General features: G+C 58.1%; 1 protein-coding gene across 2 annotated transcripts; it reads left to right on the top strand.

Annotated features, from left to right (window-relative positions):
- The first annotated feature begins 904 nt into the window (after window positions 1-904).
- On the top strand, window positions 905-41115 carry TRPV4 (transient receptor potential cation channel subfamily V member 4). Of its 2 annotated transcripts, none has more exons than XM_048821857.2 (16): window positions 905-1001; window positions 16756-17175; window positions 22841-23013; window positions 23588-23740; window positions 23928-24068; window positions 25200-25498; window positions 27801-27980; window positions 29039-29197; window positions 29705-29797; window positions 30841-30914; window positions 31669-31834; window positions 33615-33681; window positions 34375-34691; window positions 35804-35931; window positions 37325-37446; window positions 37967-41115. In XM_048821857.2, exons 2-16 carry the CDS (start codon window positions 16796-16798, stop codon window positions 38122-38124), a joined length of 2610 nt encoding a protein of 869 aa, XP_048677814.1. In that variant the 5' UTR covers window positions 905-1001; window positions 16756-16795; the 3' UTR covers window positions 38125-41115. The 2 variants fall into 2 exon arrangements, with proteins under 2 accessions (XP_048677814.1, XP_048677812.1); XM_048821855.2 differs by having other exon boundaries at window positions 37964-41115.
- Window positions 41116-52952: the final 11837 nt, after the last annotated feature.

Raw genomic sequence — 52952 nt, 5'->3', positions numbered from 1 at the left:
CCCCAATGTCCTGGGTGCTGCCCACACAGTGCCTGTCCAGAAGGGACCCTGATAGACAGCTCGGAGCCTCAGGGGTCCCTGGCATAGACAGCAGAGCTGACAATGCTGGGCTTGGAGCAAGGGGAGAGGAGTCAGGTACGGGATTACCCCAGCTCACTGTCTCTCTCATATAGCCCAAGTCTCTCTCATATAGCCCAAGTTCCCCACAGCCTCACCTCCACCACGGGGCTCGGTGACACCCAGCCCCATGCAAACGAAGCGAGTCTCTTGATCAGGCTGTTGTAAGAAGGGGCAGGCTCGCACAACTGGGGTGGCCTGGTGGGAAGAGCTGGGTGGGGTCCCAGCTTCTGTCACCAGGCAAATCCCTGGATCTCTGGTGAGGAAAGGAGAGACCAAGGCGGGTGTTTCAGGGAGGGGCCTGGGCAGAGCTGGGTGGCTCTTACTTGGCACCTCCTGACCCGCATTCCCATTGCACTAGCCCTCCTGTCTTTGTTCCAGTCCCCTTCACATTAATGAGCTCCCCTGGAGCGGGGTGCAGTATGGAAGCAAGGTGGGTCCTGGTCCCCCCAGGCCAGGCACAGAAGAGTCTGGAGAACAGGCATCGGGTCCCCCTGTGCCAGGGCAGAGCAGGATCCAGGGTGCAGGGAGCGGGTCCCCCGGGCCCGGGCAGGGCCGGGGCGCAGGGATCAGGTCCCCCGGGCCCGGGCAGGGCCGGGGCGCAGGGATCAGGTCCCCCGGGGCCGGGCAGGGTCGGGGCGCGGCGGGCCGGGCAGGGGGCGGTGCACTCGGAGGGAACCTGAGCTGCTCCGGCTGGAGACGCCGCAGGGGCTGGCGCTGGGCCGGGGGGCGGCCCGGGCTCCCTCCCTCCCGCCAGGCGGGGTGGGGCGGCGGGACTCAGGTCACAGCCAGCGCGGCGCGCCCCAGAGACCCCAGCGCTCCGGGGCAGACGGGCCGGGCCCCGTCGGCTTTAGCTGCGCCTCCGCCGGGGAAGCGAACGGAAGGTACCGGGGAGGGTCCCGTCTGCCCGCGGCGTGGGGCTGGGCTGGGCGGGACGCGGGAGACAGAACAGAGCCGTCTGCGGGGGGTGGCCGCCGAGCCCGGTCCCCGCCGGGCTGCCCCGAGCTCCTGGCGCTCGGCTCCCTAGCACGCACCTGGGGACCCCCCCCCGGGGCTCGGCTCCCTAGCACGCACCTGGGGACCCCCCCCCGGGGCTCGGCTCCCTAGCACGCACCTGGGGACCCCCCCCCGGGGCTCGGCTCCCTAGCACGCACCTGGGGACCCCCCCCCCGGGGCTCGGCTCCCTAGCACGCACCTGGAGACCCCCCCACCCCCGGGGCTCGGCTCCCTAGGACGCACCTGGGGACCCCCCCCCGGGGCTCGGCTCCCTAGGACGCACCTGGGGACCCCCCCGGGCTCGGCTCCCTAGGACGCACCTGGGGACCCCCCCGGGCTCGGCTCCCTAGCACGCACCTGGGGACCCCCCCCCGGGCTCGGCTCCCTAGCACGCACCTGGGGACCCCCCTCTCCCTAGGACTCGGCTCCCTAGGGCGCTCTCTCCGGGGGCACACCCTGTGTTGCCGAGGGCAGCATTTCTCCTCTCCACTGGGGCTTTGGCCTCTCTGGGGCTCTGTGCGCGCCCAGGTCACTGTCCAGAGGGAGGGAGCTGGAGCGTGTCGGGGGAGGGGGCTGAGGGGGGGTGTCCGGAGTGACACGATCAGGTCGGTTTCATTGCCCAGGGCGGTTGCTGTGGAGCAGGCTTGGCCCATGTGTGCGACTGGAACTTTGCTCCAGGATCCTGCCACCTTCTCCTTAAAGCGCAAGGCACCTTTCCTCGCCCTTCCCTCCCCTCCTAAACATGCAGCAGCCTGGGTAGAGATAAATAAGTAGTTCCCAAACAAACCCTCCCTTCCAAACCCTCCTCCCCTGGGGAGAGAGGGAGCACACGGCTGGCACAGACGCAGGTAGTGCGGTGATTATGAGACTCTACAGAGAACCGCACAGAGGGAGCTGAGACCCAGCCCAGGGCTCCAGGGAGCAGCAGTCCTGGCACGAAGTACAGTAGCATTCACTCATGGCAAGTCCTGCTGGAAGGCGGTTGCGTCCTTGAGGCCGCACCATGCGAGTGGCACGGCCGGGGAGGTGTGTTTCACCCCACTACCTGAGGCAGTGGTGAGCAGTGCAATGGTTTCTGCCTGGCTGAAATCTCTGTTGCAGATTGTCGGTGAAATAGCCTCGTGCAGTGAGTTTCCCTGCAATTCAGTCATTGGGCTGATGGGAGCAAACGCTCCATATGCTAAAGGCAATGTCATGGTTACTGGGCTCCAGAACCCCTCTTCAATGCTCTTCTGCGTCACTGGGGCTCAGCACAGAGGGACTGTCGGAAAAGCTTTTTATCTGGCATCTCTGTGGTGGCCGGGAACAGAGGAGCCGACTCTGCAGACGCCGCAGTGGTCATGCAGGCACCGTCACTGGGCCAGAAGGTGGATTAACGGAGGGAAATAGCTTTCTGGTGCAGCCAGGCGTGTTGTGACAGGATTTGGGATGTGGTGAGGAGTGGCTGCAAGCACACTGAAACCCACAAATGCGCGGCAGGCTAAATCTGCAGCTCTCTGACTGGTGATGGAGGGAGCTCCTCTTGACCTGCCTGGCGTCACTTCATGCACGATTGCTTTCCCTTTCCTTGTGGCTGAGAATCCAGAAATTCACCAGCCAGTTCCAGCAATCTCTCTCTGAGGCCTTATTGCAAACCTAGAGGGATCTATGTCTAATCTGTCTGTCCAACTCATCTGGGTGTTTCTGATACACCCAGCACGCTGGTATCAGTGCGTCCTTCTTCCACTCTAATGGGAGTCTGTCTATCCATCTAACCACCCACCCACCCTACTTTTCACTTTAATATCTCAGCAACCATTCAGACTCACCAGATTGTCTGTATGATAACAAAGTCAACTGGGCTGGTTTCCAGATCATTCGTGTCACTCCGCCGGCATGCCCTATGGCTGGCGGGGGGGTGAATCTCCAGGGTAGATTAGGGAGCGTGCTTGTTTGGGAGCAATTTGATCAGCTGTTTTCTTAGTTCTCTACAGGAATTCATTGTTGAACCAATTCTTGGCATTCGTAGGCAATGCCCATAAATCTCAAGGGATCCCATTTGCTTGTCCACCCTGGGCCTTATTGGAGCGACTCCCAGTCCGACGCAGGCCATGCTGTTGTGGGGTCAGACCTCTTTCTTATTGACAGCCAACAGCCCTGGAGACTGAAGGGCGTTATGTCCTCATGGGACAGGTGCAGTGTAGGCTGTGGTCTGAGCAGAAAGTCACTTCGCCAGGCCCTGAAGAGCGGGGAGCTCAGTATCTAGACCCCTTGGCCTCTCTGCTGAGGCTGCAGATGGGGGTGCCGAGTGGGAGGGTGGGTTTTGTGATGGGGGTAGTTCTGAAAGGAGCTAGCCTGAGACCAAAGACTAGTCTGACACCAAAAACTAATTTCGTAGAGGCCAACAAGCAATCACTGCAGGAGGTAACATTCAGTCTCTACTGAAGTCGAAGTCAAACCAGCGTCCAGAGGTACCAAAGCCAATGTCTCAAGCCCCTGAGCCAGCCGAAAGCCTTCATTTTTGTTTTCCAGAAGAGCTGGTTTGCAAGTTGATGGCTATGAACTGTAAATGCGTGAAGTAGAATTCTCCAGAGCCCAAAGGAAAGCCTATAGCCATTGCATGCCCAACTGTCCTGCTCGCTGGCATTATAATTCTCTATTTATTAAGAGCTGAGAGTGTGTCTAGCGCTGTACAAAACACAGCAACACAGCCCCTGCCTGGTACAACAGGTCAGACCCAGAGTCCAGAGCCAGAAATTGTTTGTGATTTCTTGTGATTGGCATTGATAATTATTAGTGACTCTCCGCTTGCGTCGGCTCTCAGTGCTTTGAAGTCTGCAGTGAGATTGTCCCGCTCCTCTTGAGAGGATACATAGACAGTGAAAGTTTAAATCTTTTGTGTCAAGTGTTTCCAAAGAGGAAACACGTCTGTTGGCTCATCAGAGAAGCAGTGGTTTGAATGCCAAGGACGGGAGCGACCCAGACGCTGCTAATTCACAAGGCAGACTGCAGGGGTTCCTTTTTTTCTCCAAAAGAAACTTTGGGACAGTACTAATCTGTGTGTGCCTGGGGAAATGACGGTGATTAGCCTGCACGGCTCTCCCTTCCTGCTGAGTCATGTGGCATCAATGGCAGGTCAGTCTCATTCTGCCCTGGTGCTTCTCTTGCAACGGGTGGGGCCCTTCAAGCCTAGGGTGCCGACCACAAATTGTAACTCTGGATCCAAAATTCGAGCCTGCCTGGTGTGTGGCTTGTAGCTCCCCCAAGTTGGGTCACTCACCACCTTTCCAGCTTGATCTCAGGGACAAACCTGCAGGCAGCGTGGAGATGGCTGGATATCTGCTGGCCTGTTTGGATTTGGAGCATGCATGGGTCAGTCAGTCTCTTTGGAAATTTAAAGCCAAGAATGGAGCCCTGTTACCACCTGGCTCCATGCAAATTGCAGCCCCACAGGCAGTCAGCTTGCCCCAGCCCCCAAGGCAGGAGTGGGCAAACTATGGCCCTGAGCCTCTCCCCACGCCCCAACCCCCTGCCCCAGCCCTGATCCCCCTCCCGCTCTCCAAACCCCTTGATCCCAGCCCGGAGCACCCTCCTGCACCCCAAACCTCTCAGCCCCACCCCAGAGCCTGCACCCCCAGCCAGAACCTGCATCCCCTCCCGCACCCCCACCCCAATTTTGTGAGCATTCATGGCCCGCCATACAATTTCTGTTCCCTCAGGCCACAAAGTTTGCTCACCCCTGCCCCAAGGGAAATAGACCCTCTGACCCCACCCAGTGTCCCCTCTGCCAAAAGCCTGTGCAAATAAACAGGCCTCTGAGTGTGACCGAAAGGTCAACAAGCTCCGGGGACTGAGCTGCAGAGCTGACAGCCTCGAGCTGATTGCGCAGGGACTCTCAAATCGGGCTCCCCACTGTCCTGACATCTGGGGCAGAGAGGGGATTTCAGGTGTGTCCACAACCCGAGCTATAAAGGTCAGAACGTCCCCCCTGCAGGGCACCAGGGAAGGGACTGGAATGCAGAGCAGACTGCAGGGCACAGCTGTGACAGGTGCCCGGCCCAGCGAGTGGGCAGCTGCGGTTCCCAAGTGCCCCTGTGCAGAGGGTATTGTGGCATTCGTCTTTAGAGGTGGCAGGGTCCTGCATCGCTGCGGGGAGGCCCTGTCAGAGGGAGAGGTCGCGGTCTCCTAGCTAAAGGCAGAGGCCCCCGTCCAGGGGCAGAGGTCACGGTCTCCAAGGCGGAGGCCCCCGTCCAGGGGGAGAGGTCGTCCAGGGGGAGAGGTCGGGTCTCCCAGCCGAAGGCGGAGGCCCCCGTCCAGGGTCTCCTAGCCAAAGGCTGATGAAAGAGAACCATTTCTGCTATTTGGTCTCCTAACAGCAGCAGTGGTCTATTTTCCAGCGTGATACCTGGGCACGTTGACACCATGGCAATCCCAAAGATATTTTACCAGCTTTAACACAAGTTGTGCTGGTGGCTTGACAGACGTGGACAAGTGTCTCACCAGGAACTGGACTAAGATCATCAACTTGCTTCACAGAGCAGCTGGGAAGGAGCTGGAGCTATAACCAAAGGAGCGGAAAGGGGACCAGGAAGTCAGAGCAAGGAACTTGGAGGACTCTGAGGAGTTGGAGAACGACTGATGGTGAATACATCCGGTGTGGGCTGGACACCGCCTACACTCAATGCCTGTTATGCCCCGTGGAGCGATGTGTAACAGTGGTGTTCTGCGAAGGTGGGGTGGAAGGGAGGTTTGAATGGCTGCACAAAGTGGTACCCAGATGCTCTGGCATTAGAGGCTTCGTAGAGTTGATACAGCATCAGGTCCTGGGCCAGCCCTTCAAGCACCAGGAGTGGATGTGCCAGGACACAAGCTGGCCCCTCCTAGCTGCTAGCAGAGTGTTCTCAATGGCGGGATCTTGTCTGTGCTTCATATCGATGGGGGCCACATCTCACACTTCTGTAGCACCTTTTGTCCCAGAAGAGCCCAAAGGCCGCTACAAACAGAATCTAACATACAGGAGCTCTGCTGAAAAGGCAGCTGCATCTGGGATGGAGCACAGCACCTATGCAGCAACATACTACACAACGGCTTGTCCAGGAAGCGAAGGGGAACCCTGTACACACTTGAAACTTCCTGGGGAACTCAGGGAGCTGGCATGTCATCGCCCAAAGTGGACTTTTGCCAGGATGCTGGGCTTAACGCCCCTCCCTGCTCTTGAAATAAAAGGGCCAGCGGATTCTTAACAGCCACAAGGGTCAGGACTCATGTGCCACCTGCTGAATCATTAACACACTTCCTGGGTTTTCCAGGGAGGTCTCCCATCCAAGCCCTGGCCAAGCCTGGCTTTGCTTAGGCTGTGAGAGCTGATGAGATCGCTGGCTGAGGTGGCCTGGCGGGAGCTCGTTACTGAAGGGTAGTAGAATAGGGGCCTTTAGCTGGAAAGGGCTTTGGCCGCGGGCTTGAGGCGGCGCTCTCCATGGGGCGGCAGGTGGCCAAGGAGCACAGTGCGGCTCTGTGCGGAGTTCTGACCTCACAGAGGCATCGGCCCAGAGAACACAGGCTCTTGCCTGCCCTGGGCTCAGGCCTGGAGCCGGCCTGGAGCCGACAAGACTGTGCCAAGTGGGCTTTGGTTAAGAAAACAGGATGACCTGCAGGGTGGGGAAATCTGGAAAAAAGACAAATAAACTAAAAGCTCAATGAAATCCAATTCATCCCCTGGCCATCACCTCATCGGGCAGCCCGTCCGCCGCTGGGATTGTTGGGGCTTCTCCACTCAATGGGGCCAGTTATAATCAGCTCACAGTTTCCAAAGCAAACTTCCTCCCGGTGTCCCTAAGAACACCCCCGGATCTTACCAAGCTGCCTGCATTTTCCGTCATGCCTGGCATTGACTCACCTTCTGCACTTCGCTCCGCTCCAGCCATGAAAACAGACCTGTCGGCTTCGCCTTCGTTCCGTCCCATTCTCGTTCTCCTCTGCAAGGAATCGGCCGCATTACTGGGGTGCAAACCCGGGGGGAGCGGATATTGACATTCAAATAAAAAATGGTTGCCACTGAAATCAAGGCGGGTGTTTCCTAAAAAGTTTGTACTGAGACAAGGGCTGGTGGAACTTTTTTTAAACACCCCCCTGCCCCGACTTGTGGGCCTGCCCCACCTGTCTCTGATCTCCTGAGTCCCAGTGACTGTGCCTAGCCTAAACACAGCTGTGCTTGTTTGCCCCACACAGTGAGTCAGAGCCCAGTTTTCCTGGCAGCAAACAGAGAGGCACAGAACCCTTCGAGAATCAACGTGACAATGGGCTTGGCTGGGAAAAGCCAAATTCCTACCTAGTGAGGCTGTTCAGTTGTTTTTCTCCTTTTGGAGATTAGATTAGAGTAAGCAAAAAACAAACTCCCAGCCCATGGAGGGCCGTGTTTCTGAAGTGACACCGGCCCACATTTCGAGTGCTGTTCCACCAGGTATTCCAATTGCTGAGGTCCTCTTGGGGAATCCTGAACGCAAATGAGTCTGCAGGGGGAATTTTGGTTGGTGGAGTGGAATGATCCCAGCTGGGATTTGACGAGTGTGCTGGGCATCATAGAGGGCCTGGTGTCAATTGAGACTGCGTGCATCCTCTGAAGCACCACATGGGAGCTACAAAGTAATAAATAGCAAGGGGAAGCATGGCCTAATGGTTAAAGCAAAGGACTGGGATTTTGCAGAGCTGGCTTCTCTTCTTGGCTCTGGTTCTAACTCACTGTGTGACCTTGGGCCAATCACTTCATCCCTCTGGGCCCTGAGAGTATGTGTTCACTGGTGGCCAGCCCATGTCCGCTGACTCAGGCTCACGGGGATATCTGCAGTGTAGACATCCCAGCTGGCTGGAGCCCAGGCTCTGGGACCCTCAGCCTCTGGCGTCCAAGAACCCAGGCTCCAGCCCAAGCCCCAACATGTACACTGTAACTTTAGAGCGCTGCAAGCCCGAGTCAGCCGACACGGACCAGCCACGGGTGTGTTGTTGCAGTGTAGATGTGCCCTGAGTGTCCATCTGTCGAGTGTAGGGTGACCAGATGTCCTGATTTGATAGGGACAGTCCCAATATTTGGGGCTTTTTCTTATGTAGGTGCCTATTACTCCCCACCCCCTGTCCCAATTTTTCACACTTGCTATCTGGTCACCCTAGTCAAGTGGGGGTGGTGGAATGACATCCACCATTCCCGCGCTTAGCGAGCCTCAGATGAGGAGTGTGACACCAGGGCTGAGCAGTAAAAACCGGGGTCTGATCTGCCGGAATCTCCCTGCAGCTGGACTCAATTCCTGGGCTCGTGCTGACTGCAGCAGGCTTGCAGGAGGTGAAGTGACAACAGAACTGGGCAGGGAGCCTGTAACCCCCACCATTGCTCCAGCCCTGCAGTGCAGAGACATGCAGCTGCAGTTCCAAGATCTCTGCACTCAGCTCTGGCCCCCCTCCTTATATGACCCAGAACATCAAGTCCAGGGGAACATGCCTGAGTTTGCGGGACAGGGGAAAGCCAAGGGATCTATTGCTGGCAAGGGGGGGCTGTGAATGACCAAAGCAAACGTATAGTCACAATCTGCAGATCCACCCAGTTCCTTTAAATACCCTGTTTGTCACTGAATCTCCTCCCATGTTACTACACAAAGAAGCCAAGAAAAGGGCCAGAGACATAAACGACCAGATTGAAGCTGCCTGTCATTCTGCTCTCGCTTCTGTCCTCCTGCCGCTCTGTCATCAGCTTGGGTGGGGTGAGCCGCATATTTACAGCAACGCGGGACCACATCAGATGCAACAAACTGTGCCCGGCGGTCTCCTCCACACGCCCGGCACAGAGGGGCACTCCTGATCTGTTTCCAGCCTGCCTTGGCTCCCTCAAGGCGGTGCGGAATCAGTAGCTCTCCAGCCTGCTCGGGACTTGGCTCTGTGGGATCGGCCCCTCCCAAGTCAGGAGGTTCATGTTTAGAAGAGAGAGAAACCGATGTCATCGTAATAAATATTTATAAGGTGCCTCCTGCCCAAGGCTTTCTGGACCTCACTCACTTCAGTCAATAAAATCTACAATAAAAGCTTTCTCGTACTGAACAGAAACGTCTGCCTGAGCTATTACTGGTTTGAGATGCTCGTGCCAGTCCATGCCAAACTGACTTGAGCTTCCTGCCAATTCTGATGGGGTTGAGTGGCTGCGATCAGTGCACCCAGTGCATTTGACTGCCTGGAATCACCATTCCATGTTCTGCTTGGTCTTGGGCAGGGAGATGGGTCTCCGGGTGAGACTCCCCTGGCAGATTTTTGGCTGCCAGGCTTCACTCTCTCTTTGGTAGAGAGCTTTGCTTGCTCGCTGTCGGCCTGTGTCAGTTAGGGGCTAGGCCCTTAGAGTGACTTTAACCCAGCTCTAAGCTGTACTCTGGACACTCTTTGAAATTCCTGATTGTTTGTAATGAACTCCTGCCCTTCTACCAGCATGGTGCCTTCTGCCTGCCTCATGCACCCCAGCCTGGCTGCATGCTCCTCTCCCTGCTTCCAGTCCCCCTTCCTTCTCCCAATCCTTCAGCTGTCAGATCCATCCCCTCTCCGACACTTCCACTGCATTTCACTCCAAAGCCAGCAGCACTCATCCTCCTACAACAGCACTCCCAACCGAGCCCCAGGCAGGCCCTCTGCGTGGAGCCCCTGTCCTATTACCCCACCCACTCCCTTGGTTTTCTTCACAATGGTGTTTATTAAGAGCCTGGCCCTCCACGTGCTTCTCACTGGTCATAGCACTTGCTGCCCTGAGTCTTGCCCAGCAGAGTGCCCCGCGCCTGGCACACGCAGCCAGCGCTGCTGGCTAGCGGGCCAGGGGACGTCACTCACTGGAAGCCAACACTGGTGCGAGGATGGGACATGCCGGATGTGGATGGTTTGTTTTGAATCGTGCCACCCTGCCGCTCCTGTGTGACTCTGGCCAGGCACAGCCCAGCCACAGAGGAATCTTCAGTCTCGTGTTTGCCTCTGCTCTGCTGCTTCTGGCAAGGTCATTTCCATGGAAGGACCTAGCCCCCGTGGCATCCCACTGCCCCGGTTTTTGGTTTTTCCCGTTGCACCAGCTTGTCCTGTTGCACCTGCTTCTCCCATCGCAGCAGCTTCCTCGTGGAAAGTTTCCTGACTTTCAGTGCTGGAGAGGCCTCTGTGTACCCGACCCCGGGATGTACATCACAATGTGATCTATTCTCCCCTGTGGTGGGTGAAGCTGTGATGCCCCTATATTAATGGGGCGTACGATGGGGGGCAAGATACAAATGGCATGATTAAATAACAAAGGACTGTAAAGCAAAGGCTGCCTGGGCATCCCTGACCCTCCTCCCGCTGTGTGTGAGAAGAAAGAGGAAACAGAGAAAGGCAATGTGGGGTCAGTGCAGCGGAACCGGTTTGTTGAATCTCACACTGAGCCGTGAGCACTGAGGTTGCTGGCCCTGGTATGCAGCGCCCAGATCACTATCTCCTTCCTGCGCCCCAGGGCGTTTTGGAAGGGCTGAGACCTGCAGCCACTGAATCACTCAGGTCGGGTGCTGCGGCAGGTTCACATCGCAGGGGCACTGATAATCAGACCTCAGGTGTTCAGGGGCCAAGTAAGGGATCAGCATTACCCAAAAGAGCCACACTCATGGGACTTCATTACTCTAGTGCTGTAGATTCATAGTTACACAGCATGACGGGCAAATATTTAGTTTATATCTATATATTCTCACAGTAAATAAGTTAATAACTTAATTGGTTAATTTTTAAAAGCATCCTGATTGGCTAATAGCTTAGGTTGGTTAATAATTAAATCACCCAGTGTTTTATCACTCCTGCAAAGAGCCACAGGGGACCGTGTGCGTCTCTCGCTCCCCCGTCTGAGCATCGCTGTGTTGGGGTGTCATGGAGAGGCCTGGCACCGCTGTGTCCGGCATCAGGACATGGTGTCGGCCATGTTGTGATGAAATTGCTTAGGGGGGCGTGCTGCAAAGTGTCACTTAGAGTCTGTTAGTAGCTGGGGTCCCACCGATGTGGCTCGTGGGGTCTGGGATTGCCCTGACAGTACTGGGAAGATCCCAGGGATGTTGGGTTGGGTGGCATCCCTCGGGCTGCATGGCCTGGCACCCAAACAGGGGTGAGCAGAGGGGCAGCCGCTGTTCACGGGAGCACACGAGACTTTCACAAGCTCCCGATAGACTGAAGAGCCATTGGCTTGCAAATATCTGGTGCCATGGTTCATAAAACCAAGGGGTCATGGCTGGGTGTCTGGAGCCAGGGATCTGCCTCGCCTCTTCCAGTCAGACCAGGCTTCGAGGAGCCAAAAATGAGCAAAAGAGCAGAAGGACATAGAGTCCCCCCCATCCCCCCAAATGCCATCCTGCCCTGGGATGGTGGGGAGGGCTTGTTCCCGGCTAAAACTTAGCCATCAAGACACCAGTGCTTTAAACTAGGATCCATCCCACATAAAGGTGTGAAAGGCTCTTCCAGGAGCCCCGGGGAGGAGGAGGTGAATGTGGTGGGCACGCTCGCTGGGAGAGAGCTGGGAACGTGGCCCGCATGTGGCAGCCTGCAGAGACCCTGCCCAGTTCACCAAGGGCTTGAGCCTTTTCCCAAGTATATCAACGGGGAAACTCCCATTGGTTCCCCAGCAGCAGGAGTGGGCCATAAAGACAAACAGCTTCCCAGGGCCACCCCTCCCCTCCAGAGCACTTCTCTGGATCCCTTCCCCACGGTTCTTAGATCCCCTTTGAACAAGCTGTTTGGATGAAAGACACTGAGAACAACCGCACAACTGCCTTGCCAGGGAGGGAGCCCCTGGCCCTGGGCTCCTTTAAGGAGTGGGGCAGGGAGCTAGTGGCCTGGGGCTGACGCTGACAAGGGCTGGGCAGCCCTGGGGAATGGAATCCTCCCTCTGCCTGGGGACCAGGTAGGATCCAGGCAGCAGCCAGGGTGCCACCCCCGCTGGCCCCTGCTGGAGGGATGCTCAGGAGATTAGTCTGCCTGGAATATGCAGCCGTAAAATCTGCCATGGAATTTTACTGTGTGTTTAAATTAACCCTTGGAGTGCTGGCAGTTTCCGGACTGCTGCCGGCTGAGCACTGTGGGAGCCTGTGACTGTAGGTATTCATAGTGAAAGCCCGGCATGGCCTCTAGACCCTGAGCACTTGGGCTACTGCTTTCTGCCCTATGTCTCTGCCTGGTGTTTACACTTGGCCAGGGTGGGGCAGCTCTGCCTAGACCCCTAGGGCTGCTTTCTTGCGTCCGTTGCCCATGGTTGTTGCTGGGCTGGAGAATAGGTCCCTTTGACTGGTGGCTGGCAGGGCCCATGGTTATTGGCTTTGCCCTGGGCTGGAGGTTTGTCTTAAGAGGCGACAGCTGTTTGGGCTTTGCCCAGCGGGGTTTTGGTTTTTTTTGTACTTTTTGTATGACACCAGAGATGCTCTGGCTGGGATTTTCAAAGGCGCCCAGGGAAGTTAGGCACCTCCAGTAAATGATCTCCAGTAAATGTCAGGGAGAGTTGGGTGCCTAGCACCCACTGGTTCCTTTGAAAATCTGCCCCATTGTCAATAACCTGAATACCGCTCAGTCTACAGAGGGCCCTGCGTTCACCAAAGGGTCAATGCTGTGACTGAGCTGTGTTAGCAGACGTATGTGTGTGGAATTTGTCAGGCAGGAAGTTTGTGTGGTGCCCTTACACCAAAGGGAACCAGGGAGCGATTAGCTTGATGACCAAAGCTAACTTTACTCTTTATCTCCTGGGGCTTTAGACCCTCTGTGCTGACTGCTGCCTTTCGAGCCAGGAGGGAGGCATTGTGCATTGGCCTCTGTCTTGTATTGGGGAAGCAGTGTGGTCTAGTGGCTAGCACAGTGGACTGGGGCTTGGGAGAGTTGGGTTCTAGTCCCAGTTCTACCACTGGCCTGCTGGGGTAAATTGCTGTCCTTCTCTGTGCCTTAGTTTCTCAATCTGCAAAGTAGGGCTAATGATCGTGACCGCCTTTGTAAAGCTCTTTGAGATCTATGGATGAGAAGCACTAGATAAGAGCTATGTATTCTTCTTCTTCTTCAGTGGAAGCTGGAGAGCTGTCCTCTTAGGCAGTGTCTAGACTGGACTCTCCCATCATCACAGTGGTGTGGACTAGGGCGGACACATTGGTATGTCCGTGTCTGTGGTATTTGACCCTGCTCAGAGCAGGTCTAGCTGACCTGCAGGTTAAATCATGGGTGACCATCTGTGCCCTGGCTGCTCTAATGCCCCCTACTGCTTGGAACCACCACGGGAGCTGCGCCAGTGGGAAACCTCCCGGAAGAGGCTAGTGTAAATGTGCCTCGGAGGAGAATCTGGTGTAAAGGTCCTGGTGCCATCACTGGGAGGGCTGAGTCACTATGGTGATAAACCTGGGGAAATGTCAGCGAAAGGAAACCAAATCTGAAGATGGGACAAAGACACGGGTGAGCGGGGAGGGGGACATAGGGCAGCCAGAGACAGTCATTTAGAGGCCAGCTCAGGGGCTTGGGAGCTCTGACTTCTATCTCTGACTCTGTCCCCTAGCTGTGGGGACGGGTGACCTTGGGCATTGGTTCCCCATTGGAATAGTTGTGACCAGGCTCCGGGGGCGCTGCGGTGTGAGGACGCATTGTTCATCCACGTGTGTAAAGCGCCAAACGCCTTCATGGCTCTAGCTAGCGTTCGGAAGTGCTGAGAGACCCTCCGGAGGTTGGGGCTTTGAGTCTGCTCGGGATCAGCCCTTCTGCTTGGGATCAGCTCTGCAGAGGTGGGCTGGAGACCCCATGTTCCTCGGCCAGCTGGGGGACCCTGAGCCTTTCCCGTGGGGTTTGGCACACCTCTCGCGCACCCGTCCAGCATAGGAAGAGCAGGGGTAGCACAGGAAAGGTGGGGTAGCGAACTACTTGGGACTTCCCCAACACTTCGGGCTTGGCTCGTTTGCCCCTGCTTTGGGAATCCAGAGTGGTTCTGCCCAGGGTGTCTCTGGGTGAGAGGGTGGGATGCAGGGAACAGAGGTTGGACACTGGACTGGAAGCCAGGACACCTGGGTTCTAATCTTGGCTCCCTAGGTGACCTTGGACCAGGCACATCCCCTCTCTGGGCCTCAGTTTCCCCCCTGTTTAAAGGGGATAATGACACCCCCCCCTTTGTAAAGTGCTCCCATAGGAATGAAAAGCCCCTCTCTACAAGCCAGGTTTCTCCAGCTCCGCAAGGCCTGCTTAGCACTTCACACCTGGCTGGGGGCCTGCAAAGCCCAAGATCCCAGTGTAGCGACAGACTAACTGCACGGAGGGGAAGCTGCACAATATGGACGAGCCCCACAAAGGCAAATGCCAACGCTGGGTTGCTCCTTGGAGTCAGGACCTCCCTCGAGCAGGAGATGAACTGGGTGGTGTGGAAGGAGGAGAGGGGGTGGCTGACCCAGAGAGAGGAGCAGAAGGAGATGGGGGTGGGTACGGAGCTGGGCAAGGCCTTCAAAGTGAAGAGGAGACTCTGAGCGAGTGGATGAAGCTAGGTAAGGTGGGACAAATGGTGCTCCAGGCTGGTGACTCTCTGGCTCTCTTCTCCTTGCTGTTTCCTTCCTCCCCATCCCACCTCCCCTGGCCACGCGGGACAGGTATGCTGCCCCAGCCCGGCAGGCAGCGGGGATGCCTCAGTCGCTCAGTGCTGGGATAATTCCGATACCGAGTGGGGAGATGCTGAATTTCCGATGACACGGCACCAGGATTGCTGTGCCATTGAAACCTGTTGGCTCTCTAGTAATGACATGCTACATAATTAGAAGCATGTTATCCAGCAGACATTCCAGTCCCAGGCCTGGAGAGCAAAGCCCCACATTAGGGCTTGTTATACAAAGCTGCAACCAAGTAGAAAATGACATGTTTCCAGGCTGCTTTTTCTGTCCTCCCAGAGCTGCCGGGGCCTGTCAACAACAGCACAGACACCAACACCTTGGCTCCCGTAGCTGGCTGTGGCTTAGAACTTGCTGCCTGCTGGTCATTTCTTTTGCAAACTTTCCTGTGCACCAGAATAAATCAGGGACGTGGATTTGAATTCCAGCTGCAGGGCAATCAACACGCAGGTCCCTCCCCTGTCACGGAGTCCTCATTTGGATCTCCTCCCCCATCCCATTGCAAGCCTCCATCTCAGGGTCTGATTGAAACAGATGCCCTGTTGCCCCTCAGTTGTGTCACCATTTCCACCTGTGCAGTGCAAGTGTGAAACACTAGGGGGCAGCATCTCACCCTGCTCTGCTCTGGTGTAACTGCACGCACGAGGGGCAGAGTGACAGTGAATTGGGCCCAGGAAGCCTGGTCCTCCCCTTACCTACACCTGGGAAAACTGGGAAGTCAGCGGAGCAGCCCGGGTGTGAAACCAGCATGAGACTGGAATCGGGCCCTTAGCATTCACACGCATGCCAGCCCTCTGCTGAGCCCGCTGTGTGGGGGAGGGGGGTTGGGGTGGCTGGTCGGTATTTATAGGGCTGGAGAAAGAAGAGCCTGTTCTTTCCCCTGCGCTGGGCTGTGCCCAGCAAAACCACATCTGGGCAAGGCAGGGCCTGCGGCGGGGCTCGCCCTCTCTCATTACAGCAGCTCTTTGAAACGCGAAGCCCGCAGCCGATTGGATCCCATGCAGATCTGCAGATATAAGGGGACCCGGCTGGCGCAGGCTTGCTAGCTGCCTGCCCGGCTGGCCCTGCATCCCGGGGGCCCTGGCCGCGAGTGCAGGGGAAGCGCGTTTACTGAATGTGCGGGAGAAGTGAGACGCGGGCAGACTGTGATCTCCCCGAGCATGGAAGGACTGAACCCCGGTGCAGGGAGTCCTCCCACTAGGAGCAGTGGGGTGGGGACTGGGAGCTGGCTAGGAACAATCCCTCCTGCCAGCGAGCCCCAGGAAGCTGTTGCAAGATCCCAGCAGGCAAAGGTGTGAGGGGAGCAGGGGCCCTGCAATCTGACGTGTGCTGCTCACCCTGTCTGCCGGGTTATGCTGTTTTAAGAGGGGTTGAATCGATTTGATCCACCCCCGTCCCCAGGGAGCTCTCGGTCCTCTTCGGGGCCGTGTAAGGGGGTGTCTACACCGCAAAGGGGGGTGAGCGTACCTGTGTTAGCATTACTCTAGCTAGCACTGGTAACAATAGCAGAGCAGACCTGGTGGCAAGGGCTTCAGCGTAGGCAGGCAGCCCATGGGTTCTGTGGCCGGCTTGTCCTGGAGCCACTAGCCCACGCCGCCATCTTTGTGCTCCTGTTGTGATCCGTGCTGGCTAGTTCCGGGGTGCTCCTACCTGCAGGGCAATCCCCCTCTTCCCTTGCAGCGTAGCGGGATCCCTAATCCACCCTTTGGCTTTCTGCCCGGGCACATGGACGACAGTCCCCACTCTGGCCTTGCCCCTTCCTTTCCCTCTGACGCAGAGCTGCTGCTCTTCAGGGCGCTCTGGCGCTTCGGGCCAAGCTGTGCCCCACAGCTGGGGGGCCCGGGATTCCCGCCCCCGCAGCGGATGGAGCTGAGCGAGGCGGAGGAGGGTCCGGCCTAGCTTGGTGCATCTCTGGTGCTGATGCCTGGCTGGGAGGGTTTGTTGCGTAGGGCATCTCTCTCAACCTGCATACACCCCCCTTCCCACCCCATGTCACTTCTCACGCTCTCACCCACCCCTTCTCTTCTAGGCACGCAGGGAGGGGTCGGGGCCCTTCCAAAGTGGGCGGCATGGCAGACTCCGACGACCCCCCCCGGCTCCTCGTCGGGGAGGCCGGCGAGGCCCAAGGCGAAGAGGGCTCCCCTCAGAATGACGCTTTCCCCCTCTCGTCTCTGGCCAACCTGTTTGAGAACGAGGATAGCCCCTGCCCCACTGAGGCGGCCCAGCTCCCCCCCGGATCGGGGGACAGCAAGCAGCAAAACCTGCGTATGAAATTCCACGGGGCCTTCAAAAAGGGCGTGCCCAACCCCAGGGACCTGCTGGAGTCCACCATCTACGAGTCCTCTGTCGTCCCAGGGCCCAAGAAAGCCCCCATGGACTCGCTTTTCGATTACGGCACCTACCGCCAGCACCCCAGCGAGAACAAGCGCCGGCGGAAGAAGATCAGGGAGTGAGTATGGCACCCCGTCCCCTACGGGCAGCATGTCTGCTTATGCTGGCACCTCTCCGTGCCAAGGGCTCTGTGGGGCATCCAGCCACGAGATGCCAGCCAGGGTCAGGGGAGAGCTGGCTGGGGAAAGGAGAGAAGGAGGGCGGAACTGTGAATTGCTGTTTCAATTTTAAATGGTTTTACCTGCTGTAGAGGTGGCTAGGAAAAGGGAGCATTTTGCAAGCAAATGTCCAAAATTTTTCCATTTATTTTTCAAATTTCAGAATCTCCAAATGCAACATTTACTCAAAGTTTTGAAAAATATCAGCAGGCTCTAGCTTGGGGCATTTGCCTTTCGCAGCCTCACAATCCAGCGTCTCTCTGGGCCAATCCAATTTTTGAGCCTTTTCGCTCCTGATGTTTTGTTGCTGTTCAGGAAGTGCTGGAGAGAGCTTTGGGCTCCTGTTTCTATTATTTTTGGTGCTCAGGTGCCCTACCGAGCCATGTTTATTTCATTTTAATGCTACTTTTTACAAAAAATCCACATTTTTGTTGCAAATATTTGCCGTGGATTCGAACCTTCTTTGAGATGTTTGCTGTGAAAGCTGTTTATCTGAGCTGCTAGGATGGCAGGAAGCAAACACACTAAGAGAGTGGGACATGGAGAGGCAGGATGGGGTTGCTACCTTTGATATCACAGTCCCAGCGCTCAGCAAGGGCATTTCTGCCAACCTGGTAATTTCTCACAGGTGTCAGCTAGTAACAATCATGAGTATGTATAGCACCGGGCAGCTGCATGTGTGTAGCAGGCTCTGCAGTGCTTATGTTGAATGTGCTCGCTTAACGCCACCTGCTTGTGTCTGGTTGAACGTTTTCCACGGTCACTTACAAAGAAGAGGGGCACTGGGGTTACAGGGATGCCAGCTTCCTAAAGGAGCCTTGCTGGGAGCTGGACAATAGCCAGGCCCCTCCAACCTGGCGCAAAGCAAACCTCTGCCCCAGGAGGGAAATGTAGCTGGGGCAGGCTGCAGAGCGAAGGGGCTCCCCAGGGGCAGAAGGTAGCAGTGAGTTGGGCAGACCGCTCAGAAGGTGGTAAGGCTCTTGTAGCGGGACTGGGAAGCTCCAGAAGCCCAAGGGACGATCAGAGGCAGGGGGATTCCCCCTCCCCTGTGTCCCAGGCAGGAGGAGTAGCTGGGATGCCCTTGGGTGCCCGTCAGTGCACTGCCTTTACCAGCCCGTGGTGCTCCCTCCCCAGGTGGGAGGTGCTCCGGGTGCTCCAGGCTGGTGTTAGGACGCACCTGCCTGACTTGTCCCTGAAGTAAGGAAGAGATGAGCCCCGATACCGGGGGGCGGAACCCCAGCGCCGAGACCAAAATGGGCTGGAGCCGTGTTCTGGAACGGACCTTGAACCCCGGCGCAGGCCGGCGGAGGTCACGCAGAGCTAGATCTGGGGGCTGCGAGCGAGCAGCGGGATGGGGGGTGGTCAGCAGGAGCAGGGAGCAGGGCTGTGTGGAACCGTCCCCTGAGCGAGCTACGTTGGAGGGCAGGGCGGGCAGCCTGGCCTGGGAGGTACTGGCACTCGCCAGGGCTGCTGGCTGCCAATTCCCCTCTCGCGCGCTGCCCTGAAAGAGGGCTCTGTGCTGGGCTGTCTCACCTCTGCCTTGTGCAGCCTGCCTTTCCTCGCTGGGAGTGGCAAGCCGGGCTCCGGCATGAATGGGCTTTTCAGGAGTGCTCCCTGCCCCCTCCCTGCCAGGCTGGGCCAGGAAATGATCCCGGGGGACATGGAGGCCCGGCCCGCCCCAGAACAGGCAGTGGGGGACAATGCACCGGTCTGTCCTGGAGAAACTCCCCGCGCTGTGGGGCTGGCCACGCCATAGGCTGGAGAGACTCCGGCTCCGCTCCCCGGGGCTCCCAGCAAGAGCTGCTCCCTGGGGTATTTCAGACAGCTCCTGCCCTGCTGGGATCCTGCACTCCACTGTCCTTCCCAGGGTGATGACCACACAGGAGACCTCAGGTGCTGAGGACTGACAGGGACCCAGGACTGCTTAGAGCAAAGGGGCTGGGGGGCAGGACCCAGGGTTCTGGTCCCTGCTCTGGGAGGCAGTGTCCTGATGCTCAGGCTGTCAGAATGCCACCCTTGGGTGGCCTAGGGCCAAACCCACACCTCTGGGTCTCACTGTCCCCACATGGCCTGTAGCAAAGGGATGACAACACTCTCGCTCGTGCGTGTGTGTGTGTGTCAGATCCTAGGGTAAAAGGGGCTAGGAGTTGGGGGGCATTGCCCAGGCCAGAGAACAGGTGAATCCGGGAAGCGGGGAAGGCAGGGATCGGAGGGGAAGAGACGCTTCCAGCAGGTTTCGTAGGCACTGTTGGTGGCTGGAGAGCTGTCATTGCGCACGGTGCTGTACGAAGCACAGAGGCCGACGCCGCTCTTCCAGATGCTGAGAACGAATTGCCCCCGGCTTCTCTCCCCCACGCTGGTTCCTTTATACGTGTGGGGTGGGGCAGGATCCCGGACCACCTGTAGCAGCCATGGTCCTGAGCCCCCGCAGCAGCCACGTGTGTGCGGAGCAGCGATTGGGGCTGTTGCTGTAGGACAGGGGTGTGTGCCTGGACGACCCTGTGACACAGTCACCTGCCTTGGATGGTGCTGGGGGTCTCGCCTTCCCCCGCCTGCTGGGATCACTTCCATTCCCAAGGGCTGGGGGGCCACGGCAGAGACCAGCGCTTGGAGGGGAGTGTGCGTTCATGTCGCCCCCACGGGCACAGTGTGGCACCATGCCACTGAGCCACGGGAGGAGCCCCCGGCCTGTATTGACTGTTTCCCCACCCCACCCCCCCGAGGTCTAACTGCCCCCCACCCGCTCTGCAGGGATATTAGCTACAACTGAAATCGGACCGGCAGGTCTAAAGGCCCCATCCTGCCCCCCCTGGAGTTTGGCCTCTGACTTCCATAGGGGCAGGACCAAAAGCTTGTGGACGTTCTCCGGTAGGGCCTGGCCTGAGTGGGGTCTGTGCACCCAGGCTAGCTGCCAAATGAACCCAGACACCACTCCCCCACTGTCCCCTGAAGGTGGTCTGAGCTTTGCAACCTGGGTGCTGGGCCCCCTTCCGCCAGGTTAGGATTTGTCCCCAGAGCTTGGAGCAGCCTTGCAGAGGAAGACGCTTCCCCTTGTTCCTGGGGTGCGGCCCTGTGGGAAGCTCTTTGGGGCTGGGAGCGTGGCGGATTTGTTCATAAAGCGCCATGCCAAGGTTCTCATTGATACAAACAATCTGGTGATCTCCCTGCTAGGGAGGTTTTCCTGGCATTTAGCCACACTTTCCCTTCCCACATATCCCCCCGTCACTCTTATTTCTGGCCCCGCATGCCACCCGAATGGTCCCTCCCAAATAGCTGAGTTGTTTGCTTGTAACCTACCAGGAAGTGCAAGCAACTGCTGCTCGTGGTTTCTGAGGCTAGACCCCAGCCAGCCCGGGGCCGGGGCCCGGGTGAGGTTCGCTGTTTGTTTGGTTCTTGTGCCGGCAGCACTGGCTGGGCCGATCCAGCCATGCAGACCCCGCAGAGTGGGCAAGCTCGTTCCATTGCACAAAGGTCCCGGTTTGCTCCTCGCCAAGCGAGGTAGAAATTCCTTTAATGACGCCTTGTTCTGTAAGTGGCTGATTCGAGGGGGAACGCCTAGGTCAGGCTGCGCTTTCCCCTCCAGCTAGGCCTGGGGCTTAGCTGAAACCGGTTTGTTTAGATGTAACTAGCTGAGACAAGAGAGGTGCCCAAACCAGCCCGGCTTGTGTCCACAGAACTGGCCTGAGGGCCTGTATCCTCTGGAGAATGGCATTTAGCCATGCCCCAGCCTTCAGCAAGGGAGCTGGCCCACATCACCCCCACCCCATCTCTGAGCCTGTTTCCTCCTTTGTGAAATGTTGCTCACCTGTCTGCCCGGGCTAAAGGCATTAAGGTTTGCAAAGCCCCTTGGGCAGAAGGCACTCGGTGCTGGGGCAGATCTGCATCCCGAGGCCCGTTGGTGCTGGTCCTAGTGTAACCAGAGGAGGGCGCTGCAGTCTTATTACGCTTCCTTGCTCTGGGGAAGGACCTAATCCGTCAGCCCTCCCCTCTCTGGCCATCCGCCTGCTGCCACTGTAACTCGCACAGGGGGCAAGAAACCTGGCCCTGGACCCGAGCCCTGTCTCCTGCGTGGCCGCATGGAGCACGAACCACCTGGCTACTGGGCTGCCTCCCCAGCGTGAGCTGTGACTTCTCCACCCTGGGACTGTGTCTCTCTGGTGCCCTCTGGGGTCGGGGGCAGCAGGCTGCTGCGACAGCTGCTTTGCTTAGCCCGGTTGGCTGCAGCCTCTAAGCAGGAGTGGGTTACGGTAGCGTTCGGGGTCACATTCACCTAGCGCTTGTTTGCCAGGGGATTTCAAATAGCTCCTCACCCACCTTGTTGCTATCTTGTATTGGACCAACAAGCTCTCCTCCCCAGGGGCTGGGTCCGATGCAAGATATCACCTCACCCACCTGGTCTCTCTAATCTCCTGGGACCCACTGCCTGCGTGGGATTTCAAGGCAGCCAGTTCGGCGTGCAAAGCCAGCTAGAGTTACGTCTCCCTTGCAGTCCCCTCTCGGGGCTGGGATTCTTGGGCAGCTCCTGGAATGGAAGGGGAGGATTTTGGATTTGCTGACAGCAGCAGCGAGGAGCTGGACAGGGGCTGCGTGTATAGCGATGCTAAAATTATATGTGTCTTGGGAAATAATTGCATGCACCAGCGCCCAGGCTTGTTCTTTGGATCCTCTGTGATGCAAAGTCCTTGCCAAGCAGGTGTCGGCTGGCCTCTCTCAGAGCATGCAGGGTCCCCTGAGGGGCAGGTGGCCTCCAAAGCTGGGAGGCATTAGGAAATTCAAGTGCTGATGATCCTGGGCCCTGTGAAGTGAGGGGCAGGCCTGCAGGGCCAGGCATGAGGGGCGGGTTGAGCTGTATTAGACCTGCTTTGGTGCTGCTGTCAGGTTCTGGAAAGCTTAAGCTTTAATTTTTCTTCATATTTTAAATGTAAATGTCTAGCCTAATTTCTAATGTGACCTGGCACAGGGCTGCCTGTCTGAAACAGAAGCAACCCCCAGGAGAGGTGGGAATCGGCCCTTACCTCTCAATGGTGTGTGTTAATTCTGAAGCCTAATGACACCAGCTAACATGTCAGCATCGTTAACTATTGCACTGCTGATCAGTTTAGTAGAAACATCCGGCTATGACGGAATCAGTGGTGTAACGGGGGGAGCTTGAGTTCTGTTCCTTCCATAGGAAGTGAAATACTTTACACATGCGACCAAGTATTACTGCCTGCATTTTACAGATGGGGAAACTGAGGCGCAGAGCAGGGAAGCACCTTGTCCAAGAGAGTCAGTGGTAGAGCTCAGTCCCCCTGTCTTGACTCCCAGTCCAGTATGCTGTCTGCTGGATCACGCTGCCTCTTGTGCACCTGGGTAACCGCAATGCTGTGGGGCAGAGGAGAAGTCCAGGGCCAGGAGACCAGGTGGCCCACCCAAGCACCTGGAGCAGGCTGTAGTAAAGGAAGTGTCAGTGTAAGTGGCCGGCTCACGCACTGGCTCCTGGCCCTGTAGGCGTCAGGCCGGCGCTGGTGGCAGGAGGAGCTGTGCTCTGAGAGCCTGTTTGTAGAACCGGTGCCCCTTTTCCAGGAAGCAGACCCACAGCCCGAAGGCCCCGGCCCCCAACCCACCTCCAGTCCTCAAGGTGTTTAACCGGCCCATCCTCTTCGACATCGTGTCCCGGGGTTCGACTGCTGGCCTGGACGGGCTCCTCCCCTTCCTGCTGACCCACAAGAAGCGCCTGACCGACGAGGAGTTTCGAGGTGAGCTGCGAAACGGGCAGAGCCCTGGCTCTAGGGCTTCCTGCCGGGGCGGGGGAGCTGAACATACCAGCTCAGGACAAGGGAGAAGAGGGGAAGCCAGTGGCTGTGCTGTGCAGGCCTGGTGCCCTTAGCGCAGAATCTAGACCGCGCCCCGTCCATTGGGCTGGGTGCTTCGTGTGCCGTCAGCACGGCGGAGCGTGTAGTGACGGTAAGTTGGGCGTGCGCCCTCAATTGTGCGTGCCCAGCTTGGCATCCCTGAGCCTGGCTGTGCGGCCTTTACCCGTGCCCCTGTGAGTGCATCGGGGCTGGTGGGTTCCCCTGAAGATCCGGCTGCCCTTCTGGGGAACCAGTGTCTCTTCCAGACAAGCAGGCTTGAGCCCCCATGCAACCCTCCCTGGGACAAGAAACGCTTCTGAACGCAGGTGTTCCTGGGCCAGGCACTCCTGGGGGCTTGTGGCTGGGACAGCAGCAGGTGAAGGTGGAGCCCCTGGAGGTGGGCACGTGCCTGCTCTGAGCTTCAGGCTGTTCCTGCCCACCCCGCTCCCTCTCTCACAGCCCCTCCGCTCCCCTGCAGAGCCCTCGACGGGGAAGACCTGCCTGCCCAAAGCGCTGCTCAATCTGAGTGGGGGCAAGAACGACACCATCCCCCTGCTCCTGGCCGTCGCGGACAAGACGGGCAACATGCGGGAGTTCATCAACTCGCCCTTCCGAGACGTCTACTACCGAGGTGGGGGCTGAGCTGTGACCCGGGACAGGGGTGGGATTCCTGGCCACGGCCAGCGCTGGGCGGGCTGCTGGGAGCTCAGCCGCGGCGGGGGCAGAGCCACGTTCACCCCCCCACCTGCCCTCCCCGTGGTGCGTCGGGGGCGTGGGCTGGGTGCTCGGGGCACTGACGGGCCTGCGTGTGGTTCCAGGTCAGACGGCGTTGCACATCGCCATCGAGCGTCGCTGCAAGCACTACGTGGAGCTGCTGGTGGAGAAGGGGGCGGACGTGCACGCCCAGGCTCGCGGCCGCTTCTTCCAGCCCAAGGACGAGGGCGGGTACTTCTACTTCGGTGAGTGGGGGGCGCTGCCCGGCCCTGCGCACGGGAAAGGCCACGTCCTCAGCTGATGGGGGCCCCGCTGGAAGAGCGGGTAGAGAAGCCACCTCCAGTGAGGGGGACGCCCCGATGGGGGGCTTGGTAATGAGCCAGACCTGCCCGCCCCTCGGCCCAGCTCCCGGCTGTGGGCGCCAGGAAGCGTTCCTGTCTGCCTGCTGGCCTGGGAGATGGGCTCTGGGGTCTCACCAGCTCTGTGTCCCACAGACCACCCCAAAATGGACCCCTCCCACATGTCGGCAGGGGCCTAGAACTGACACGTCGCTGGAGAATGACCTGCCCTTCCGTGGTGGGTCCCTGGTGCAGGGCTGAGGCCAGCTGGCTGGGCGGGGAGGGGGAGGCTGGATGTCCCTGGCAGCCCCAGTGGGAAGGGGGGACCCCAAAGGCAACTCACAGGGGGCCCTCCTGGCTCAGCCACGGGAGCAGCAGCATGCTGCGCCTGGCCACACTGCGACCTCAGCTGGGTGCCCCTGCCCCACTGCACCCTTTGACGCCTCCAAGTGCAAGGGGGCGAGAACAGGAGGCTCGTGGGCATGACTGCTCCTGGCACCGTGTGGGACTGGCCAGGCTCCGGGGATGATGTGACTCTCCCCAGGGTGCCCCGCGCAGGGGGTGAGAGGCTCCCCCGGCTTGTTGGATGGTTGCCATGGTAAGCATTGGCACTCCTGTGTGGAGACACAACCCGTGCGCTGGTCCACACTGGTCTGTGTGGGATCGTCCTGCTGGGTCACGCAAACAGTCTCACGCAGTCGTGGTGTGCGTGCCGTCGCACACGTGTGCAATCCCTTACGCTCTCAGTGCCTTGCGCTGGTACACACCAGTCTGTGCAGGATCTCCCCGTTGGGTCACAAGAACAGTCTCACACGCAGTCACGTTGTGCGTGCCATCACACGTGTGCAATCCCATTACACACTCACGCTCCTGATTACGTCACCACTGTTCCCTCGCTGCCTGGGGGAGCAGAGCGGCTGCCTCTCCTCAGGCCTCTGGCCTGGCTCCCCCTAGCTGGCTGCCCGGTGCCCAGAGCCCGGTTCTGAGGGTGGCGGGGCCGAGAAAGGCTGACGTCTGTCGTGCTCTCTCCTGTGCCAGGCGAGCTGCCCCTCTCCCTCGCTGCCTGCACCAACCAGCCGCACATTGTCCACTACCTCACGGAGAACGCGCACAAGAAAGCAGACTTGCGGCGCCAGGACTCACGGGGCAACACGGTGCTGCACGCCTTGGTGGCCATCGCCGACAACACCCGGGAGAACACCAAGTTTGTCACCAAGGTGTATGACCTGCTGCTGATCAAGTGCGCCAAGCTCTTCCCCAACACCAACCTGGAGGCCCTGCTCAACAACGACGGCCTCTCGCCCCTCATGATGGCGGCCAAGATCGGCAAGATCGGGGTAAGGGCGTGTCATACCTGTCCCCCTCCAGCTGCTGCCGCAGGGAAAGGGCACAACCAGCTCTGCCAGCCTGTGGGCGAGGGCCGCTCTTCCCCCACTGCCCCTGCAGCTCCCTCAGATGGCAGTGGCATCCCCCAGAAGGGCAGGAGATGCTGATCAGCATACGGCTCCTAGGCAGGGCTCCATTCTGGGGTGACTGCGCAGTCTCCGTATTGGGGGGCAGTCTGTGTACACGACTTCCGCTCAGCGAGTGTGTATCCTTGTGCATCGATAACAACCCAGCACATCAGTCGAGCTCTCGGCTCACGGGGCTGGAAGCCCGGGACTGACCCCCAAGTCCCTGTAGGTCCAGCATATGAGCAAGAAAAGGTGGGTCAGGTAATATCTTTTATTGGACCAGCTTCTGTTGGAGAGAGGGACAAGCTTTCGAGCCGCTCTGAGCTCTTCTTCAGGGCTGGATGAGGGACCCAGAGGGTCCCACTAAATACAGGGTGGAACAGATTGTTACGCATAAGGGGTTAGCGCATATTGCGAGAAACCACTTCAAATGGAGGCAGGTGTCCTTTGAGGAGGAGGGCTGGCAGGGCAGCTGTGGGGTGAGGTTTGCCCTGGGCGCTGTGGGGTTTTGTTCTGTTAGCATTGTCCTGCAGGAGTTCATCTGAGTGCGCAGGGATTGTCTGGTTTCACCCGCATGGTTGTTGGGGTGCTCGACGCGCCGGATGACACACCACGTGTTGGGACAGGCATGTGCAGGACCCACGGGTGCTCACCCACCCACCCGCAGCAGGAGCTGGTTCCCCTGATTGCCCCAGGGTGCGCTGCTATGAGGGCTGGGGAGGGACTTGGGGCCTGGCTGGTTTGTGATTTGGTGACTGCCTCCCCCTAGCGGCCGGTCGCAGGTCTCCAGCGGGGGTGTGGGTGTTTAAGAAGCTGCCCTGGAACCTTGCAAGACAAACGGCTCTGTGGTGAAGAGGGGCCCTGATCTTGGGCATAAGTGTAGCAGCCCATTAACAGGCTCGGTTAATGAATCTCAGGTGTCTCGAGCGTGCACTGCCCTTCTCTTCTACCTCGTCCCCCTCCCCCAGCACCGCGCAGCTGGGACCGTGGCGGGGTGCGTGTGTGTGTCTCCAGTTAAAGACACGGGGATTGTGAATTAACAGGCGCTGTATGACGTTACTGCTATGGAAACAGTGGTGCAGCTGTGCCGGTCACTGCTGCACCTTTCCACCCAGGGAGCAGGCCTCGTGGGGTCTCACGGCACTCCCCAGCACCACCACCCCGGCCACTCTGGGGCAGCATCATGGGGGTCCCAGCCCATCATGGTCAAGCAGAAAAGTTACCCCAGGGCCTTGAGGAAATGAGGTGCTATCCAGGCCGGTAAAACAGGTGTGGGGTAGAGAGGAAGCGGGGGAAGAGCCTCCATCACACAGTAATTGCTGTGGGAATATTAAAGCCAAATCTTTCCATGCTGGCCCCTGATTCTGGCTGGCTGCCGCAGTTATCGGTGCTCAGTGTGGGACACTCTGGGCTGGCGTGTCAGATAGTCAGAGGCTCGGCCCCTCGGAAAACCTGGCCCAGAGTTGGGTGCCCAGAATCAGCAGCCACTGCTGAAAATATTGGCCTGGACTTAGAGCAAGTGGAACCCCCTGCACCCGGCTGCTCAGTGCAACAGAGAGAGCGGGGGGCTCTGAGCAGTGTGTCCCGGTGCCTGGTTACTCAGGGCTGCAGGGAAAGCCAGGGGCTCTGAGCAGAGAGCGGGGGGCTCTGAGCAGTGTGTCCCGGTGCCTGGTTGCTCAGGGCTGCAGGGAGAGCAGGGGGCTCTGAGCAGTGTGTCCTGGTGCCTGGTTACTCAGGGCTGCAGGGAAAGCCAGGGGCTCTGAGCAGAGAGCGGGGGGCTCTGAGCAGTGTGTCCCGGTGCCTGGTTGCTCAGGGCTGCAGGGAGAGCAGGGGGCTCTGAGCAGTGTGTCCTGGTGCCTGGTTACTCAGGGCTGCAGGGAAAGCCAGGGGCTCTGAGCAGAGAGCGGGGGGCTCTGAGCAGTGTGTCCCGGTGCCTGGTTGCTCAGGGCTGCAGGGAGAGCAGGGGGCTCTGAGCACCGTGTCCCGGTGCTCGGCAGTTCAGGGCTGCAGGGAGAGCAGGGGGCTCTGAGCAGAGAGTGGGGGCATCTGAGCAGCGTATCCCGGTGCCCGGCAGCTCAGGGCTGCAGGGAGAGCGGGGAGCTCTGAGCAGAGAGCGGGGGGCTCTGAGCAGTGTAACTTTCTATACACATCGTGCTGTGGGTGACCATCCTCCCCCATCCTCCAGATGTTCCAGCACATCATCCGCAGGGAGATCACGGATGAGGACGCCCGCCACCTCTCCCGAAAATTCAAGGACTGGGCTTATGGGCCCGTCTACTCTTCGCTCTACGACCTCTCCTCACTGGACACCTGTGGGGAGGAGGTGTCTGTCCTGGAGATCCTGGTGTACAACAGTAAGATCGAGGTGAGCGCTGAGATGGCACCAGGGAGGGAGGCAACAAATGGTTGGGCACGCAGCCTGGTGTGGGACTGGGCTGCCGAATGAGGGCCCATAGGCATGGCAGGCCCCTTGCAGGACCCAGCCCCCAATGCCTCGGCCATTGTGAAGATTTTGGGAGGATGCAGCCTGGTTCATGCACAGAGACGACCCAAGGTCAGGCACGGCCAGCGCCGCCCCGTCTCCATCCCCCGGCCGCGGGCACGGCCAGCGCCGCCCCGTCTCCATCCCCCCGGCCGCGGGCACGGCCAGCGCCGCCCCGTCTCCATCCCCCCGGCCGCGGGCACGGCCAGCGCCGCCCCGTCTCCATCCCCCCGGCCGCGGGCACGGCCAGCGCCGCCCCGTCTCCATCCCCCCGGCCGCGGGCACGGCCAGCGCCGCCCCGTCTCCATCCCCCCGGCCGCGGGCACGGCCAGCGCCGCCCCGTCTCCATCCCCCCGGCCGCGGGCACGGCCAGCGCCGCCCCGTCTCCATCCCCCCGGCCGCGGGCACGGCCAGCGCCGCCCCGTCTCCATCCCCCCGGCCGCGGGCACGGCCAGCGCCGCCCCGTCTCCATCCCCCCGGCCGCGGGCACGGCCAGCGCCGCCCCATCTCCATCCCCCCGGCCGCGGGCACGGCCAGCGCCGCCCCATCTCCATCCCCCGGCCGCGGGCACGGCCAGCGCCGCCCCGTCTCCATCCCCCGGCCGCGGGCACGGCCAGCGCCGCCCCGTCTCCATGCCCCCGGCCGCGGGCACGGCCAGCGCCGCCCCGTCTCCATCCCCCCCGGCCGCGGGCACGGCCAGCGCCGCCCCGTCTCCATCCCCCCCGGCCGCGGGCACGGCCAGCGCCACCCCGTCTCCATCCCCCCGGCCGCGGGCACGGCCAGCGCCGCCCCGTCTCCATCCCCCTGGCCGCGGGCACGGCCAGCGCCGCCCCGTCTCCATGCCCCCGGCCGCGGGCATGGCCGCCCCGTCTGTTCAGGTTTGGGCATGCCCTGCGTGGCCCCACCCCCCGGCCCTGAACTCACGCGCCAGGTTGCTGCAGAACCGCCACGAGATGCTCGCCGTGGAGCCCATCAACGAGCTGCTGCGCGACAAGTGGCGGAAGTTCGGGGCCGTCTCCTTCTACATCAGCGTGATCTCCTACCTCAGCGCCATGGTCGTCTTCACCCTCGTCGCCTACCACCGCCCCATGGAGGGCACGGTGAGTCTCACGCCGCCCGGCCCGCCGGGTCCCTGGGGCTCGGGGCGGCTGCTGTGGGTCTGTGCAGGAGCAGCAGGTTCCCGCTGTTGGACTGCATGTAGAGCTGAGCTTTCTGGGCAGTCCCTTGTGGTTCCCCCAGAGCTCAGCCTGTTTAACCCCCGGGGGGTCTCCCTGCCCCCTGGGAGCTACAGCCCACGCCAGGGAGACAGCCCTGGATCCCACCTCCGGCTGCACCTCAGAGCACTGGGCCATCCGGGATCCCTGCCTGTGGCAGTGGCCAGTGCCTGACCCTGTAGAGGAAGGTGAGCCTGTCCGGGTGCCCCCGCCGGGTGTGTCCTGGGCAGCGTCTGGCTCACGGCGCCTGGGAGAGGGGAGGGCTCTCGTTTCTGCCTGGGGCAGGCTGGCCTCAGCACTGGGAGGCAGGGAGCATGGCGCTGTAGGAGGCCATAGTGCTGGGATTTGGGGGTAACGTTCTCAGCACCGGCTCATCCCTTTCCCGCTCTGCAGCCGCCGTATCCCTACACGACGACCATTGACTACCTGCGCCTGGCCGGGGAGATCATAACCCTCTTCACCGGAGTCTTGTTCTTTTTCACCAACGTAAGTGGAAACCATTCACCCCCTCGCACAAGTGCTCCCTCTGTCTCGCACGAGAGCCTCCATGCCCCTTGGCCCTCACACAAGTGTCCCCCATCCTGCCACTCTGCACGTGCACGGGTGTCTTGTCTCACACACACGCAAGGGGCAGGGCCCGACTCTGAGACCCACAAACCCCGCAACACACGCTTCCCCAAGAACAGACCACACCGACCTGCCTGGCACCGGGAGAGCTCAGTGGGCACCCACACCCTTCCCAGGAATCTCTGAGCACCCTTCCCTTGAGGGCCTGTTCTGCCAGGCCACATCTGTACTGCGTTTGGGAATTGCCCCTTGGGCTGCAGCCCTCAGACTGCTCCTGCCAGTCTCCCCAGAGCTTCCCTGGGGGACCAGGCTGGGGCAAGGCAGAGGCAGAGTGGGGTGGGGCGGTCCGTGGGGCTGGGAGCTCTGATTCAAGGTATTTAACACACCCAAAAGGGTTTTTAAAATGTCCTCTGGTTCACTGTGGGGAGCTGGCACCCTGAGGGCCCAATCCCAGCGGGTGTAAACCATGGACGCCGGCGGTGCTACGCCATGGGGCCACATCTGCTCACGCCAGCCTGGGAGGCGGCCCCTTCCTGCTGTCTGTCCCTTTTCTGAATCTCTCGTGGTGCCGGTCCTGGTCCCCACGCCCATGGGTCTGGCTTCCCTGCACAGCAGGGGAAGGGCTAAATGCAGAACGAGATGGCTTTGCCTTTACAAATTTAGGATAAAACCTAGAGCTGCCCCCATTCCTGTGGGGGTGGGTGGGGTTAGAGGCTCTTCCTTAGCACTGAGCCTTAGCACTGAGCCTCCTTCACCTCCCCTCCTCTGGGTGGAGCAGGGCCCGTCCTGCCTCCAGCCCTGTAAGGACCCTGCGGGGATGCCAGCTCCTCTTGTGATGCCCCCTGTGTGCGCCCCAGCCGGTCCCAGCCTCTGCCTCCACCGATGCGTCCGCGTCCCCGCGGGTGCCGCAGTGTGCGCCCCTCCCCAAGCTCCGGCTCCACCTTCTTTTCTTTCTTCCTCAGCTAAAGGATCTGTTTATGAAGAAGTGTCCAGGGGTGAATTCGTTCTTTATAGATGGCTCCTTCCAGCTGCTCTAGTAAGTCACGATGCCCTTTGCCCACGGTGTACCCCACCCATCGCCCGTGAGACATCATCTACCCCCCAGCTCTGGACATGCATTTGGAAGGGAAGTGCTGGTTGCAGGTGCCCGGGGGCTGGGATCAGCCGTATTGTCTCGGGGAGATGTCAGCCCAGCCTGGCGCTGATGGAGTCTCCTTGGTAGTGGACAAAAGCGCAGAGGCTCCCGGTATGCCATCTCTGGCTGGGGATCCCAATAGACACCTTGAGAGAGGAGACGGGTGTGCGAAGAAATACAGACACGATCTCCTTCCCCGGCTGCAGAACTCTCCCCAGCTTTTGCTGGATCTGCCCCCTGCGAGGGGTGCCACGTCAGAGGGGACGGCTCTGCAGCCTGACGTCCCTGCACCTGCGGGTTCACATCCCAGCAGGGATCTCCTCCTTCTGCCCTGCCCTGTGCTCTGTGTGGGTTTCTCAGATGGGAACTGAAGCTCCCAGGGCACTGCATATGGGGGTGGTGGGCTTGCTCCGGATCCCCACACAAACACTGCTGCAGCACACTGCCCGCTGTGCTCCACAGGCCCCGGGGGTCCTCGTAAGGCACGTTGGAAGTTGCTAAAGAGGCGTACCTGCCATGGGACGGTAGCCAGTCCCATTGCTCCTACGGTGCCCTGGGGCAGGACTGGCAGAGTGCAGGAGCTCGGCCCTCCTGGGCTGGTTCATTCCAGGGGGATGTTTTGATCTTGCCTTTGAATCCTTCTGCTCTTCCTCAGCTTCATCTACTCGGTGCTGGTGATTATCACAGCAGCGCTGTACCTGACGGGGATCGAAGCTTACCTGGCTGTCATGGTCTTTGCCCTGGTCCTGGGCTGGATGAACGCACTTTACTTCACCAGAGGCCTGAAACTTACAGGGACCTACAGCATCATGATTCAGAAGGTCAGGCAGAGACCAGGCCTGTGTGTGAATGGGCGTGTGTGTGTGTGATACTGTTTACTCTGGGAGCTCATCAGGGCTGGGGCTGTCTCTCACTATGTGTCCATGCAGCCCCCAGCTCAGTGGTATGATAATGCACCTAATCATGGTAACAGATGTGCCTGGGTCCAGGGTCTCCTGGTGCTTTTGCAGGTGTGTATGGAGCTTTAACCTATGTCCTGGCCAAATTCCAGCCAATCCCATTCTTCTCCCTCAGCTACCCCAGCAGTTGCAATTGGATACAGGAGTTGTCTTCATGGCCTGTCCTGAACTGCTGCATGCAAACAGAGCCTGGTGGAAGGGATGTTAAACCTCAGGCTGCAGGGATTAAGCCAATCTCTAGCTATTAGGGATTAGGATGAGACCTTCCTGGGGACAGATTAACCCAATCGACCTATGCAGGGTTCTTTTTCCTTCCTCTGAGGCATCTGGTGCTGGCCTGTCTGAGACAGGACACTTGGTTAGATGGACCTTGGGTCCAGTCCAACCTAGTAATTTCTGTGCTCCTATGGCATATCTTTGTGCTGTTAAACAGGTGTGACAGAGTGCTGAAGCCAGCACTCTGGTCACGTAAACACCAATTAATTCCCCCCAGGATGGACCTGATGGGGCCTAATTAGTGGATTAGAATGTGCTGGGAGTGGACAAATGAACGGATTGGCCCATTAACACAGAAGGTATAAGAAGGCAGAGGAAGGAAGTGCAGGGGAGAGAGTGGTAGGCTACTGTCATGGAGTCCCTGGGCGATGCTCTGGAATAGCTCCCTATGAAGCCAGTCAGGACTCTGGGGAAGTCTCCTCTCTGTGAGCAGACTGTCTTCAGGACACAAAGCTCACACAGCTTCCACCTTCCTCTGCCCCTCCGTTTGCTTCCCACAGCGAGTCTGCTCAGGCGGGGCTCCTGGGGAAGCCAGAGGGTCCTGCCCCCCAAGTTCGCAGTCAGACGTGACTCTCAGCCAGCCAGTAAAACAGAGGTTTATTAGACGACAGGAACATGGTCTAACACAGAGCTTGTAGGTGGAGAGAACAGGACCCCTCAGCGGGGTCCATTTTGGGGGGCAGTGAGCCAGACAACCACGTCTGCCCTTCACTCCATTTCCCCAGCCAGCCCCAAACTGACTCCCCCTCCAGCCCCTCCTCCTCTGGGCTTTGTCCCTTTCCTGGGCCAGGAGGTCACCTGATCTCTTTGTTCTCCGACCCTTTAGCTCTCACCTTGCAGGGGGGAAGGGCCAGGCCATCAGTTGCCAGGAAACAGGGTGTCGGCCATTCTCTGTGTCCAGACCCCTGCACACACCTGCCCTCTAGGGCTCTGCAATGATTGTACACCCTCATCCCACCCCCTAGAGACTTAAGAACTGCACAGGGGAAACTGAGGCACCCGCACACTATTCAGAGGAAACATTAAGAACAGTCCCGCTTCGTCACAGCTACCAGAACGGATCTGTGGATAGAGAGAGCTCTTCCCTCTCCTCAGCAGAGAACTGAGGAGAAACTAAAGCTGTAAATAATTGTCGTGTATGGGCAGGAAGGGGGTGGAAAGAGGAAAGGTAAATGAACTGCCCTGGGGTGTCTCTGAGTTTGTGTAGACAGAGCAGAAGACAGGAGTGGGACATCACCCTGTCATGGGAGGCATAATCCAGGGATGGCTGCGTTTCAGTGAAGTGGCTGCTGTGGGGCTCTCCAGGAATGTAAGGGGCTGGCTCTGATCCCAGCACAGCTAAGCTCTGCCTCTGGGATTTTTTCAGATCCTCTTCAAAGACCTTTTCCGGTTCCTCCTGGTCTACGTGCTCTTCATGATCGGCTATGCTTCAGGTAGGCGGCACGTCCGTGGGAGCTGTGGAGGGTCCTAGCTCGGTGCGTGGAGCGGGGAAAGCAGCAGGGAGCAGGATGGGCCCTGGCGTAATGCTCAGCCGAGTTGGAGAACCTCAGCCCGAGTTAAAGGGAAAACACGGCATGTTGGCACAGGCCCGTGGGAACGCAGATAGACAATGGGTTGAGTTCCGCTGGGTTTGAGGGTGGGGCGGGGGAGGAATCTCTCCAGGGTTTATTGTTCAGATCCCCTGGAACGGGAGCTGTGGGGAAATGGCTCGTGTGCCAGCGGACAGAGGCGTCGGCACAGCGTGGCCCGGGCTGTGGTATAGGAGCTGAGTGCCCCAGCTGGCCATTCATTTACCTTCCTTTGCACCCCGCGGCACTAGTGAGAGAGTTATGCAGGGAGGCCAGGGAATGCCGCCCTCACTCTCTGACCCTGGGCTTTGGGAGCCTTCACTCTTCCACTGGGAGATGCGGGGAGCTCTCCGGGCTGGACCGGGATGAGGGCAGAGCATGGGGCCCAGGTCCCCACAGGTGCAGGCTCCCGGCAAGGCGGCGCTCGGCTAACTCTACGCAGCCTAACGAGTCATCCAGAGAGGTGGTGACCTTGACTTGGCCAGTTCTCCCAGCTAAGCCCCTGACTGAGTCCTCTCTGGATCTCACCCGTATCCCTCCCTCCTCTCCCTGGACCAGCTCTGGTCTCGCTCCTGAACCCTTGTGCCAGTGCCGAGGCCTGCAACAAAGACAAGTCCAACTGCACGGTGGCTGCCTACCCATCCTGCCGGGACAGCAAGACCTTCAGCAACTTCCTGCTGGATCTCTTCAAGCTGACCATTGGCATGGGCGACCTGGAGATGATTGAGAGCGCCAAGTACCCCGGCGTCTTCATCATCCTGCTAGTCACTTACATCATCCTCACCTTCGTGCTGCTCCTTAACATGCTGATCGCTCTGATGGGGGAGACAGTGGGGCAGGTCTCCAAGGAGAGCAAGCACATATGGAAGCTACAGGTAACGTCTGGCCAGGCCTTGGCTGCCAGGGACACCCTGTCAGGACAAATGCAGGGGGCCCGCCGAGGCCAAGTTAAGCTGCTCGCAGGCTGGCCTCCTCCCCAGAATCCTCCATGCCGACTCCATGCCCCGCCCCAGGAGAGAACGGCCATATATGAGATGCTTCTAGCGTCTACGGAGCACCCGATGTAGGTGGTGCAGTGGAGCCCTGGAGATGGGGAATAGGAGCAGCTGAGGCCTACTGCCCTCCGAGCTGCTGGTGGCCCCTGGGGTTTCAACCCCCAGGCTGAGATCCATTGCTCTATGCTGCCCAAGCTGGTGATGGCCCATCCATTAGCGTGCACGTCCTGCTGAGGACACCAGGTCCATAGCCCTGGACACTAAGGTGTCAGCCCCTATGCTAGGCTGTGTCAGCTCCTTCTTCCAGCTGGCACCTACTGGGGGTAACACAGGGGGAAGTTGTGGTGTAGAAAGGGCTCCGGCATTTTTATCGCCATGTTCCCTTCCCCTGCTCAGGGACTGGACATGGAAATGACCTGGCAGGTCCCATCTGGTCCATGACCACCTGCGTGGCCAGAGCAGGAGAGTGGCCTGTGTTCTCCTGCCCTTTGCACTCTAGACTGGGGTGTCTCCCCTGATGGAGCCTCATGGGAAGGAGGGACACTCCTGCCCTCATATACACACGCACCTTCCATCGGTTGTATCAGGTGTCACACACAGGTACCTAGGGGCAGGACTGGCCTGTGCCGCTAACCCAGGGAGATGCTGAACGAACTGAGGATGACCCTGGCTGTGGGGAGCTTGGCGTGATTGTCTGAGCCCTTTTGGGGAGCTCATGTGCCTGAGGAAGAGGTGAAATGGGTGCGAAGCTGTGGAGTTGAGTGATGCCTGCATCCCAGGGATCCTCCCTGCGGTGCGTAGCTGGCCTTAATCCCAGCAAGATCCCAGCCTGAGGGACATCCGAGGGAGTGTGTGACCACTGGGATGGGATTTCCCACAGTCCCCCCGGGCAGTTTGGTGCCCAACGCCCATTGGAAGCCAGGGGTCAGATGGCCAGCCCCCCCGTTTGGTTCCACTCTGGCTGACGGGCCTGTGTACTCCTCCCTGTGCAGTGGGCCACCACCATCCTGGACATCGAGAGGTCCTTCCCGGTGTTCCTGAGGAAAGCCTTCCGCTCGGGGGAGATGGTCACTGTGGGGAAGGGCACCGATGGCACGCCGGACCGGAGATGGTGTTTCAGGTAAGCTTGGGGGGCCAGCGGGGAATCAGCTGGCCAGTAGCTGGCCTTTGGGTTTGTGCCTCGCCAAGTGCCTTCGACCTAGGCTCAGACCCAAACCCCCTGGGAAGCCCAGACCCACCCCAGCCTTGGGCCCATCCCCACAACACCCATAAACAAACCGAACCATCGGGCTAGTTAACCTCCATCCTGAGGTCCCCCCAGCTCCAAACATGCTGCAAACTGATGGGCTCCTGCGGCTGCACTGTTAATGAAGGGCGGGGTCCTTTGCATAGCAATGAAGGCATGAGGCTGGCTCGGCTCCCAGCGGGGGCCAGTCGGTATTTAAGCAGCCAAGTAAATATGAAGGAGGGACTCTCACTCCCAGGTGTGACAGTGTTTCATGGAGTGTCTCCATTGATTCATAATTAGGCCTCGTTAGAGCCGAGTAGTTTGTACTAACCAGGAGCCAGGCAGACTGGCCTCTGCCATTCTCTGTGGGGCTGAATCACTGGTTGTCTTTCAATGGACGATACGGTGTTGCTGTGCGGCTCGGCTGTGAGTATCGGGGCCGTCCCATGACACGGGGTGCCTCTGGCGGAGCGAGTGGGCAGAGTGAGTCCTGGGGGACCTGTAGGGAAGACAAAAGCCAGGGCCCGACTTGTCCAGAGCTCGGGAGCTGGTCTGCCAAAGGCGCTACCTGGTGCCGCTTAACTGGACGGGCGCCCCCAGCCTATCTCACCCCGACGTGCTGCATGGGAAGGCTCCAGGTCGTGGTGCTTTGGGTGAACCCAGGGGCAGGGGGCTGCATTGGGAAGAGCCGTGGTGCTAGGCTGTGCTAAATGAGTTGTGACAGGCCTGTGCCATGGCTGGGGACTCTCATGCAGCCAGCTTGCTGGCATTGGCATGTCACCCAGTGTTCATGGGCTCTCTTGAGATCACTGGGGAGCGGGGACACCTGGTGCGAGAGATTCCTGGCTCTGGTTACACCCCAGCCCCTCCCCCAGTGCCAGGCCCCATTTGCTGGACGTAGGCTGAGCCCTGCCATTTGCTAAAGGGTCTGCCAGTGCATAGGCTGCCCTGTGCCTCAGCGGGCTGCTCCAGGGGGCTGCTCTCGTCCCTGCCGCCTCCCCCACAGCAGATGCCAGCAGCCTGGGAGAGGGAAACGCAATGACTGAGTCTCCTGCTGGTCATTGCATGGACCATGCACCTACCCTTCCGCAGCTCCACTGTCCAGGGGCGCTCACTCTTATCCTGCTGCCTAGATACTGTGGCGATGGGCCCGCGTAAGAGCCTGACCAGGGCAGGACAGAACCCAGAGGAATTCCCGCTGCAGGGCGCGGGGCTGGGCTCCAGGGCTTGTCGCCCCACTTCAATTAATTGCCCTTGCCCCAGGAGTGCCTTCGTTCTCCCACAGGGTCGATGAGGTGAACTGGTCTCACTGGAACCAGAATCTGGGCATCATCAATGAGGATCCAGGCAAGAACGACACCGATCAGTATTATGGGTTCTCCCACACAGTGGGCCGGCTGCGCAGAGGTGAGCGGTGGGACAGGGGGACCCAAGGCACTGCTCTATGGGAGGGATCTGGGGTCCGGGGGTGGAGGGGGGAGTTGCCCCTTGGTGGCGCCTTTGGGATCTCATGGGAGTTAAGGAGTACCATGTGCATGTTCCTCCAAAGCGTAACCTGCTTTGTGCCCTTGGGGGAGCCTCCTTTGGCTGATCTCTAAGCGGGGGTGTTGGCAAATGGGGACATTGGGGCAGAGGCCTCCCTGCGTCCCAGCAGGCGTGAAGGACTCTGGCCGGGGGCTGGCTGGGCTCAGCAGTGCTGGCCGTGCTTCTGAAACGGGCGCGGAGATCACTGCAGGCAAAGCTGCATCCCAGCAGTGAGCGAGAGGGCTGAGGAAGCCAGCGCAGGAGCAGAGGCAGGGGGAGAGATGAGGGCTCTGTGGTGGGATGGGACGAGCCCACAGGATCCAGACTGGGGCGTGGAGGGAGTTGGAATTACCGGGCCAGGGTAACTCCCACTAAATGGCCTCTCCCCATCCCCATCCAGCAGATCGCTGGTCGAGCGTGGTGCCCCGGGTGGTGGAGCTGAATAAGAGCTCGCAGCCGGAGGAGGTGGTGGTCCCGCTGGAGAACAGGGGGATGTCCGATGGGCACGAGTGGAAGCAAGGGCATCCCTCAGGCTGGCGGAAAGAGGACTCCTACATCTAACAGTGGGCTCAGGCATGAAGGGAGAAGCCAGCGCCGGCTCTGTCCTCTGCTGCCCACCATGCACAGACCCCGGCGTGGGGCAGCGGGGCTGACGTGCACAACGCAGGCAGGAACCAACCAGCAACGGAGCTTCTGAAACAGCCTCCCTCCTGCCAGCGGCATGCAGCGCATCGCCGGAGCCCCCGGCTCTCTCCTGGAGCCCTGCGCGCAGCCCTTGGGTCTGAAAGGGCTCGTCCAGCAGGGCCCTGGCTGCCTCAGACACAGCAGTGGTGAAATAATCATTTTGCTATTGTTATTTCCAAGCGCCAAGCCTCTGGCTCCAAACCCTTTGAGCCTGACCGTCGTGACGTGCAGAGCAGGGCTGTAGAGAGAAGAGGGATTTGCAGGGAATGTTCATGAGATGCTCACGGGGCAGCATCTAACTCTGCCACCCCCAAGCCCTACGGTGTGCCCATGCCCGGCTCTCATCCTGCACATGCTGGTGTGTGTGTGCGGGGGCCCTGGTGGAGAGACCGGCCGGTGCTGAGATGTCACTTCCCGGGCACCGTGCCTGGGCTGCCCTTGGCATGCACTCCCCTGGCTGGGCAGCAGCCAGTCGGCGTGCGGAGCGTCTCAGTGGGAACGCCGTGCATACCCATGCCCTTGGCACCAGGATTCCAGCTGCACGGGGAACTGCCCAGTGCCCCTGGGGAACGAGCTCATGTGCCTAGTGAGTGTCACCAGTGAGCGTGTTGTGCACAAGGAACCCCACTCCCAGCCTCAGCCATGCGCGGACCTCCACGGGCGCCGGCATTTGCACGAGCTCCCCCAACAATCGGCTGGGGAAGGGGACACCATTGTCCAGCCGACGGACAGGAAATCTGTCTGAGCTGCCTCCTCCCAGGAGCCGGCGTTCAAGCCTGACCTTTGCTTTCTGCAAATGTCAGTGCTGGCAAACCCGACCCCAGGGGTGCCCCGGCAAAGCCAAAGCACACGCCCTGCCCAGTGGCACACCCTGGTCCCAGGGCCTAGTGCAGATCCCCCAGCCCTTTCCTAGCCAGCCCTCTTGAGAGTGGCTGGAGAACAGAGATGGGTAAGAACCACAGCCAGGGATCCAGCCTGCCCTGCACAAGCTGCGGGAGAGCCTAGAAATCAACCTGCTCAATGCAGGGATGTTCCCTACAGCGTGTTCTCCAGGCCGTAGATCAGCCTGTTTCCAATACCCTGGGCAACGGGGCTCCCTCTCTCTCCCTGCAGAGGTTGCTTTCACCTTAACGTGGCTCTCTGAAGAGCAGACCTGGACCGAGGGTCATTCACCTCCTGAATGTGGGAGGGATAGCTCAGTGGTTTGAGCATTGGCCTGCTAAACCCAGGGTTGTGAGTTCAGTCCTTGAGGGGGCCATTTAGAGATCTGGGGCAAAAAAATTGGGGATTGGTCCTGCTTTGAGCAGGGGGTTGGACTAGATGACCTCCTGAGGTCCCTTCCAACCTGGAGATTTTATGATTCTCTGTCTCAGGCAGCTCCCTCCTTCACCCTGCTCTGTGCCACAGGTACCTTGCAGGCTAATGGCACGGCTGCCCGTTTCCCTGCACAAAGTATGTTAATCAGTGATCATTTCCAGTGCTCCTTCCTGACAGAGCTAGAGTTAGAGCTGCCCCGTTTCCCTCCCTGCCTTGGCGGGACAGGGCTCCGTGCGGTGGAATCGCTGCTGTTACCCACAGGGCATCGGCTCGGTTAGCACCAAGGGGCTCATCCGTCCACGGTCTCCCCTGGCACTGAGTTCTGTGCTGACAAAGGGCCTGAAGGTATGTGCTGGGGCAGTGATGCCAGCTGTCCAGAAGCTAAGGCCACCGAAGCTGGGTGAAGAGCCAGTGAATTAGCTGCCAACAGACACAGGTTTTACAACTTTGTTTGCAATCAGCTGAGGCATGGCCCCGGCCACCATTCCTCAGCCTTAAGGCTGCTCGCTGGCTCTGCCCTGTGCCCACTGTGTCCACTACGTGCTCTTTGGAATTCCTCCTCTGTGACTGGTCACTTAAGTCACACGGCGTTGTTTCTGCTCCCTGACTGGATGGTTCCCACGCCCACGGAAATCTTCCATGTTGGTCCTTGAATATTCAGGGGGTGAATGCCTGTGCAAATTCCTGCCATGCAGTCAGTGTGCAAAGCCATCTGTGCATAAGTACTTGTGTCCCATTTCTTCTCTTTGGAGGTGCTTGGGACCAAAATCTCACTTGTGAGAATGTTCAAGAGGAGTACAGCGGGGGGGCCGTGGACAGGCAAAGCACAATCCTGATGTTTACTCAAACGAATGTTTGTCACTGCCATTTGCCAGCCTTTGCCCCACTGTACTAGAGACGCAGGCAACTGGAGTTTGGGCCCCTTTCTACTGAACGGTGGGGCATTCCATTCAGTTCCAAATCCCGTCTGGTAAAAACCACAGGCGTTCGTGATGGAGAAGGCTTGGTAGCCCCGTTCCTTTCCCTTTGCTTTCCACTGCCAATGCAGGATTGTTCCTTGCTGCCTCAGGGATTTGTCCAGCCTCGTTGTAACCGTCTCGTGATGGACTCCCCTTGAGACGTTAGTCTCCAGACTGGTAGCTCTCCCCAGGCCAGCTCTAGCCAAGTTTCCAGCCTTAACAAGAGAGATGGGAGTCAAGTTTTAAAGAAGCCACGAGAACTAGTCTTGATGGTTCAGGTAGGAGAGTGGAAGAGCCAGTATTCTGCAGCACTGACTTTCCAGCTGGTATCTGTGACACCGGGAGAGAGACCCACCTAACCTGAGAGTAGTTTCACCAGGGAGTGATAAAGTAGCTGCTAAGCACTGCCCTCTCTCTAGCTATCGGGAGACGACTGTACCATCCGTGGGGAGGAATATTTTGCTAGTCCGAAAGGGAGCAGGAGAGATGAGAGCATTATCCATTACATCCAACAGGCCAGTGGTTGCGCCATATACATTTTTGCACAAGATTTATACAACTATTTATTTAGTAATAAAAACCAAACCACGCCCTCTGCCTCCGTGTTTTATTTGCTGATCCAGCTCTGAGAGTGTGTCCCAGGCTCCCTGGTGGCAGATGTAGAAATCTGCTGAAGGGCTAATCCCAAGGGTCAGTGTCCAAGAGATGCCAGCTCAGCTTCCTCCCTGTGGCCAGGTGAGCCTGTTGTTTGACTATCAGCTGTGAATGGGAGGTGCTGGTTTACAGGCCAAGAATCCCTTCTGTTAGCTGAACACTCTAATCTGTGAGTGGCCATCACAGATTCTATGATGTTGGCCCTTGGCCACGCATCTTTAATACAGAGCAGAAGGCAGCAGGTTTCATCCTGCAATGCACCATCTTGCTGCAGGTAGCCTGACCCTGGAGCAGTGCATACTGGGAGGCTGTAGTTCTCATGGGCCGCACCGTCATATTAAAGATGAAGTAGGATTGTGTCTCAGGCTCTGGGCAATGTGGCCCTCAGAGGGCAAAGACTGGGAGCTTCTGCAGCTCTAAGGGTTTCAGATATTGGTTCCTTGTTGTAGACCCATCTCTTCAGGCGCTCACATGGAATGGGTTCTGCTTGTGCTGTTGGACGGTGTGAGGGGAAGTCTTATTCCAGTATTCACGGGCCTTTTGCTGGCTCAGATATAATGTTCTATACGGTCTGCTTGTCCGGCTATGTGCATCAGTTCCCTGTGTCCATGATCCAATATTCCTTTGAGGTGGTAAAGGACGTGATGATCCCACTCCCGGTGAGGCTTTTCTCCTCTGGAACGAGTTGTTTTCCTGTCCCGGCACAGGGCTGGGACTAAAACGGGTTGAAATTTTGCAAATGAAAACTTTTTGTTTCGAAAAATGGCCAAAAAAGAGAGTGGTCAAAAAATCATAGAATCAGAATCATAGGACTGGAGGCGCCCTCGAGAGGTCATCTGCTCCAGTCCCCGGCACTCAGGCAGGACTAAGTATTGGCGACATTTTCCTTTTTTTTTTTTTCAGAAAAAAATTGGGGCAGGCGGGGAGGATGGTGAAAATGTTTGGAAACCGAGGGAAAATGGGTCTGTTTTGACCTTGTCACAGTGAACCCAACCTTGACACTTTTTTTCACGCGAATAGGGCTTCATTTTCTACCAGTTGTAGCTGTGGTCTCCCCTGACGAATGCACGGGAGAGACCCTGCAGGCCGTGTCATACAGAGGGGAACTGGAGAGCTTGTGGTTTAAGAAATGGCAAAATAAGCTTGCAGCTCATCCAGAGAACGTCTAGGCAGTGCCCTGTGTTAAATCCGTCCACGGGCACCCAGGGCATTTGGTGTCTGTCTCGTTCTCTTTGTAGATGAGAAGCTCCTTAGGGGCTGTCTCTTCTCCTGCGTCTTGTGTGGCACCGAGCGTGCCTCCAGCAGTCCACAAATCATGCTCATGCTAAGGGGCAGATTTACAACCAACAAATACAGTTGCAGACAGGATCATTGGTGCTCGCGTTACCTGCTGAGACATGTGCATTTAGGGTTCTGTGGTTCCCTGTGCCGCTGATGGGCCCCAGGGCAGAGCACAGCACTGCGTTCCTTACTTACACTGTTAGGTGCCAGGGAAATGCCCAGCTCATGCCTTGGCAGGCAAAATTCTTCCAGTTGGGCATTAGAGGCGCTTTTCCATGGGATCAAAACAAGGGGCTGTTCCTGGACCGGCGCTTTCTCACCCCCACTGGCTCTGTTGGCTGCCCGTAGGGCCCAGTCCCGCAGGCTGGAGCTCATTGCTCTCCTCTGTGCACAGAAAGTTGCCAGAGACTGGGCCTTAGTGTTTTCAGCATGAACATCCTTCCTCACAGCCTGTCTGCTCCCTGCCTGTGCCCTGATGCTGCATCTCTGTAGCTATGACATCACCCACCATCTGCTGGGCCCGTGATGTCACACCGCTGCAGCAGGAGGAGGAGGAGGGAGCGATGGTGTGCATGTGGGTAGCTGCAGCCACTAGCATTGTGAAAAGCAACGGCGAAGGGGATGGGCGCCTGCTGTAAGCTGAGCCATCTGAAAGTCGCTCTTCAGGCATGGCTGAGAAGATCGTGTGGCCCAGGGCATTGATGCCCCAAGGCGAGGTTGCTATGGAGGCCTGTGCTGTGGTGCGTGTGGCCTTTTTGCAATCCAACACTTCTGGTCAGGTAGCTTCTCGCATCCTTAAGAACGGCCACACTGGGTCAGATCAATGGTCCATCGAGCCTAGGATCCTGTCTTCTGACAGTGGCCAGTGCCAGGTGCTTCAGAGGGAATGAACAGAACAGGGTGATTATCGAGTGATCCATCCCCTGTCATCCAGTCCCAGCTTCTGGCAGTCAGAGGCTTAGGGACACCCAGACCATGAGGTTTTGTCCCTGACTACCTTAGCTAATAGCCATTGATGGACCTTTCCTCCATGAACTTACCAAGTCTCTTTTGAACCCCCTTCTACTTTTGGCCTTCACAACTTCCCCTGGCAATGAGTTCCACAGCTTGACACTGCGTTGGGTGAAGAAATACTTCCTTCTGTTTGTTTTAAACCTACTGCTTAAGAGCCTAAGAATGGCCACACTAGATCAGTCCAAGGGTCCATCTAGCCCAGGATCCCATCTTCCGACAGCGGCCAGTGCCAGGTGGTTCAGAGGGAACAAAGAGAACAGGGCAGTTATTGAGTGATCCATCCCATTATCTAGTCCCAGCATCTGGCAGTCACAGGCTGAGCCACCCAATCATTAAGTTCATTGGGTCCCATGTTTTTGTGTTATGAGAAGGAGTAAATAACCCTTCCCGCTTCACTCGCCCTGTGTCACAACCCCCTTCCTTGTCACTTGTTGGAGATGAACAGCCCCTCATACGGCAGCTGTTCCACCCCATAATTAGCTTTGTTCCCTTCTCTGCACCTTTCCCAATTCAAATCCATCTTTACTGAGGTGGGGGACCGGCGCTGCACGCACTATTCCAGGCGTGGGCGTGCCATGGTTTGATATAGAGGCATTATGATATTTTCTGTCTTATTATCTAGCCCTTTCTTAATGGTTTCTAATGTTCTGTTTGCTTTTTTGACGGCCGCTGCACGTTGAGCGGGTGTTTTCAGAACACTATCCACGGTGAGTCCAAGACCTATCTTACCTCAGGAGCTGTGGGGAACAGGGTGAAAATCTACCATCCTCAGGGTAGAATTCTGATGGCGGCTTTGATGGGGCAGCAGGAAATTGGGGTCATGGTTTGCTGGGTGCACCAGAGACGTGGGGGGATCGCCTCCTGCCTGGCCTAGCGCTGCCTGTCCTCAGAACAGCCAGCTCCCTGAGTTGGGATGAGAACTTCAGGGTTTTTAAATTGGGCTTGAGGAAGTTATCAGGGGAATTGAGTGTAAAAAAGGAATGTAACACCCCCCTCCCCAACCCGTTGGGTTCAATCCTGCACTATTTAAGGCAATGGGCATTTTCCCATCAGTGGGAATGGCAGCAGCATCAAGCCCAGGATAAGTAGATAATCAGCAATAAACATGATGATTTTGAATCTACTGCACTGTTGAAATGACCTCTCAAGGCTCTCAGTGTGTGAGTCTTTCCCTATAGCCAGCTGCCTGGCTGAGCGAGCGCTCAGGGCTTTTCTTCCCCATCAGCTGTAAATTGTGTTACGTGGGTGAAACTTGTTCACAATCTCATTCAAATTTATTGACAGGGCAAGTTTCGACTCTTTAATTCAAGCTAGGGTCCTGGAGACTGTGATTGCAGCAGGGCGCCCTGGGTTACAGTCTGCAGCAAGGAGTGATGGTGTTGATGGATACTTTAATTAAAAGTGCGCTGTGTGCAGGGAGGAAATTAACCCCTTCCCGCAGGCTGAACTCACTGTTTCTCAGCGGAGGTTACAATAAACTCTATGTGCTGATTTGGTGCTGTCTGCGAGTGGATCGCAAAGCACTGCAGCCTGTAGCTGGGGCCTATAGCACCAGGCTGCCCTGCTGGCCCCAGCAAACCCATCCCCGTGAGCAGGGGACAGATGGGCAGGGAGCAAGTGATTGGGCTGGTGTCCCACTCAGAGGGCTGGAGTAGCACACACAGTGGGTCAGTGGAGCAGCGTGTGGCATTGGCCCATTGAAAACCTGGGGCAAACCTCTCTGGCTTGTCCCGGCCCGTGACAAGCACCTTGGGCTGGTGTGAAAAAGTGTGTGTCGGTCACCTTGCTAGTTTGGGAACATGTCTTGTTTCCTCCAGTAAGAAGTGACAAACCCAGGGGCTTGTGTAGCTTGGAAGAAGGGTGCAAATCTCTCCTGACCGCCCCCAGCAGCCAGGGAAGGGGCGACAGCCCACAAGAAAGCATGTCTCCTGCAGGCGATTTGGTGGGCAGAGCCGGCTTTATGTGACTGGGGGTGGCGGGGCACGTCCCAGGCTGGGGCATTCCCGGCCAGCTGCAGAAACGCAGGAATAAACCGGAGTGAGCAGCCTCCCCTCATGGCACCAGCCTTGCTGCGGCTCCGACGAGGTGCTCAGCTGCACAGCCACAAAGCTCCCAGCCCGCAGCGTTGGAAGCAGGGAAAGGCAGAGCGGTGCTTGGCACCTGATGCCACTGGAGGGCACCACACACCACACAACAGCAGGCTGGGCCCAGTTCACAGTTTGCGGGAATGAGCTGAAAAGAGTTGGGCTTCTTGGCCCTGCCATGTGTCTCTGTGCCCACCGGTGGGGTTCCTGCACTCCCTGGGGTCCCTCAGCCAAACACTGGCCACGTTTCCCCAGCCCAGCGTGCGGCCCAGGCCTTTAGCTCCCACCAGGTCTCCGGGATGCTGTGCCACGTCCCTGTCCTCGCCCAGGGAATTGGGGGGGGGGGGGTGTCCAGCTGTGTTACGTGACCTGAGTTACATGGGGTGGGGGGTGTCTCTGTTTTGGGGTGGCCAGGCTGGGTCACATTGCACCGGGGAGTCGCGTGGCACAATGTGGGTCTCAGTGAGCTGCGCTCTGGGTTTGGTCAAACGAGAATGTTCAAAGAAGGCCTGGTCGGGGGGTGGAGGGGAACGGGGCGGTGGGGGGGGGGGCGCGGTGGTGTGTGCCCCCTCCCCCACCCTCTGGCCAAACCCAGGGTCAATTTGCACAAACCGCCTCCTGAGCTGGGCCCAGGACGTGGCGGCCATGGGGCTTTCCCTGCTGAGCGGATGTTGGTGTCTGTAGAGGGGAAGGCAGGTGCGGGGAGGAGGGGGGCAGTATGTAGGGAACCACAGACCCCTTCAGTCCGTCTGAGGCCAGGGGCCAAAGGTGCTCGTGGAAGTGACCGGGGAGGGTCCCATCCGGATACCTTCCATGCTCATCAGCCCCTTGGCTCTGTGAGCAGGGCTCCCCCCGTCCCATGCTCCCCAAGGGGCACCATCCCTCGCATGGGCCTCACTTGCTTCATCTGTTGGCATGGTGACTTGTTACTTCTTTTGAGCCAGGGCGTAGCAATGCCTGTTATGGATCAAGTGGCCAGATTGTCATGCCAGTGCCAATCATGGTTTGTGGGGGCTCGGGGTGATACCCCCCCCACTGCAGTAATGAACCCGTGGGCAAAGCAAAGGCCCCCCACGGAGTGACTCTCCAGGCTGGCTGCCTCTGACGGGCTGCCTTCGCACCAGCCTCCATGATGGAGCCAGCTCGCCGGACACCTCCTGGGACGTTCAACCCTGTCACCCTGCCCCCCCCACCCCCCCGGCACCCTCAGCTGGTCTGTGATGGGCTTGTCCCTGGGCCATGGTGGGAGAAGCGCTGCGTAGGGATTGACAGCTGGGTTTGCTGTGTCGGCCCCGTACCAGCCCTCGGCTGACCCGCTTCGGGAGCTGCTTGGTCGCCTCCCTGCTGACCCGACGGCTGCACCACAGAAACGGCTTGGTGACAGCATGGCTCAGCCACGCTGGATGGCCCCTCTGGACGCCTCTCTCTGCAGCAGCCCGTAGCAGAGACATGCCAGTACTGGCTTGCCAGCTGCTGGGCGCCATGGCTGAAACCAGCTGTGGGCATGACGAGTGTCCCCGAGCCCAGATGACGCTGTGTGAGTGGGGAGTGGGGGTGGCTCGCCTCTGTGACCACAGCCCCTTGGCCAGGGTCTAAGCCCAGCTGTGACCTGGCCTGGGACAAGTGGCTCTGCTTTAGTTTGCCCATCTGTATGATGGGGAGAAGAACCTGGGGTGGTGACACGTGGTGTCAATGACAACCTGACCAGCCTGGGTAGGGGCAGGGAGGATTAATTAGGTAATGTGTGCAGAGGGCTAAGAATGCCTATTCCTCCAGGCGGCAAGTCCGTTCCTGGCTTGGGAGCCTGGCCTGGGATTTGCACCATCTGACACAAGTGGGACTGCAGTTTGGTGCCATCACACTCTTGTTCTGGGCTGGGCCAGAGAGGCCTGGCTGGGGTTGTTCTGAGTGGGGTTTGCAGCGGGTCTCGAAGGAGACGCTGGGGATGAATTGGGTGGAGGAGGGGAGATCTGTTTACAAGGGTGATTTCTGCCCAGAGTTGTTTGCATCAGGTTAAGTTGTCATGTGGCCCAGACCTCCGGCGGGTAGGCTGGTTGCCTGGGAATACAACCTAATACAACAGAAATGAGGGAATCAAATAGTTTGTAATATAGAGCCCAGCCTCGCATGCAGACCAATCATAACCTAGCCACACCAATAGCACTTCCAGGCATGGTCCAAAGGAGCAATCCCTGCCTCCCTGGAGACATGGCCAGGCAAACCCTACACCACCAGACCTTCCATTGATGGCTTTGCAGCTGGGAGCTCTGTGCATGACCCTTCCTGCTCACATCGAAGTACCACTTACGGCTGGAACTAAAGAGTCATTTCTTGCCCATTCATGCTGCCAGCTTAATTCATGGTCCTCAGCACCAGGACCACTGTAAGGCTCCTATACAACTTGCAAGCAGAATGCAAAAGCTCTGGGTTCAGGGCATGAAGAACTAATGCTGTGAGCTACAACACGTACATGGCCAGGCTCTCTTTGCCTGGGAGAGTGACGGAACGCAGGGAGTCCCTGATGCTAGGGCTTGCCTTGACATCTCTGTACTCCCTGTCAGTGCAGGACATACATGGATGCAGACATTTAATTTCCCACTCTGGCCAAGGAGATGAGCAGTGTTTATTCACATCACCACAGTCAAGTATTTCCAGCTGACCTGTGCAGCCACAAGCAGGTTTCCCTGCTCGCCAGACATGGCAGAGCCATTGCTGCGTAGAAGTGAGGCATAAGAGATGGAAAGGGCGTGATCAGCAATGACCCAAGATGGCAGGGCTTGTGGAATCCCCACCAAAATCGCCTTGCTTGCAATCCGTTTCATTATACTTCATGAGTGCTTTGGGGGGGGGCATTGGAATCTGGGGATCTGTTTTCATCAGAGTTCATCCCAAAATGTTGGCAAGCTCAGTGGGCCGTCAGATCTTGTGAGATTTTCGCCATCTTGGATGTGTGACATGGGTTATTCTGCAAGGTTTCTACCCCTGTGGGCTGCATCCAAGCACTAGGTCCCTTCTCGCTGCAGCTTCCCCCCAGAACCAGCGAGGCAGGTTCAGAGCTGAAGATTCTTGGCTAACGCACGTGTGTGTTTAGTTCCAGATCAGGGCTTGCAATTGGAGCCCAGCTCTCGTTAGCTCTCACCTTGCTGAAGGAAGATCCCCCTACGGCACAGATAGATGATAAGACAGAAAATATCATATTGCCACTATATAAATCCATGGTATGCCTGCATCTTGAATACTGCGTGCAGATGTGGTCGGCCCATCTCAAAAAAGATGTATTGGACTTGGAAAAAGGTTCCGAAAAGGGCAACTAAAATGATTAGGGGTATGGAACGGTAGCCGTAAGAGGAGAGATTAATAAGACTGGGACTTTTCATCTTGGAAAAGAGATGACTAAGGGGGGATATGATAGCGGGCTATAAAAGCATGACTGGTGTGGAGAAAGTAAATAAGGACGTGTTATTTACTCCTTCACATAACACAAGAAGTAGGGGGGCCACCAAATGAAATTAACAGGCAGCAGGTTTAAAACAAACAAAAGGCAGTATTTTTTCACACAACGCACAGGCAACCTGTGGAACACTTTGCCAGAGGCTGTTGTGAAGGCCAAGCCTATAACAGGATTCAAAAAAGAACTAGATACATTCATGGAGGATAGGTCCATCAATGGCTGTTAGCCAGGATGGGCAGGGATGGTGTTCCTAGCCTCTGTTTGCCAGAAGCTGGGAATGGGCAATAGGGGATGAATCACTCGATGATTACCTGTTCTGTTCATTCCCTCTGGGGCATCTGGCATTGGTCGCTGTCGGAAGACAGGATACTGGGCTAGATGGACCTTTGGTCTGACCCAGTATGGCCGTTCTTATGTTCACATCTTGGCGGCCTTGGGTTTGTGATGGGTTGGCAGAGGTAGAGGCTGGAAGGTGGGTTCTGGGACAGTGCTTGTGAGCCACATTTTGTAGGCAGCCCCCTTCCCTTGTGGGCACTTGGGATTTGGCAGTGACAGATGTGCCAGCAGGGAAAAAGAGGCAAAACAAACACATGGCCATAATGACTCTGCGCTGGGAAATCAGCTTCCAGTGGGTGATCCAGAGGCAATAAATACGTCTAAACAAAGGCTGCCTGCTGCACCTACTGGCACCAGGGAAACTCAATTACAGCGGGGGGTCATAATATCATTTTGTCATACTTGAGCATGACAGGCACGTGGGTCGTGATGGAATGCAGCATAAATTGTGCACGTCAGACGAGCACAGTGGAAATGAACTAACCAAGTGAGGTGAACTTTAAGGGTAAATACTGTAAGTGGATTCCTTCTACCACTCAGCCAGCCCGCAACTTGTTTGAGCAGGGGATTAGAAATGGGGTCATGCCTGCTGGGTCCCCAGGCCCGAAGCCGACCTGCTTTTGACACCGATGCAGCTTTTCTTTGAGAGAGGCCCTGACTTTGCTTCTTAAGATTCTGCTTCCAGATCTTCCGTGCACTCCCAAGGTCACTCACCCCCCCCACATCATATTTCTGAATGACACCGCTGCCTTTGGGCAGTAAAAAGAAGATGAGGTTGATAAATGTTTCTAGAATAAGGGATTTCGGTCGTAAATTGCACAATTCACTTTACAAGACCGAGAGAAGCTCATTGCGTTTTTATTGCAATGTGCTCCCTCATTTGCCTGGTTTTTATTCCCATCCTGGGCGAGTTGGTTACAGCGCTACCCTCCCTGCTGTAATTCCAGTTTTGGAAGGACTGTTTGGCTGCACAGGACTTCTATTAGTTAAATCTCATCTCACCAACGCTCTGTGATGCGGCACTTAAAACACAGCGTAAGCTAGTTGCTTCACCCCGCGTGTGGTCCAGGGGCAGGGACCGGTGGAGCCTACTGTTGTGACATGTAGGCAGGTGTATTTTTTGAACCTGTTAAGAGCTTGGCCTCAGGGATACCTTGTGGCACCACGCTAGGCAGGAAAACATCCAGAAGGGCTTAGATCCCCGTTAGTGACTAGCTGTAATATGGCAGTGTATCAAACAGGAGGGGGAGGCTGGTGGCATGAGCACGGGGTGACTCCTAGGCATGTACAGAGGGTAGCGGGGCGCCCGGCTTACTGGCCCGGCATTGTTTAATGACTCTGTTTGAAATATAGCTACCAGGAGCAAGCTGAGTGCCATGGCGTCCCGGCTGTGTGTTCAAAGCCCCAGACCCTGCGTGGCAGAGCTTGATTCTAAACCAGAGGGGTGGGGGAGGACTGTGTGATGAATAGCTGCTTCCCACCCAGCCCGGGAGCTGGAGCAGTTCCATCTAACAGGTGTGCTAATGTCCTTGAAACACCCAGGCAGTCTTTGCGACAGCCGCATCCAGGAAAATGGCAACAGCAGCCAAAAGGGTATGACAAGCCGCCGAGGAAAGCTGCACACTTCTCATAGGAGTAACAGGCCTGATGGTCACCCACTGGCAAAGCCTCACCCTCACCCTTTGAGCCACTGACCCTCCCGCCAGCCCCAAGCTACTCTCCACAAATGCCCTGTGTGGGTCAAAACTCACCCCACCTTCAAGTAACAGGAACAAGAAGACAAGATGTCCAGCCTTGGTGTCTCCTAGGGCTCCTCATTCTGGCTGCTCAGCCTACCCATGGACTCCTCTCTGCCTCAGCCCCCAATCCCTCAGCCCAGGCAGCCTTGCTCCAAAGCTTGCTCACACTCTCCTATGTCCTTGGCCACAGGGGCCTTCCTCCAGGCCTGATATTGCAGGCTGGTGTTGCAGGGAAGCCTGGTTTAAGCCCTGTCTCCAGGGCTAGACCTTCACCTACCTCCTCGCCTGGGCCCATGCAGGGTTTGTCTTCCCAGGATGAGACAGGGCGTAGCGTCCCCATTCTACAGCTGAACTGCAGAGAGGCCGAAGGGCGTGATTTTCAGAGGGGCTGACATCAGCCAGGGCCATGGGGGCTCAGCGCCTCTGAAACTCACGGACTCAGGTGACTTGCCTGAGGGCACACAGTGCGTGAGTGGCAGGGGTCAGAGCTGCCACGCAGGAGGCCTGAGCCCCGGGCCCCGGGCCCCTGCTCTAGCACTGACGCCTGAGGCCTGGAGCAGCGTTCCCTGAACGCAGAGCCATTTCACAAGCCAGGTTTGGCCTTTCCCAGCCTCTCCCCAGCCGCTGGGCTCCTGCCCAGGTGTTTCATTGAGCCCTGCGCCATCCAAGAGGAGCAGGTGCCACTTACCCTAATTGCTTTTGAATTTTGAATGATAAAGTCACAGCCTCACCTGTTAATTATCTGCCTTTAAAAATATAATTCTTATTTAAAGCAAACAAGATGTCTATAAATCCTCATTTAAGCCAGGAAGATTTACCGCTCGGAGAAGGAAAATCCAATAGGCTGCTGGCGCTAATGAAAGTCTCTGGAGGTCACCCCCGCTCTCTGAGGTGCAATTATCTTCTCAAGCCCCATGTTTATACTGTGGAGGCCGCTAAGCCACAGGGGAAGGCAGCTCCATCCTCTCCCGTCTCCCTCCAATAGCTTTCTAAGCTTACCTTTAATGCCGGCCTCCCCCTGTGGGGCTCTGCCTCCTGGGATGCTGGCGTGTGCGCTGGACCTAGACGATGGTGTTAGGGCTCTTGAGATCAGCAAAGGGGCTGGCAATGAGAGCGAGGGGCCTACGCTGAAATCTATGCGGGTGGCCTTGCTGGGTCAGTCCCGTCAATTCCCAGGGGACTATGTCCTCCTGACAGGAATCGCCCACCCCTCCTGGCGAGGCTGAGCCAGGAGGCCAAGAACAAAATGGGCCATGGAGGCTGAACGCCCCCGCCCCGTCCCCGTTACCAGCGTCTCCACGGCTGGCCGAGTGGCCGGGAAACCTCCTGCCAGCGTGCCAGCATTCCCAAGAGCAGGGAGGGCCCCGGACTGGCAACCCAGCCCCCTTCTAAGGGCCAGGGAAAGCTCGAGCCCATGGGGATGGTGCCAGGTCAAGCTGCCTCCCTCAGGCAGATGGCAGGCGGGCCGGAGAGGATAGCACAGGGGAGGTTTAGCAGCGAGACAGAGGCAGTCTGCACTGGTTCCAGACCGCATTGGTAGGAAAGCTGGGGGGTCTGGCTGCATGGCCCAGGCACGCTGACTCCCACTGGGCCAGGGAGCTGGTTGGTCCCTGTCTCTGACCCCTGCTCAACTCTTGCTTTTCCCTTGTGGGTGGAGAGCTGCGTCTCTGGGCTGGGCCAAAGCCTGGCACGGGGCAGGGTCTGAAGAGCCATGCTGCACCACTGAGCTCACCAGAAAGCTTCCTGGCCACAACGGTGACAGGGCGTCACTCCAACAGGGCCAGGAATGGAGCTCACCTTCAGCTGCGGGCTGCTCCGGGGCCATTCAAACTGGCACAGGGTCAACACCGCCAGCCTCGTCCAGCTCCAG

Source organism: Caretta caretta, chromosome 15 (genome assembly GCF_965140235.1).
Source record: "Caretta caretta isolate rCarCar2 chromosome 15, rCarCar1.hap1, whole genome shotgun sequence".
In the NCBI taxonomy this organism is placed as follows: domain Eukaryota; kingdom Metazoa; phylum Chordata; order Testudines; family Cheloniidae; genus Caretta; species Caretta caretta.
The sequence above is the reverse complement of the archived record's forward strand: the minus strand, read 5'-3'. Positions and strand labels throughout refer to the sequence as shown.

Coding starts and splice junctions, on each gene's coding strand:
- TRPV4 (XM_048821855.2), top strand. CDS start 16,796: ATGGCAGACTCCGACGACCCCCCCCGGCTCCTCGTCGGGGAGGCCGGC. Junction 29,198..29,704: donor ACCGCCCCATGGAGGGCACG/GTGAGTCTCACG, acceptor CCCGCTCTGCAG/CCGCCGTATCCCTACACGAC. Junction 33,682..34,374: donor CATGATCGGCTATGCTTCAG/GTAGGCGGCACG, acceptor TCCCTGGACCAG/CTCTGGTCTCGCTCCTGAAC.